This window comes from Notamacropus eugenii, chromosome 4 (genome assembly GCF_028372415.1).
Source record: "Notamacropus eugenii isolate mMacEug1 chromosome 4, mMacEug1.pri_v2, whole genome shotgun sequence".
Classification (NCBI taxonomy): Eukaryota; Metazoa; Chordata; class Mammalia; order Diprotodontia; family Macropodidae; genus Notamacropus; species Notamacropus eugenii.
This window is the reverse complement of record NC_092875.1, coordinates 75,158,468-75,219,415: the sequence shown is the minus strand read 5'-3', so window position 1 is coordinate 75,219,415 and position 60,948 is coordinate 75,158,468. Positions and strand designations below refer to the sequence as shown.

Here is a 60,948-nt window from a genome sequence, read left to right as displayed (position 1 = left end):
ACTTGAGTTGAGCCTTGAAGGAAGTAAGTTACATTGAACTGCAGCAATGCCCCCATCTTCCATCCCCCACGCCCATTCCAAGTGAAAACAAGACCTGGGATTGTGGAGGGAGACTTAGGGACACAAGGCATTCATCCTGGCATCATAAGGTAGCCATTAGAAATAAACTCACTGTTTCCTGGAATTCCAGAGCATGGAATCTCAGTAGGCTGGCATGTGTCCAGCTCTCAAGAGATCCTCATCCTTCTCTTCTCCCCCACATTATTTTTTCCATTCCAGGGGCCTTGAAGAAGATTTTTTGGCCAGTGGTTGGATGGGGGCAGGGGAAGGGGAGTTAGCTACTAGGTGGCTGGGTGGATAGAGCACTGGCCCTGGAGTCAGGAGGACCTGAGTTCAAAATCGACCTCAGGCACCTACTAACTGTGTGACCCTGTGGGGGTTGGAGGGGAGGGAGAGAGGAGACCCAGAGACCCAGCAGGAAAAACAACAAGGAAATCACCAGCAGGGCACTTTTTGGCTGCCTGTGCTAACCTAGAGTTAGGTTAAGATTCAGGATTCCAGTCACACCCTGTGGAAGCATTCTTGAGGTTAGAACCTGAGGGAGTCTTAGGGATTATTTTGTCTAAATTCCTTATTTTAAAGTCTCCTCATTTTGAAGCATCAGAAACTGAAGCCCCAAAATGGTTGTGCTTAGCCCAAGGCTACACACATAGTAAGAAGCAGAACTCTGATTTGAACCGGGTCCTGGGACTTGTATCTGGGCTCGTTCCATTACAAACAAGGCCACTGGGTATATATATAGTGGGAAAAAGTCTAGTTGGCAGTCTAGTCACAGGTCCAAATTTAACTGACTGTTGCCACTGGGCCAGTCATTTTCTTCCCTTCTTTGGCTGTTCCTTTTCTGATCTGTTAAATAGGCCTATTGATGTAGTCAGATGGATATATTAATACAGACTTGTGGGCTTCTTAACACACTTGTGTTGGCTCATTAATGCAGGTGTACAGGCATATTAATACAGATGTGTGGGATCATTAAGGCAAATGTTCAGGCTAGTTCATACCCACCCACCACGTCCTGGCCTTGAACCTCAGAAGAGTTAAAACCCAGACAAATGAAGAAGGAAATCAAGGGTTCCGGCCCTCCCCTTGGCTCGAAGGGGACTATCCCATATTGAGAAATCCCCAGGCCCGCCCCTCCCAGGGGAGGGTTTGGGGGGGCAGCCTCTGAGCCCCAGGATAAAAAGCCACCTCCAGGGTTCTGCTCAGTCCTTTCCCTTTCTCTCTCCCTCTCCCTCCTCTTCCCCAGCTGATCCTGCTTGAACTGCCTCTCTCAGTTCCAGGGCAGAGCCATGGGGCCGCTGGCTGTCTTACTGGCTCTGAGTTTGGCGACCCTGGCTCAAGGGGATCCACTGTGAGTAGTGGGGAACCCTTCTCCCAACTCTCTCCCCTGGGGAGTCTTGGATTTGTAGGGATTTTGTGCATTGAGCTAGGGGGACCCGGGACCCAAGGATGGCTGTGGGATTGAGGAATGCTAACAGGGATGGGGAACCTCAAGTTTGGCCCTTTGACGGAATCCAAACTTGGGCCACACCTAAGGATTTAGAGGGCCACATGTGGCCTCGAGACAGCAGATTTTTCACCCTTGGAGGTTCTTTACCTTTTATGTTTTTTGTCATGGACTCTTTTGGAAGTATCATGAAGCCTATTCTCAGAATAATGTTTTTAAATGCAAAAATTAAATACATTGGATTACAAAGAAAACCAATTATATTGCAATATAGCTATCAAAATATTTTTTAAAAATAAGTTTTTGGAATCCAGGTTAAGAATTCCTGGGCCACAGAGACTGGAAGATGTGTAATATCTTTGGAATTTGGGCTATCATGGACATAATGAGTGAGCCTAGAATTCTGGAGACAGTTGAAGGATCTAGGAGACATCCATGGGCTGTTGTGGAATTTGGGGACATCCATAGGATGGAGGTTATATTTGTAGGAGCTGGGAGATACGTGTTGGATCCAGGGATTTTTTGCCCTGGGTCAGAAAGAAGGAAAGAGATTTGGGTGATATTTCTGGCCAAGCTCAGTTGCCAGCTAAGGAATATAGACATTCTTGGATATGGAATATGGATAGAATCAGGTTTTGGTGCAACTAACTCTAGGGAAGAGGAAGAGACTGAGAGGGTGAGATTTGACTGTACCAGGATCCCAGGGACAGAGGTTAGAGTAGAGCAATGCCAAGAACATATATATTACAGCTGAGAATTAATGAGATCTTAGGAACCTTCTCCAAGTGAGTTTTCAGTTAGTGCCTGCCTTCTTGGGTGCGACTGCCTCAACTCTGAGAGGCAGGGGCCCAGTGGGCACTGGCTATCTAGGGCTAGCAATGACTTCTTCTCCCACCTACCCATTCCCCCATCAGCTACATCATGCTCACTCCAAATGTCTTGAGACTGGAAAGCGAGGAGCAGTTGATCCTGGAAGCCCATGGGGCGGCAGGTGATGTGCCTGTTGAGGTCTCCATCCACGACTTCCCTCAAAAGAAGCAAGTCCTTTATTCTCAGAAGATCACACTGAACAATGCCAATAATTACCTGGGCACCATCACTGTTAAGGTGGGTATAGGGCTCCCTATGAGCAACCTTGAACCTCTGGTGAATCTGTACAACTGTCCTATCCCTATACATGAAGCCTATACAGTCTGCTCTGACTACCCCAGACCTTACCCACTATCCGAATGATAACATTTCCAAGTTAGAAGGGGTCTTACAGACCAAGCCTGTCCTTACAGGGCAGCTAGGTGATATAGTGGGTAGAGTCCTGGACTTGCAGTCAGGAAGACCTGAATTGAATCCTCCACAGATGCTTCCTAGCTGTGTGATCCAGGGCATGGCACTTAGTCTTAGTTTCTTCATCGGTAAAATGGAGATAACAATCATACCAACTTCATGGGATTGTTGTGAGTTCCAACATTCAAGTGCAATACTAAACAGTTTTACAGATGGAGAAACTGAGGCCAAAAGAGCACTCTGCCCAAGTGCATGCAGGTATGAAGGGGGGCAGAGATGAAACTTTAGTCTAAATTCTTGATGTAAAGTTCAGCTTCTCTTTCCACTACACCATTCTTTCCCTTTAGGACTTCCAACTTCCAACTCCAATCAGAATGCCTTTAAACCATAGATACCAAGCTCATCCCATCAGCAGATGGCACAAAACTAAGAGGGACAACTCATCCACTGGATGGCAATTGGGCTCTGAAGATCTCTTGGCAGGCTAGATTATTGGACCAAGTCCAGTAGAAAGAAAAGTTATTAGGAATACATGTGAAGTCTGGTGCTTGGGTTTAAAAAAGCAAACAAACAAAAAAATCCCCGTTCAGCCTGAAAGAGGCATGGCTAGCAAGCAGTTCTTCTCAAAAAAAATCTGAGTATTTTGTAGAATATTTTGCAGAAGCTCAGAGTTGGAAGGGACCTCCCCACTCTCCTTGAATCAGAGTCCCTTCTCCACCCTAGCTGACAAATGGTCATTCATTTTGAGCTTTCTTGAAGATCTCCAGTGAGGGGGGAACTCCTCCCAAGGAAGCCCATTTTCCTTTGATAGAGCTCTCGTTGTAAGGATGGTTTTACTTAAGTTGAATCTAAATTTGTTTCTTTGCAAAGTCCACCCGTTGATTCTGGTTCTACCTTATGGTCCCAGCTGAGCTTCCTTAGTATACCATCCTTTCAAACAATTAAAAACAACCACCACTAAGTTTTCATCTTCTTAAGAATCTCCAGTTCCTTCAAATAGCCCTAATGTGGTATGCATGCTCTTAAAGCCTTTTTTTTCAAGCTGTCTAGGTGGTATAGGAGATAGAGCACCCTGCCTGGAGTCTGGAAGATTCAGCTTCCTGAGTTCAAATCTGGCTACAGATAATTAACTAGCTTTGTGACCCTGGGCAAGTCATTTCACCCTAAACCAGCCCTGAGAATTTATACTTTGGGTTTCAGAACTGGGTTTATTGAGGCTTTTTGGTTCTCAGTACTTACAGTGGAGGCAGCCAGGTGATTCAGCAGAGTCAGACTCAGCTGAATAACAAAATGTTTTTTCATTATCCTATTTGCTTTCTGAATGTTTTCCAGCTTCTTAAAGTCTTTTCCAAAATGTGACACTCACAACTAAATATGATACTCCGTGTGTGGTCTCCAGCCAGGGAACAGGAGAGTAGGGCAAAGCCCTCCCTGATCTTACACACGAAGCTTGTTGAGTGCAGTCAACAATTACTCTAGCTGCTGTAATCCCACCCTTTACTCAGACTTTGCTTGCAGTCTATTAATTTTTTATTTATTTTAAAATTATTATTATTCAATTATTTATTTTTATTTTTGCAGTCCCAGATTTTTCCAGGCAAACTCAATTACCCTGTCTTGTATTTGTAAAGTGGATTTTTTTAAAGCACAGGTCTAAGATTCTATATTTGAATTGAATTGGTCTAGATCAGGGATGGGGAACCTGCTACCTCAAGGCCACATGTGGCCCTCTAGGTCCTCAAGTGTAGCCCTTTAACTGAATCCAACCCTCACAGAACAAATCCCCTTAATAAAAATTTGTTCTGTAAAACTTGGGTTCAGGCCACATTGAGGTCATAGGTTCCCCATGCCTGGTCTAGATGGGTGATTTCTTCAGTGTGGGCAACTTAGGTGGGGAAACTTCCTCTGCCATCATCTTGTTCCTTCTACGCATTTGTAACAGGAGTTTTAAGGAATTTTAAATTTAATTTAATTTAAAAGGAAATTTCAGTAATTGAAGAGTTTAAAGAATAGCCTAAAGGTTAAGAATTGCCTAGAGGTCAAGGGACGTGAAGAGGTATGCTGGTAAATGTTTAACAATTCCCCCCAAATATAAGCAGGGCAGGCTTTTAAATTTGATCTGAATTATTAATATATTAGCCATCACTTTCTTAAGTTTCTGTTGTTTTTGAGTCATTTTCAGTCGTGTCTGACTCTGATGTTTTCTTGGCAGAGATGCTGGACTGGTTTGCCATTTCCTTCTCTAACTCATTTTATAGATGAGGAAACTGAGTCAAACAGGGTTAAGTGGCTTCCCCAGGGTCACACAGCTATAAGTATCTGAGGCTGGATTTGAACTCAGGAAGATGAGTCTTCTTAACCCCAATCCTGAAGCTGTAGCCCTTGAGCCACCTATCTACCCCTACTTTCTTAAATCCTGACAACCAAAAAAACCCAATAAACCAAGACTAAGGTATAAATACTCAGAGCTGACTTCCACACACACTCAGATTACACAGCTAATATGGTCAGAGGCAGAATTTGAATCCAGATCTTCTTCCTGGCCAGTTTTTTCTCTATCTTCAGCACAATAGGTACCTAAGATTTTATATTTATTCTTATTAGATTTCATTTAATTAGAGTTAGCCCAGTGTTTGTATCAGTTAAGATATTTTTGATTTCTGATTCTGTCATTCAGAGTTGTTGTTGTGTTTGTCCTTCATTCTCGAAGAGGACCATGACATCAGAATGAGGACATGACTTACACTTGGCTTTGATTTGAGTGAGAGTGGGCTGTGCAAGGTCACCAGCCTCACTTTCTTCTCCTGAGCCATCTGGGTCCAGTGGCCTATATTCATCAGGACAACTGGAGATGGCCCAGGAGGAAATGTAATACCCTGGCCCTTTCAGGCTGAACTCTTATTACATTCTCACTTTGAGTGAGATACACCCATTCAATGAATAGGATTCTTTAAGTAGTTACTGAAAGGATGGCTACTTTAATAAAAAAAAAAATCAAACTGGGAGGTGAAGACCCTCAGGGTTCCTGGGTAAAAGAGAAACAGTTACTATTTAGTAACTACATTCAGAGTCAATATTCAGTTTGGAGGAAGGCATTCAGCATGGTGAAGAGCCTGGTATTCAAGTCACATTGAGAGGATCCTTTGAAGGAATTGGAGATGTTTTTAGCCCAGAGAAGAAAAGACAGGGTGTAAAAAATGACTGTCTTCGGTATTTGAAGGGCTTGTTGTCTGGAAAAGGACTTAAACTTTTTCAGCTTGGTCCCAGGAGACATATAGGACAAATCACTTTCACCTGTTTGGGCCTCAGTTTCTCTATCTGTAAAATGAAAGGGTTGCACTGGATGACTTCTAAGGTCATTTCTATCTCTAGACTTATGGTCCTATGGTTAATGATACTTGTTCCATCTAGATTACATAGAGATGTTGGCAGGGCAAATGCTCTGTAAATTCAGCTCAATTCAATAAAGTCCTATAAAAAAGAGCTATAATTATAATTAATTACAGTCATTAATAACCATCTCAACCATAGTAATTTATTTCTGCCCCATGGGTTTCCCACAACTCTGGTGACCTGAACCTCTCCCCAGCAGATGCCCAAGCAGAGACAGACCTGCTCCTTTCCCTGCCCCGCTCCCCAAGTACAGTTGAGCCTGGGGCCATGAACTCAGGAAAGATTTGTAGACTGGAGTTCCCCAGTTGTGGGACTTTCCTAGACCCAGAAGGGAGGCTGATATCCTTCCAAATTTCAAGAATCAGTGAATATTTCCTGGAGGAGGAAGAGCTTGAGCTGAACTGGGGGGAGGAGGGGTGAAACTAGGGAAGGAGGAGGATATGCTGGCCGGTGGATGGATCACTGAGGGGTACTGCCCCACTCCCACGCTCTTCCAGGTCCCAGCCCATAACTTCCAGGCTAAGAAAGACCACAGGTTCGTCAGTATCGTGGCCAAGTTTGACAAGGAAAAAGTAGAGAAAGTGGTGCTGGTGACTCTCCACAGCGGCTATCTATTTATCCAGACGGACAAAACCATTTACACGCCTGGTTCCACAGGTGAGCTCCCACCTGGTTAGGCTCAGGTGGGAACACCAGCCCTGGACTGCTCCCCTGACTCTGCAGTGGCCTTGAGCCAGAGCTCCGGTCCTGGCTGTGGGCTCCCAAGCAGAGGCCCATCCTTCCTCTATGAGTGATGCTGGTGTGTAGTGGGGATGGGAGGGGGAAACAGACAGACAGGAGACAGCCAGGGCTCATGAGTCTCTCTCCCCTTCCCCTTTCAGTTCTGTACCGGATCTTCACTGTGGGCCATAAGCTTCAGCCTCTGGCTAAAACTCTGACTGTCAGCATCCAGGTAATGGGTCCCAGGACACACACACACACACACACACACACACACACAATGGCAGACATACACAACCACAGCCCTTCATGTACACACAGGCACACATAGACATGGACATACACACACATACACATATATAATATAATTATAGGTGTATGTATATATAAACATATATCCATAGGACACCCCACCATGGTGTTTGGACGGACACCACAAACACAGCTGCATGGGCACACATATAGGCAGAGGAGAGGGGCCCTGGAGCTCAGCGCTGAGACCACCTCTTAACCTAAGCTCTTTGCCCACAGACTCCTGATGGTGTCATCATCAAGAAGGACCCACTGTCCTCTCAGAACAAGAATGGCATACTGAGCCTGTCCTGGAGTATTCCTGAGCTCGTCACGTAGGGGACTTGCCCCAAATCCTGGGGGTGGGGGTGGGGAGTGTGTGTGCTGGGGACCCAATTTATTGTCTCAACCTTCACCCTTGCTTGAACTCAGCTCTGTGTGTGTGTGTGTGTTTGCTTCTTAGGGGACAAGCCCCAGAGGGAAGTCTTTTAGGGGACATGGGCAGCTTTTCCCCTGATGATTCACTCTGAGCCCTAATTTGAGTCTGTTCCCTGTCCACCTGAGCTGCTCCTGAGATGCTTCAGTCTGGGGAGGGGGAGAGGGAGTAAAAAGAATCCTGGACACAAACTCTGGGCATCAGGGCTGGAGGCAACTCTGCTACTGACTTGCTTTGTGACTTTGGAGAAGTCATTTGATCTCTCTAGGCCTCTGTTTCTTCATATTAAAATGAGGGAGTTTGTACTAGATTTCTGAGGGCCCATCCAGATTCTATGATCATCTTCTAACAGCAAGTTCCCCCTAGGACAGACCCCCTCCCCCCCCAGGCTAGGCTACTTTCAGTCTTGTCTCTGTCTCCTTTCCCTTTCCAGCGTGGGCCAGTGGAAAATCATCGCTCATTATGATGACTCCCCCCATAAAACCTTCTGTGCTGAATTTGAAGTGAAGGAGTATGGTAAGGACGGTGGCTGTGTTAAAGATGGAAAGGGATATGACTACCCCCCAGTATGCCCCCCTTCCAGTATCCCCAGAAAAGTTCCTTAGGTCCTTCGGAGGAAGGACACAGTCTCCCAGTTTTAACCCCCAGTATTCCTATAAGACTGAGACCTGTCAGAATGCCTTCCCAGGACCTCCTAGCTCCTCAGACCAGACTTCTTAAAGCGCCTTTTCCTTCAGGTCTCTCCAGTGTCACCGCCCCCCTCCCCCCAGGGTGTTCAAACCCTCCTCCCCCCCCCCACATTCTCTTCAGACTTAAATACCTCAGAATTCCACCCCCTTCCCATTGTCTTATCCCTGACACAGACTTTCAGAAGGTCTCCCTCAGCGTTCTTTTACCCAGAAACTTCTAAATATCACCTTGTTGTCCATCCACATGATCCTTAAGAATTTTCCCCAGTCTCCCCTGTCTTAGACTGAGATCTCTCAGAATGAATGAATGAAATGTCAGGCACTGAACTAATCATAGGGGATTCAAACAGAAAAACAAGTCAATCGCTGCCCTCAGGGAGCTCACTTTCTAATGGGAAGGGAGTGAGAGACAAATATATAAAGGAGAGTTCTGCTGCAGAGCAAGATAACAAGGCCCCTTGGTCTCTAGGTAGAATGTCCCCCAGGCTAACCCTCTTGGAATATCACCTAGTATCTCCTCCAGATCCAGATCCCCTCAGAATGGTTTCCCATATTTCTCCACTAAGACTCTGACCTCTGAGAATATCTTCCATGATCTTTCCACTTAGACCTAGATCCTTCAGAATGTCTTTCTTTAAGGATCTATAGCTCTCATAATGCTCCCCGTGTCCCACTTGCCCCCCTCCAGACCCAGAGCCCTTAGAACATGCCTCAGTATACACTCATTTGGACTCAGACTCCTCAAAGTGTCCCCAGTGTCTCCTAGACCCAGACACCCAAGAATGTCCCTAGTGTCTCCTCCCAGAGCCCTCAGAATAGCTCTCAGTGTCTCCCCACCTGGACCCAGACAACTGAGATCATGGTCTCCTCATCCCACTCAGTGCTGCCAAGCTTTGAGGTAAAGCTGCACCCAGAGGAAAAATTCTTCTACATTGACAACCATGATGGTCTGAGAGTCTCCATCACAGCCAGGTAAGGAATGTAGGATTTAGGGATTAAGGGAAAAAGATAATGAGACATGTCAACGAAAGATTTGGAGGAGGAGGGATGTGTTGGCCATGCTAGGGGAAGGACTGAGTGCTCAGCACACAGCAAGCAGAATTCAGCTTGACCAATATTGATTAAGCACCTACTTTGTGCAAAGCTGTGGAATAGCTAAGGTTCTGTCCCAAAGAAGCTTACCGATCATTGGTGGGCATATGGCATGTGAACAAATCATTATAATAGCAGTTGGAAGAGAGACCAGAAAGGAGATATGACATTTGGAGAGGGAGTTTGGGAAGAGTGGGGAGGGAACCAGGGAAGGCTTCAGGGAAGAGGAAGTACCTAAGATGAACCTTGAAGGATGGAAGACACTCAACCATGCAAAGGCAAGGCAAGATTGGGAGGAAGACCAGATGTCTGGTTTGTCTGGAACATAGAGTACATGAAGAACAGTTTGAGAGAAGGTTGGAAAGGTTGACAGGAACCAGATCGTGGAATAGCCTTGTATTGCAGGGTAAGGTGTGTATTGTGAATGTAGTAGAGAGCCCTTGGAGGTATTTGATGAGGGGCATGTCCCGGTCATAGCAGACCCTTAAGAAGATGACCCAGGCATTGTTATGAAGAAAGGAAAGGAGACAGACCACAGGCAGAGTGACTCCTTAATCATTATAATCCAGATGAAAAGTGGGAGGTAGCAATGGGAAGGAAAGGAGTGGAATGTGAGAGATATACCTGTAGCAATGAAAAAACTTGACAGTTGATTGGATGTGGTGGATGAGGAAGAGGGAAGACCCAAAGGTGACTTGAGGTTCTAGCTTAGGTGAGTTACCATCCACAGAAATAAGGAAAGTAGGTAAAGGAACTGATTTAGGAAGAGATAATGAGTTTAGCTTAGGATATGCTGAGTTTGAGGTCATTGGGACAGCCTTGTAGAGATATCCTGCAAGCAGTTGGTAATATGGGACCAGAGCTCAGGGGAGAAAGGTCAGGAATGGAGATATTAGAGGAGGGCCTAGGATGAGAGTCCTGCATTGTGGAATACTTGTGTTAAATAGATAAGAGGAGGATGGAGAGACAATGAAACAGACAACAAAGAAATGGTCGGAGAGGTAGAAAGAGAGCCATGTGAATGCTAAGTTGTGGAAACCAGGGTAAAGGGGGATCTTGAGAGGGCTCAGTATAATTCTGGGTTATCAGGTTTATCCACTAGATACTGGGGAATACTTTGAGTCAGAAGGAAGATGGAGAACCCCAGAGGAAGACCAATCCTTCCTAGAAGCAGTGGGAAGAATGAAGTTAACCAAGCCCTTTCCTTCTCTGTGCACAGGTTCCTGTATGGAAAGATGGTGGATGGTACTGCCTTTGCCATCTTTGGAATCCTGGATGAAGGAACTAAGCGCAGCATTCCTGAATCACTCACCCGAGTTGTAGTATGTGACCTGCCAAACCCAGACCCCCAATCCCTTTACTGTGTCCCTTTCACCCGTACTGAGCCATGTTCCACCACTGAACTGTCACCCCCTTCACTGAGCTTTGATTTCCTTTTCTGGGCTCCAATTCCTTTAGGCCCCCATATCCTCCCTCATCACCGCATCCCCTTTATACTGTGCTCCAATCTGAGCTGTGATCCCACTCACAGTGTCACCTGCATCCTCATAGAGCCAACATCCCTTTCATTTGTCTGTTCTCTTCATGGAGTCCCTCTCCTTCTCACTGTGCCCTCTTTTACCCTCCTTGTGCCCACATCTGCCTCTTTTTGATAAGTTTCTCTGCCTGAGCATTTCTCACTGGCCTATCCCACACACAGATTGAAGATGGCAATGGAGAGGTTACTCTGTCCCGGAATGCTCTGATCAAACAGTTCCCAGGCCAAAACCTGGTGGGAAAGTCCTTGTATGTGTCAGTCACAGTTATACTGCAGACTGGTGAGTGATGGGGGAGAGCATACACGCACATGGGTATGTATGTGTGCCCACACACGTGTGCCCACAAGCATATATGTGGACTCTGGGCCCCCACCTTCTTTCCTTCTTTTCTCACATCTCCTTTTTCTCTACAGGGAGTGACATGGTTGAGGCTGAATACACTGGGATCCCTATTGTGACATCTCCTTACCAAATCCACTTCACCAAGACTCCAAAGCACTTTAAGCCAGCTATGCCTTTTGATCTCACGGTGAGACCCCTAGAATACACAGGCCCTCCTCTGCAGGGAACATTTTTCATGTCCCTCCTAGGTCACCTGTCCCAAGGCTAATGGTGGGAGTGAGGGGTGGGGAGAAAGACCTTCCTTCAGGTCTAGCTTCACTGCCTTCTACAGCAGTTATAGTCAGCATCATTTTTCTTGGCCTAGAGGAGGGAATGGCTGATGAGGAATGACTCCCCAGAAGGTCATTCACAGATATTCTCTGTTCTGTGATCTTTCTAGGTTTTTGTGACTAATCCAGATGGATCCCCAGCCTCTCATGTTCCGGTGGTGGTCCCAAACTTTGACGTCCGGTCTATGACTCAAGAAGATGGTCTGGTCAAATTGAGAATCAACACACCCAATAGCCGTGGTCCTTTGAACATTGGAGTAAGTAATCTTGGGAACCGACCTAGTGCTGGGATTCAGTCATTTGCACTGTTGGGGTTCTGTCATTTGGATAATCAGGGTCTCTCCTTGACATAGTCACAGTTCTGTTGTTTAAATAGTTGAGGTTTTATCTTTTGCCTGAAATGATAAGCTTCTTTTACTTGCCTAATGGAGATTTTGCTCACACAGAACCAAGGTTCGTGGTTTGGAGAAAAGAGGGGTCTACATATGTTTTTCCAAAATTTTTATGGATGTCTTTTGTTTTCACATTTCCTCCATTTCCCTTTGCATCCCTCTCCCCACTCCCTCTCAAAGAGCCAGCTCTCATAATAAAGAATTTTTAAAAAGAAGAAAAGGAAAACCTTCAGCAAAGCTAACCAACATAGTTAAAAAAAAAAATCTGATGTAATACGCCACGTTCCACACATCCAGTTGCTCACTTCGGCAAAGAGACAGGGAGAGGTGTCTTCTCTTATTTCTCTTATCTCTTGGCCTAAACTCGGTCATTATAATGTTCACAGCATTCAGTTTTGTTATTGCGTTTATTTAGCTTGTTACAGTCATTGTAGATATTTGACTGATTCTGTTTATTTTACTTTGCATCAGATAATGTCTTCCCAAACTTCACCATATTCATCCTTTCTTACAGCCTAGTAATATTCTATTACATTCATGTATCACAACTTATTTAGCCCTTTCTTAATTAATAGGCTCTGAAATTCATTTCTTTGCTACCTTGAAAAATGCTGCTATAAATACTATGGTGGATTTTGGTTTTTGTTTTTGTCGTCACTTCTTTGATGTATAGTCCTAGAAGTGGGATCTCTGGGTCAAAGGATATGGATATTTTAGTCACTGTCTGAATAATTCCAAAGTACTTTCCTGAATGATCATACTAGGTCACAGTTCCATTAATGCATTGATGTGCCATTACCCTTCCAATATTGATTATTTGTTTGTAGTTATCTTTACCACTTTGCTGGGTGGGAGGTAAAAACTTGGGGTCTTTTTATTTTTCATTTCTTATTAGTGATTTGAACCATTCTTTCTTATGGTCGCTAATAGTTTGCAGAAAACTTTGTGTTTATATTCTTTCACAATTTCTCTTTTGGGGAATGACTTTCAGTCTGATATATTTCTGTTTGTTGTCTATATAAGTTTTCAACATCTACCTATTTTACAGATGGAGAAACCCAGACCATTATAACGTAGGGCTCTTCCTGTTGCTAATATATCTCAGTGGTAAATAAGGAATACCATATAGTCCTCTTTCTCCTTCCTTCCCTCCCCTACTCGCTCCCTCCACAATGCTACTGGTAGTTTTCCAGAGAAAGCAAAAATTGATTCCTCCCTCCATAACCCCCACTCTTCTCTCTCTTTCCTTCCATCTCTCTCCATCTCTTTTTCTCTCTCTACCCCTCTTCCTCTTTCTGTCTCTTTCTCCTTTCTCCCTCCATCTTTTTCCTCTCTCTGTCTCTCTCTCCTCCTCTTTCTGCCTGTCTCTGCACCTCTATATCTCTCCTTTCTCTCTTTCTCTCTCTCTCACCATCTTCTCCCCTCCCTCTCTCTTCTTCTCCCCCACCCTTCACTCTTCTCTCTCCCTATCCCTTCTCTGGCTTTTTCTGTGTCTCTCCCTGCCTTTGCCTCTGTGCATGTATGTCCCTTCCACACAAACTTTCCTCTACTCTTGTCATTTTGAAGTACCCCATCACCCCAACCCTTTTCTTATGCTGGACAAGTCACAAGTCCTGGTCTTCTGTGGGCTTCCTGGATGGTGCTGACCAGAAGTCATCCTCTCCATTCTCCTGGCTAAAAGTGACCTGGTCCTGAAAACATTCAATTGCACATGCAAAGCAAATATGTGCTGTGGGCTAAGGTTTTACTTCTTTCCTACCCTCAGGTGAGGACAGCCAAGGAAGGCCTCCCTGTGGATCGCCAGGCATCCCAGCAAATGGTAGCTCAGCCCTATCAAACCGAGGGGGGATCCAACAATTACCTGCACCTGTCCGTGCCCTCGGTGGAACTCAAGGTTGGCGATAACCTGAACATCAACTTCCACTTGCGAACAGATGGGCCTGCCGTGAACCAGCAAATCCATTACTTCACCTATGTGGTATATCCCCACTGCAATTTCTGACCCCATTCTTCTATTTGCTCTCCCCATCTCCCAGGTTCCTCTTGCTCTGATTCTTCTTGCTTTACCCTTCTTTCCCCTCCAAACCCTCAGATTCTTTCCCCTCTTCCCAGGTTCCATCTCCACGATCTTGTTCCCTTCATCCCTAATGAAAGGCGGTATGGTGTGGTTGGGTGGGCTGAGCTTGAAGTCAAGAAGACCTGATTCAAATCCTGCCTCTTACACTTACTTGCTTTGTAAACTTTGAATTAGTATGTAAAATAATAATAATTATTATTATCATGATATCCTTGTTCATCTTCCAGATCCTTCTTTCCTTGGTCCCCTTTTCCTGTTCCATTTGTCCAGATTCTCCTCTCTTAATCACTTTCTTTTCCTAGTTCTCATTGGGTCCTTCTCCATCAATCTCCTTTGATTTCCCTCTCTCACATTCTCTTCCCTCTAAGTTCCCCGGCCTTGTTCCCTCTTGGGTACCTCTCCCTTGCTCCTCCTCCCAGAATCCCCAGTCAGCTGTCCCTGTGAAAGCAAAGTCAGCTGGCTCTACTTCTCCATAATCTGTGTCCTTCCCAGATCATGAACAAGGGGCTAGTGTTGAAAGTTGGGCGGCAACCACGGCAGCAGGGCCAGGATGTGGTGGTGCTCTCACTACCCCTCACACCTGACTACATCCCCTCTTTCCGAGTGGTGGCCTATTACCATCTGACTCGGAATGGTCAGAAGGAGCTGGTGTCTGACTCTGTATGGGTGGATGTCAAGGACACTTGCGTGGGCAAGGTGAGCCTTACACTGGACTTGGCTTCTTAGCCGTGGATCTATCTTTGTTTCTATTCAAGAGTTCCATGACTTGCTTCTAGAGCTAATTATTTCCCCATCTCCAGAAGTATTTAAGAAACAGCTAAATGACCTCTTATTGAGGACTTTATAGAGATCATTCTTGATCAGACATGGGTTTCTTCCATAAAAAATGAGGGCGTTTTATGGGTGGTCTCTAAGTTCCTCCCAGCTTGAATTTCTATGTCCCTGGGTAGCCATGGTTGGATTATATGGGTTCTGAAATGCCTTCCAAATGTGAGATTCTATGATTCTATCTTTGTGAGCTTCTCTCTCTCTCTCTCTCTCTCTCTCTCTCTCTTTCTCTCTCCAGAGAGGATATGTCTCTGCTTTTCACTGCCTATCTCGGTGTATGTCTGTGCCATTTCTTTTGTTTCTCTGTCTTATTTGTGCCTGTTTTTTCTGTATCAGTTCAGTTCAATAAATATTGATTTAATACTTACTGTATTTGGAGTTAGAGGAGCTGTTTTCAAATTCTGACTCTTTCCCTTATAACCCTTTTGGCCTTAGGCAAGTCAGTGAACCTAGCTGGGCCTTAGTTTTCTCTGCTGAAAAATGAGTGGGTTAGATTAAATGGTCCCAGAGGCACCTTTCATCTCTACACCTTTGATCCTGTGATCCCACTATGTGACTGGCCCTGTTCTGATAGCAGGAAATGAAAACTAAAATAGAGTATTGTTCCTGCCTTTAAGGAGTTCCAATTGTATTGATAGGGTAGAATTGCTACACAGATAAGTATAATAAAAGATAGGTGTAAGTAGGGCAAAGGAGAGATTGGTCAAAGAAATACAGGAAAATTGGGGGAAAATGTGCCTTTCTGTGTTTTTCTTTCCTAAAGTCTCTATCTCTTTTTGTCAAGTCTCTTTCTCTATTTTTGTCTCTACTTTGTATGTTTTTCTCTTATCTCTGTCTATCCAATCTTGACTCTCTCTATTTTTCATCTCTGTCCTCATCTCTCTCCCATTCTCTCTACTTTTCTCTCTTTCTCTCTCTCCTGCTATTCTTGTCTGTTTATCCTTTCATTCTGTCTCCGCCCTTTTGCCTCTTTCTATGTTTATGTCTGATTTGGTTTCTATTCAAAAGTTCAAAGGGCCTCCTCCAGAACTTGTGAATTCCCCATCTTCAGAGGTCTCCAAGGACCAGCTGGATGTAATTCCACCTTCTCCTTGGCTCTCTGCTGAGGAAGGGACCTGGACATGTCCATTTCCATACCTCCAAGTATGACTGAATTTTCCTCTCTGCCTCCTAGCTGGTGGTAAAAGGAGCAGGGAATGCAGAGAGAACACACCAACCTGGGAAACAGGCCACATTGAAGATTGAGGGTGATGCTGGAGCCCTTGTGGGGCTTGTGGCTGTGGACAAGGGGGTGTTTGTTCTGAACAAGAAGAATAAACTGACACAGAGCAAGGTAGGCCTGGGATTTTAGCAGAAACATCCCCTCACTGAACCTCCTCCATCTCCAACTGAACCCCCTCCATCTCCAACTGAACCCCTCTCCAGTCCTCTCACTCAAACCTCTCCATCTCCCTCATTGAACCTCTTCCATTTTCCTCAATGAATCCCCTCCATCCCTCAAAGTTTCCTTCATCCCCCTTACTAAGCCCAGCTAGTTGGTGCAGTAGATAGAACACTGGATCTGGAATCAGAAAGACCCCGAGTTAAAATCTGACTTCATATACTTCCTACCAGTATGACCCTGGGCAAGTCACTTAACCTTTGTTTGTCTCAGCTTCCTCAACTGTAAAATGAGAACAATAAAAGCACTTACCTCCTAGAGTTGTGAGTATTGATGGGGATATTTGTAAAGTGCTTAGCCGAGCACATAGTAGATGCCATATAAATGCAGTTATTATTATCATCATCATCCTCACTGAACCCACTTCATCCCTCACAGAGCTTCCTTCCCCACCTCATTGATTTGTCATGCCCCTCAGTGATTTCCAGCCCCTCACTCAGCTCTTGCCTGGACTTCTCTCTGCCTCCAGGTCTGGGACACCGTGGAGAGAGGAGACATTGGCTGTACTCCAGGCAGTGGACAGAACTATGCTGGAGTGTTCACAGATGCTGGGCTTGCTCTCGAGACCAACAAGAAACTTCAGACAGCCCAGCGGACTGGTGAGGCTTGGGGGAGGGAGGAGAGTGTGTGTAAGCAATGTCCTGAGAGAGTAAAAGGTCTGGAGGGAGTAAAAATAGGGCTTGTCCAAGAGGGAAGTCACAGTGAAACGTCCCTTGAGGACCTGATACTGGCTGGTGAGGGAGCAAGGAGCAGAGAGATGGGGATCCAACAAAATCCACCCAGATTATCTTGTGTTCTCCCTTATTCCTTATCTCTCCTCCACTTGCAGACCCTGAGTGCCCACAGCTAGCCAAGCGTCGGCGCCGCTCTGTCCAGCTTACAGAGATAAGGAGTGACAAAGGTGAGGGGATAGGGCCCATCAGGCAGACACTGCCAGCAGGAAGACCCCTCCCTTACCCCGTAGTAGTCCCTCTCAGTGGAAGGGAAGCTCAAACCACATCTTGCCTGATTTCTGGGATGACCCTAAAAGAGACTGAGGGTCTTGGGTGGGGCTCTTACAGCTGGCCAGTATAAGGATAAAGAGTTGAGGACTTGCTGTGAGGATGGCATGCAGCTGAACCCCATGGGCTACTCCTGTGAAAGGAGGACAAAGTACATTTTAGACAAAGAGGAATGTGTCAAAGCCTTCCTGGACTGCTGTAAATACATCACCAAGGTTCGTCTGGAGAAGCACAGAGAAAATGTCCTCAACTTGTCCCGAAGTAAGTGTTTCTGTGCCTGCGGAGGGCCACATGGAAGTGGGTCATGGGAAGTATAAGAATGAATTGTCAGAGATATGGGGAGATGGGGCCTGGGCTATTGGAGGAGATCTGGCTTCAGCCTAGGAAGACATGGCCCCTAGGCCCCAGACTAAGGGGGAGATACAGCCCTGGGGCTCAGAATTGAGGGGGAGGCCCAGGTCCAGGTCCCCAGCATGAGTGGGGAGGTTTGGGTAGACAGTAGGTCAGGGGCCCAGCGTGAAGCAAAGCCTGTTGCTCTGACCCCATGACCACATCCTTCCCTACCTCCCAAGGTGATCTAGATGAGAACTTTATGCCCGAAGAAGACATTATCTCCAGAAGCCAGTTTCCGGAGAGCTGGCTGTGGACTGTGGAGCGACTGACGGAGAAGCCGGACAAACATGGGTAAGTCTGAGACACGCTGTGATGGCCCTGACCCCGAGACCTAGCCCTGTTCACAACCCTCACATCATCACTCTGATCCCATTTCATTTCCTTCTGGCTAGATGATGCCAAGGCTCTTCCCTCAGGCTTCAGGCCTCCAGCATGCCCTGGAGACAGCACCCAGTCCCCTAAGTCCTTTCTTCTTCCTTCTCCCTCTTTTCCTCCCACCAGGATCTCTACAAAGACCCACACCGTGTTCCTCAAAGATTCCATCACGACCTGGGAGATTCTGGCTGTCAGTCTGTCAGACACCAAAGGTGAGGCTAGGACTGAGAGAGAAAAGGTGGTAAGCGGGGTTGGGGGTAGGGAAAGGAATATGCGTACATGGTACATGTGTGTGTGTGCACAAACATACACTTGTATAAATGTATTCCTATACAGTAAATGCATATGAACTATACATATAGTGTGTGCAGTGTATATAGATACAGTGCACTGTGTACATGCATATCATGAATGTGTACATGTGTGTATCTAGCTATACATACAGACATTGACACAACTATAAAGTCCTTGTGAATAGATATTGTATATGGAAGTATGCACCTACACACGTGTTTATATACATATGTGGGTATGTGTACATATGTGTACAAACATACATGTATAAATGTGTACATATAGTAAATGTGTGTATACTATATGTGCATAATGCATAATAGTATGTGCACATACAATGTATATGTGTATTCATATAATGAATGCATCTATATGCATATATACATAGACTACATACACATACACACACACATGCATACATATAACTATAAAGTCCTTGGGAATAAGGATTGTTACATTCTTTACATTTGCATTGCCAATGCCCAGCACAGTGCTTGGCACATAGCAGGTGTTTAATACATACTTGTTGATGGTTGATGGATTGATTCAAGGACATAGGGTGAGCTAGCAACTCTTGGGCCAGGGCTCCCCCCCACCAGCTGCCTCTTTAGTCAGCTGCTTCTGTTCCCCACTTGGGCAGGGATCTGTGTGGCCGACCCATATGAGATCACCGTGATGCAAGATTTCTTCATCGACCTTCGCCTGCCCTACTCAGTGGTACGCAATGAACAGGTGGAGATTCGAGCCATTCTGTACAACTATGGAGAGAACCCACTCAAGGTAAGAGGCCCTAGATGACCCTGTCTGGATCTCCCTCCCCACCCTCACTCCTCTTCCTACCCCTACCCCCGACCTCACCATTGCTTGTTCCTGTCCCTCAAGTTGGAGGGAGAAGAATATGAGCTTCTTCATCAATAGACGACTGATTTGAATGAGACTTCATTGAGCCTACCCACTGCTCTCCCCCTGCCCCCATTTCCTAATAAAGTGTGCCAGATCTTTCAGGGAGGAGGTGGGGGTAGGGGTGGAGATAGGAGCAATATCACAAAATAGCAGAGAGGGGTGAGGTCTTAAAACAAAAGACAGAGAATATCAGAGAGACTTTGGGAAAATAGAATGTCACAGCTGTGTGTGTAAATCCAGGAGAAAGCAATCAGGACAGGTGAAGGGTCCAAAGGATAGACCATCTGAGGATTGGTTGAAAGAACTGGGGTTGTTTAATCTGGAAGAAAAGATTTAGGGAGGAAATGATTGCTACTTCCAAGAATCTGCAGAACAATCATATAGAATGCTTGGACTTATTCTGGTTGGTCCCATAGGCAAAATGAGGACTAATCATAACAATTCAGCCACTTTTTAGTTGCGTCCAACTCTTCATGACCCCATTTGGGATCCTCTTGGCAAAGATACTGGAGTGGTTTGCCATTTCCTTCTCCAGCTCATTTTTACAGATGAGGAAACTGAGGAAAATAGGGTTAAGTGACTTGCCCAGGGTCACACAGTTAGTAAGTATCTGAGGCAGGATATAAACTTAGATTTTCCTGACTGTGGGTCCAGGACTCTATTCCATGTGTCACCTGACCTTGAATGGAATTTGCAGAGGTGTCTATTTGGGCTTGATGTAAAGTCAAGCTTCTTAATATTTACCCCAAAGTGAAATCTTAATGGGGAGGGAGTTCTCCCTCAGTCAGTATGTATTCAGTGTGTCATAAATGAGTATTTATTAAGCACCTACTATGTATCTGGCACTTGTGCAAAGTGTTTCCTGGAGATTTTTAAGCAAAGACTTCAACAAATAGAATACTTAGTGGGGATAGTATGGTGGGGATGATTGTTCAGGTACAGGTCGTGTTATTGGGCTAGGTGCCCTCTGAGATTCTTTCCAATGCTAAGTTTCTCTGACTCTTTGACGCTGGAGCACTGAATGTCACAGATAGAAGGAACCTTAGCAATCTTCTATATCTCCTCATTTCACAGAGGAGGAACATATGTAGGCAGCAGAAGTGGCTTCTCCAAGGTCACACAGTTAGTAAGTATCAGGGATAAGATTTGAAACCAGGTTCAGAGAACATCAAGAGCCATGCAAGTTTCTTGAGCAGGGCAGGGGACAGTAAGAACATGCCTTGGAGGAGGGTAGTGTCATTCTGAGGTGCCTCTTCCCATCTCACCAGGTCCGTGTGGAGCTGCTCTATAATGCCTTCATCTGTAGCGCTGCCACCTCCAAGAAGCGCTACCAACAAATAGTAAACATCGAAGCCAAGTCTTCTTTAGCTGTACCTTTTGTCATCGTGCCCCTGAAAATTGGCAACCATGACGTCGAAGTCAAAGCTGCTGTCTACAACCAGTTTGTCAGTGATGGTGTCAAAAAGAAGTTGAAGGTTGTGGTAAGTTGTGGGGGAGCTGGCCTTGTCTCCCTTTACCTGTCCACTCCCTTGGAGCCCACCTTAGATGGGTCCCTCTGTTAGAGAAAACCTTGAGAATCTTAGATGCTCAGAACTGGAGGATCTTAGAACCCATGGAATTCTAACCTCTCAGGACTGCAGGATCCAAAAACCTCTGAAGCTGACTCAGACTCCAGAACCTTAGATTATGTGAATTTTAGAGTCCAAGAACCTTCAAATACAAGAACTGTAGGACCCTAGAATCCCCCACGCCAAGTCCTCTGGAACCAGACAATTGTCCCCAAAATGGGAAAGAAAGCCCATTCTCGGGATGACAGCTATCTCCTCCCTACTACCCCCCACAAAGCCTGAAGGGATGAAAGTGTCAAAGGCCGTGACCACTCGCACCCTGGACCCAGTGAAACTTGGCCACAGTAAGTTGGGGTTTGGGAGGGCAGGTGGGGAAAATTGAGTGAGACTGCAGGGGGGAGGAGAGTAAGGGAACTAGAGAGAGGACATTCCGTGATCTCCCCACCTTCTAACCCCTCTGTCAGATGGAGAGCAGAGAGAAGACGTTCCTGCAGCAGACATCAGCGACATTGTCCCTGGCACCGAATCAGAAACTAGTATCCGAATTCAAGGTAACAGTGTCCAAAGATTCCTCATGTCTCCCCTGGGGGAAACATCTCCTGGTCTCTCTTCCTCCCTCCCTCCCTCCTTTCTTCCCTCCCTCCCTCCCTTTCTTCCCTCCCTCCCTCCCTTCCTTCCTTCCTTCCTTCCTTCCTTCCTTCCTTCCTTCCTTCCTTCCTTCCTTCCTTCCTTCCTTCCTTCCGTACAGTTTTAGATATTGGGTTATGGGATAAAGGAGAAGGGAGCCTCAGTGGCCAAGGTCCTGCCCTTGAAGGAGCTTCTGATGGGTCTCAACCGTGTCTCCAGGAACGCCTGTGGCCCAGATGGTGGAGGATGCCATAGATGGTACCAAGCTGAAGCACCTGATTGTGACGCCATCAGGCTGTGGCGAGCAGAACATGATTGGAATGACTCCCACCATTATCGCTATCCACTATCTTGATGCCACGGATCAGTGGGATAAGTTTGGGGTGGAAAAGCGGTTGGAAGCCCTAGAACTTATCAAGAAGGGTGAGGTCCCCTGACTCCCTAACTGATCCCTGGTCTCTCCCAGATCCTCCTTCCATGACCTCATGTTTCCTTTCTGACCAAACCATCTCTGCTTTCCCTCCCCTCAGGGTATGCACAACAGCTGGCCTTTAAGAAGCCAGACTTCTCCTATGCTGCCTTTCTAAACCGACCATCCAGCACATGGTAAGCCTGGGATGGACCTTCAGGGCAGTCTCCTTCCCTCTCCCAGACCACTGTGGCACTGAAATACAAGTGGGGGGATACAAGCCCAACTGCTTGGTAAGGAGAGCTAGCTATCATTGTCCAATGTAGAGAGCATAGGATTTAGAAATTTATAGGCTGTTATGGTAGAAAGGGCCCATAGAGTCCATCCCTCTCATATTATAAAGAAAGACACTGAGGCTAGAGAAGGGGAGTGACATAAGGGATTATAGTAACAGCACTGTATAACAGCACATTATATAATAGCAATTATAATAATAGTCTTATATGGAACACTTTATGTGGATAAAACACTTGCCTATATCTTTGGGAATTAAATGGTATAAATCTTCTTACCTCCATTTTACAAATAAGGAAACTGAGGGACAGAGAGGTCAAGTGACTTACCTGAGATGGATGGCTGGATAGATAACTAGAGATGATAAATAGCAGACTCCCAGAGCTGGTATTTGAACCCCAAATCCAGTGAACTTTTCAGTACCCTTCTGGTGCCTAAGATTGAGAGCAAAGACCTCCAAATGAATATCAGAGCTGAGAGGATCTTAGAACACAGAATGTTAAATCTGAGAGGGCCCTTAGAACAGAGAATGTCAAAGCTGGGAAGGCCCTTAGAACAGAGGATGTCAGAGCTGGGAAGGCCTTTAGAACATAAAATGTCAAATCTGGGAAGGGTCATAGAACAGAGGATGTCAGAGCAGGGAGGGCCCTTAGAACAGAGGATGTCAGAGCTGGGAAGGGCCTTAGAACATAAAATGTCAAATCTGGGAAGGGTCATAGAACAGAAGATGTCAGAGCTGGGAAGGGCCTTAGAAGACAGAATGTCAGAGATATGAGTGTCCTTAGGACACAAGATATCAGAGCTGGAAGAGATCTTAGAACAGAGAATATTAGAGATGATGTCAGGGACTTAGATAATAGAACTGAAAGGGCACTTTGAGATCATCTCATCCAATGCTTTCATTTTACAGATGAAGAAACAGGCTCAGAGAGCTCACATGATGTGCTCAAAGCCACACAGCCAGTAGCAGAACTGGCACCTGAATCCAGGCCTTTTGACCCAAGTGCAGTGTTCTTTCTAGTATACCCTGATGACTATAGTCAGAATACCTGGGTTCAAATCCTGACTGCCGCTCACCGGCTCTGTACACCTCCCTGGGTCTCAGTTTTACCCTCTCTAGAAGGCAGATTAGACCAAAGGAACTCTCTGTAAGGAGAAAGTTGACATGTTGAGATGACATCATGGCCTTATCTCCCAGGCTGACAGCCTACGTTGTAAAGGTATTCTCCATGGCCACCAACCTCATAGCAATTGATGCCCAGGTCCTCTGTGGTGCAGTCAAATGGCTCATCCTGGACAAGCAGAGACCAGATGGAATGTTCCAGGAAGATGGTCCAGTGATCCACCAGGAGATGATTGTAAGGCCCCTACCTTCTACCTAAGGAGGTTGGAGGAAGAGGGGATGTGTTAAGGTAGCAATGAAAGGAAAGTTAGATTCTCCGCTGGGGGAAGGCGGGGGAGAGGAAGAGTGGAGGAAAGAGGGAGGGGGGTGGAAAGAGAGAGAAAGACAGAGAAAAGAAGGAGGAAGAGGAGAGAGAGGAGGAGGAGGAAGACAAAGAGAGAGGGAGAGGAGGAGGAGGAGGGAGGAAAGGGGGAGAGAGAGAGATGGAGAAGGAGGGGGAAGAAATGACAGAAGATAGATATAGGTAAAACAGAGAGGCCGATAACAGATGTAGATAGAGTAAGATAGAAAGAGGTAGAGAAAAGTGAGATCGACACTAGATAGAGGGGTGGATAGCTATAAGTAGAACAGATGGACAGATGTCTAGATAGCTAGCTATATAGATAATAGAGTGATAGATCACTAGATAGATAGATAGCTGGGCAAGGAGATAAAGCGATGATTGATACATGTGGAGAGTGTAGGGCAGACAGATTATATAGAGTAGATAAAAGAGACAGATATTAAACTGATAGGGAGATGGATAGCTGGATTGATAAATACAGATGATAGATAGCAGTAGACAGATAAGTAGGCAGATAAGATAGACATATAATAGATTGACAGGGCATTTCCTAAAGACTTACCATGCTCCAGGCACTGTGCTAAATATTGGGAATGGAATCAAGAGCAAAAAAAAAAAAAATAACAAAAAAGGTTCTTTCCCTCAGTCCTAGTGGGGGAAGATCACACATAAAAGGGAGCTGAAAACTGTAGGAGAGGGGAAGGCAAGGTGGCTTATGGAGGTCATGCATGGACTGATCTGGATGGGAAATTAGCATGACTGGAGTGGATGTTTCCTCAAATCAGAGGTTCTGGGGAGGAACTCATCAATTGAAGGAGGAGGCCAGAGGAATGGAGGCATTCGTAGTGGGAAAAGCCTTGCTCTGGGTAGGCGTGGGGAGTAGGGGTGGGCATCATGAGCTGCAGTATACAGCAGCCTGGGGTAGCAGAGGTTGGACCCGGTATCATCTCCTCTGATCAGATACCCCCACTCGGTCAGCTCCCCATTGTTCGTGACCCTCATCTGTTAGTATCAGCCCCTAGTCTGAGGGAGGACACAGCTTTTGCTCTCAGAAAGTTCTTAGTCTGATGGATCAGAAAGTCTCATCCAGGAAGTACTGAGACTTTCTAGGAGAAATGGGAGTTTAGAGCTGAGAAGACTCAAACTCAGTTTGACTGGTCTTTTCTCCCCTCAGGGTGGCTTCAGGGGTGGGGAAGCTGATGTCTCACTCACAGCCTTTGTACTCATTGCTCTGCATGAAGCAAAAGACATCTGTGCAGGCCAAGTCAATGTAAGTGACTGTGCACCAATCCTTCTCCCTTGCCTTAGACTCTCCCCAAACCCCCAAACTTCCAAAGCCTCAATGTTTCTTTAGGCTTACGATCTGTGTCCCAACATTCATTGCTGCCTCAAACTCCTCTCTGGTCCCTGGGGAATAAAAGATGGCCTTTGCGGACCAGAAGGCATGCTAGGTGGTCTGTGGTACCTGACAGGGGAGGAGGCTGTGCAAGTGCCCAATAGTGCTGGCCTGAACAGGGTTGGGGTCTTCTTCTCACAGAGTCTGGAAGGCAGTATCAACAAAGCAGGAGACTTCCTGGACCTTAAATACCAGGCCGTGACTCGATCCTATACCATAGCCATGGCTGGCTATGCCTTGAGTCTGCTGGAGAGGCTCGATGAGCCCAAAATAGAAAAGTTCCTGAGCGCAGCCGCGGGTGAGCAAGTCCTTCTGGAGTAGGGAAGGAGGGACAAAGAAGGTGACCCAGGGAAGTCCCCAGGCTCAGGAGATCCAGTCAGCCTGTCTGAGCTCTCTTTCCCCCACAGATGGCAAAAGTTGGCAGGAGAAAGGCCAGCATCTGTACAATGTGGAAGCCACATCCTATGCCCTTCTGGCCCTGCTGAAACTGAAAGACTTTGACACAATCCCTGATGTAGTTCGATGGCTCAATGAGCAGAGATACTATGGAGGTGGTTATGGGTCCACCCAGGTAAGTGGGGCCAGGCCTGGTGGGCACATACACACACACACACACACACGCACACACACACATACACACACACACAGAGTTCCCCAGTGGCCTTCCTAGAGGAAGTGTTCATAGGCTGTCTGTGCAGACATGGCATGGCGCCAATACCCCGACACCCCTTTCATCCTGAGTCCTGAATAGCATTGGTTGTAGTAACCATCCCATCCGCTGAGAGGTCAGCCCCTTCCCTCTGTCTATGCATCAAAAGCGGAGTCTTAGAGAACTGCATAACATAGAAAACAATCATAATATAAGCATGAGCCTTGGACTTATGGTTTTTTCTATTGGTAGAGGGAACTCCAAGTGAGAAAACTCCCTCTTACCAATACAGATTGGCACCTAGTCTGCAATTTATAGTCTCAGGGCATTGCTAGAGCCCTGAGAAATTGACACTTTTTCAGCTTCACATTGCTAGTTAGAAGCTAGTCTTGGACTCGGTTCTTCCTGACTTTGTAACTGGCTCTCTATCCCCTATGCCATGCCTCCCTATAATTGATCAATAGCATTATGATTACTTGTAATCTCATATGCAGCGTTTCTTATTTGTGATATTATTATTAACAGCAGACCAAATACTTTGAAGTATCAGAATTATGTAACTCTAAGACCCCAAGTTTTGGGGGGGGGCACACATTTATTAGGTGCCTAATATGTGCTTGCACAGGTACTGCCCCACCCAACATGAACGCCAGAACTGAAACTTCAGCATGTAGAATGTCCGAGGTCCTTAGAGCACAGAATGTCAGAGCCAGAGTGGTCCTTGCGGCATACAACATCAGCTCTGGGTTGGTCCTTAGAACAAGGAATGTCAAAGCTGGAAGGGATTTTTTTGGGGGGAAGGGGCGTCGAGCTCTACGATTCTACAGGAATAAGGAACTCCTTTTGTGGGAATTTCCTCGACCAATGCTTATCATAAATTCACCTATAATTTATAGTCTTGGAGATTTGCCGAGCAGTCAGTCAGTAAACGTTTATTAAGTGCCTGCTATGTGCCAGGTGCTACACTAAATACTGGGGTTGCAAAGAAACACAGAGGACAGTTTCTGCTTTCAAGGAGTTTTCACAGTCTGATGGTGGAGACACAACATGTAAACAACTCTATAAATGAGCTATAGACACGATAAATTTGTTGTTGTTGTTCAGTTGTGTCCGATTCTACCTGACCCCATGGACAGAAGTCCATCATTGTTTTCCTTGGCAAAGATACTGAAATGGTTTGCCATTTCCTTCTCCAGTGTGTCACCATTTTACAGATGAGGAACTGAGGCAAATAGGGGTCAAGTGACTTGCTCAGGGTCACACAGCTAGGAAGTGATCTTCTTGTTCAGATCTTCCTGACTCTAGACCTGGTGCTCTATCTACTATACCACCTAGCTGCCCCATTGGAGAAATTGGAGATAAGCAGTTGAGGGAAAGCAATAGAATTAAAGTACACCAGCAAAGCCTTCCTATAGAAGCTGGAATTTTAGCTGGGATTTGAAGGAAGCCAGAAGGTGGATTTGGGGAGAGACAGTGTTCTAGGCAAGGGGGAAAATCAGGAGAAAAAACCTAGAGTTGGGGGATGGATTGTCTTTGTTAGAGAAAGAGCAAGGAGGCCTGTGTCATCAAAGAGTGGAAGGCAAGGAGGGCAAATGGAACGTAAGGAATAAGAAGACAGGAAATTGATGGCGGTGGGAACCTGGCTATGCAGGGCTTTGAATACCACACAGAGAATTGTATATTTGTTCTTGGAGGTGATGGGGTTGGCTGGAGCGAGAGACTAAGTGCCTTCCCTGTGATCACTCAGTATATATCAGAGACAAGATTCAAACCTAGGAGTCCCTTATTTCTATCCACTGTGGCATTCAGTCTCTCAGAGGAGATATTGGTACATAGACTAGAGAATGTCAAAACTCAGAGATTACCTACCACTTTCTTTCACAGATTGATAAATTAAGACCAGGAAAGGGGAATCACACAGAGAATTAGCAAATTAGTGGCACAACCAAGGCCAGGACCAGGTCACTTGACTCCACTCTGGAAGTCCTGCATATTAACCTCAGGTGTTTCCCTCCTTCACCTCTCAGCCTTTGAGCTCCCTTTCCCCTACAGAGGGGGATGCACAGCTTTTCCTGTTGGCCCCAGGGAGAGGGGTGAGGAACAGCTGGGGCTTCCTCAGCAGGGCAGGGCAGATTGAGAAGGGAGATGCTGGGATTGCCTTCAGCCCCACACTTTGTTTTAGCTCTTGACACAGGGCCAGAATGTGGGAGGGCTCGAAGGCAACTTTGATTTCTTTTTAAGCTTTCAATGGTGTCTTCCAGCTTTAAAAAAATTTTTTTAAATTAATTAATTAATTTTTAGTTTTCAACATTCACTTCCATAAGATTTTGTGTTCCACATTTTTTCCTCTTCTCTCTCCTCCTCCCATCCCTAAGACAGCATGTAACTTGGTAAAGACTCTACATTCATTTTAAATCTATTTCACTCTCGTTATCTTGTAAAGAAGAATTAGAATCAATGGGATAAAAACCACCAGAAAGAACAAACCAAAAAGAGAGAACAAATAAAATGCTGTTATTTGTATATTCCTTATATAAAATGCTTTGATCTGCATTCAGATTCCACAGGTTTTTTTCTGGATGTGGCTGGCATTTTCCATCATGAGTCTTTTGGAGTTATCTTAAATCCTTGAATCAAAAGGCAATTTTGATTTCTTAAGTGGGTTCTAAAAGTTCTTGCTGATGTTCTAGGCTCCACAATCGTATTTTGTGTTTCTTTCCCTGCTGGATTCCAGGATACTTTGATGATATTGTTTCTTCGCCTTTGTTTTCATTTTGTCTTAATCTGTGAGGTGATTTGGTTTGATTTTTGGTTTTGGATGGGTTTTAATGGTTTTTTTAGACTCTGGCAGAACCCTTCTCTCCCTTCATAGGTTCTAAGCCTTCTTGAAAGAGAAGTATCAAGGTGACCACTCTCTGGGTGTATTTCATGTCCCCTTGATGGTGTTCTAGGATCTCATACAATTCTCTTTCCTTCGTAGAAGTTCTAGGTCACCTTGGTTGTTTGTATTTCCAACTCTGTTGTGGCCCTCTCTCTTTCCTCTATGGGCAAGCTCTAAGTAAGACAAATGTTTAACAACCAGCTCTCCAAGGGAAAAGATGCACATAGGACACACTTAAATTTAATTTATATTATTATCCATTTCTCCATGACTTTCCTACATCTAGACAATCAACCAAACAAGAAATAAAGCACTGATTTGAAGCATTTGTTGGTTTCCGAGGTACAAATGTTCACAATGAAAATTTAACAATCTGCTCTCAAAAGCGGGCATGAGCTGGCTCCAGCAGCTCCTAGTTCTAGGTTACCTTAGTTAAATTAAGGAGTGAAGTTTCTAGGAATATATACAGGAAGTAATGTTTTCAGCTCTGGTCAGACCACAGCTGGAGTACTGCGCTGAGAGCTAGATGCCATGTTTTAGGAATGCTGAGCTGGAGAGCATCCAAAAGAACACAACCGAGATGGTGAAGGGCCTCAAGTACATATCATATGAGGTTCTGTTGAAAGAAGTGGGATTGTTGAACACAAAAAAAGCAAAGCCTTGGGAAAACACGATAACTATCTTCAAGTACTTGGAGATCTCTAATCTGGAAAAGGAATTTAATAGGGTCTGTTTGGTCCCAGACTAGAAGCGATGGGTAGAAGCTTAAAAGAGGTCAACTTAGGCTCGATATCAGGAACAATTTCCTTAGTGCTATACTAAGGTAGAATGGGCTGCCTTGGGAGGTAGAGGCCTCCTCCTCCTTGGAGGTCTTTAAGCAAAGACTGACTAACTACTTAGTGGATGTGTAATCTTGGGACTTCTTTTTCAAACAAGAGTGAAGCAAATGGCTAATTCCAATGGAAGATTCTGTCCTAGATTACTTTGATAATGCTCTGGGCTCTGACACAGGCTCATTGTCATGGGTTCTAGGCTGTCTTATTGATATTCTCAGATGTCTTGTGACCCTCTCATTCTTTCCTGGTTAGATTCTAGGTCATGTCAATGGTATTCTGACCCCTGGTATGACTGACTTTTTTCCCCTCTGGGTGGGTTCTAAGTCACCTCTATTGTGTTCTGGGTTTTCTGGACTCTCTTATGTTGCTCTCTTTTTTCCCCTCCCTGGTTGTATTCTAGGCTACCTTCATGGTGTTCCAGGCTCTGGCCCAGTACCAGCAGGAGGTGCCAGATCACCAAGAACTAAACTTGGATATTTCTGTTCACCTACCCAGTAGGAGCTCAGCCCTCAACTATCGCATCAGTTACGAATCTGCCAGCTTGTTGCGGTCAGCTGAGGTAAGGCACTCCCTGTCTGTGCCCTACTCACTGTAGCCACTGGGCTCCAGATAAAGGGGAATCCCATGCTTAGGTCCAACTTCACTCCATCCTACTGAAGTGGGGTCACCTTTCTTCTTCCTCTGGGAGAAGGACAAGATGAGGGAGATAGAATTACAGTGAAAGGGAGCTTAGGAACTTCTGCCTGACACCTCCTCCCAACCCCAAGCCTCTCTGTAAAATGAAGAAAGGTGCTAATCATGGGGAGAGATTTCACCTTTACTATCTCTTCTCCTTTTGTTCTCTTTCTCTTTTCTTCTAGCTCTTTACCTTCTTTCCTTCTCTATCTCTTCCTTCTTTATCCTTTTTTTCCTCCTTATATTCCTACCCTTTTCTCCCCACTCTCCTCCCCTCTCCTCCTTTCTCCTCCCCTCTTCTTTCCTCCCCTTTCCTCTTCTCTCTCCTTTCCTCCCTGCCCTGCCTTCCCCTCCCTTCCCTTCTCCTCTCTCTCATGTTCTTTTCATCTTCCTACAATCATGAAAAGATGACCTCCTCCAGAAGACGCTGCATTCCTGGTCACCCTAGCCAGTTCTGCCCATACTCACTCCAGTACCTTGGGTCAGGATGAGGAGTAGGTGTGTTTCTTGTTTATCACTGCCTCCTCTAGACTCCCCCTACCACCACCATTCAGCAACCTCTCCTCCTTGAAGACTTCCACATTGTATTCAGATCCTAGGGCAATGATCTTCAGGCCTCCAGGTCATTCTGTGTCCTTCCTGAAGACATTCTAGTCTTCTCTGCCCTAGCCCCTGCCCTTGTACTAGCAGGTTTCAGGATACACACTGATATCCCTTTGAACACCCTTGCTTCCTCATCTGTGTGCCTCCTCCACTCTCATGATGTGAACTTTCACTCCACCTCAGCCAGACATAGGAATGCTCATATCTACCATTTCACCATCACCCCAAAATGGTCTACCTTCATGATCTCAAACTCTCAGATTCCTCCCTAACCATAACTTCATATCTGCCCATCTCTCCCACCTCCCAAATTTGTTCTCTGTTCCCACTGCCACCTCCAGTCCAGGGGTGGGGAACCTGTGGTCTTAAGGCTACATGTGGTTTCAAGGCCTCGGGTTCCCTACCCCTGCTCCAGTCACTCTCTCCCTCCCTGATTGCCTAGGCTCTAGATTCTGGTCCTACTGCCCTACTTTGAAATCTCTCCCATATAGTTTACTACATGGTCAACTTTACGCTGGCCTCTCCCTTTGAATCCCTTGTCCGTGTCCTGTGACTACCCACTACATTCCAAATCCAACCCTCTATTCTACTATTTGCCTTCTTTGCTTCTATTCTTATGGTGCTGAACTTGCTAGAATCCATGACTATGCTGACTCGTTCACAACAGATTTATGTTATCCAGTCACAATTGGGTCCTCATTGGCACACACCAAACCTTCTACTGACTCTACTACAATCCCCACAGCTTTTGTTCCAAACCTTCTCTTCCTTCCTCAAGTCTCCTATGCTGCTCCTCACTCACAGCAGCAAACCTTGTTTCATGCTCAACCAAAAACAAATGTTTCCCTCTAATTCTGTACCTCGGATTACCTTATCATCATCCCCCATGCTGTCATTCTTTGCAACGATCTCTGAAGAAGAAATGACAAGGTTCTTCCCCAAGACCAATCCCTTTCCTTTGTGTTCTATACTCCATCCTCTTCCATCTCCTTTGGGAATTTGCCCCTTTGATTGTCTCCCATCTCTCCTTATCCACCAGCTCCTTTCCTGCTGCCTATAAACATGCCAGGCCTTCCCCCTCAACTTCATAAAATTTTCATGTGATCCTAACATCCCCTTAAGTGATATTCTTTTCTCTCAGCCATTTTATAGATGTACTCCTAGAAAAAAAAAGCTTTCCATACTTGTTGACTCTACTTCCTCATATTACACTTAATTCTCAACCTGAAATCTGGAAACTCAACCGAAATGATCCCTCCAAGGTCACCAGAGATCTTTCTGTTATTAAATCCAATGGACTTTTCTCAGTTCTCCTATTTTTTTTTTTTTTTTACCTTTCTGCAGCCTTTGACACTGCTGGCCACTCCCTTCTCCTGAATACAGTTTCCTCTGGATTTCCATGACACTGCCCTGTCATGGTTTTCTTCTTACCTGTCTCCTTTGCAGAATCATTATCTGTGTTCTACCCCTCATGGATGGATATACCCCAAGGCTCTGTGCTAGGTCCTGTCCTCTTTTCTATGTCATGTTAATCTCATCATTTCCCATGGTTTCAACGGTTAGCTCTCCATCAGTGGCACCCAGATCTACAGATCCAGCCTATGCTTCTACTGAACTCCCATCTCATATCACCAACGGCCTAATGGATCTCTTCACCTCAATGTTCCGTAGACCACTCAAGCTCAACATCTCTAAAACAGAACTAATGATCTTTCTTCCTAACCTTCCTCTTTCTTCTAACTCCTCTGTTTCTCTGGAGGATACCATTGTCCTTCTAGTCACTCAGGTTCTCAACTTCTAAGTCATTCTGGTCTCTTCCTTCTCCTTGAACTCCTATATCCAAATTGGTGGCCAAATCTTATCAATTCTCCCTGTGCAAAATCTCTTCCATTTGTCCCCTTCTCTCCACTCACATAGACACCACCTTATCTCAGGCCTTTGTCACCTTTAACCTGGGACTATTACAATAGTCTCCCTGTTTCTGTTCTCTCCCCTTGCCAACCCATCCTGCACACAACTGCCAAACTGATATTCCTAAAACACAGGTCTGATCATGACACATTAGTGACGCTCACTTGCCTTCCTTAACTCCTCTTAATTCCATGCCTTCCCTCATTAATTACTTGTTATTTATCCTGGATAGCTTACTTCATGTACATTTGTTTGCATATTATGTTCCCTATTAGTTTATAAATTCCTTGAGGACAGGGATTATCTTTTGTCTCTTTTTATATCCCCAGAGTTTAGCACAGTGCCTTTTGCATAGTAGGTGCTTAATAAATGTTTATTGACTAAATCTCACCTCCTCTTAGAGGCCTCTCTCCATTCACCCATTTGTTAGTTCTGCCCTGCCCTTTCCCAAAATTCATTTGTATTTATTTTGTATATTTTTCATATTTATCTGTGTCCATGTTGATTTTCCCCAATGTTGAGTTCCCAAAAGGTAGAGATTATCATATTTCAATTCTTGTATCCCCAATGCCTAGTAAAATGTCCTGCACTTGGAGTTTAATAATTGCATATGGAATTGAATTCTCCTTCCTATAGACCAAGACAAATGAAGACATGATTGTAAAGGCCAGAGGAAAAGGACAAGGCACATTATCGGTGAGAAGGCTCCAGCCCCTGATCTAAGCCCAGCCTGAGCTCCCATTCCTAGTCTCCCCCAACCTTTACCCAAACCTGGCCGCTAATCCCAGCCCCAGTCCTGACCCTCCAACCCTCTTACTCTAAGAATGTATTTTGCCTGTTCATGCTCTGGTCCACTCTGACCTCCCCTCTCCCACTCTCAGGTTGTGACAGTGTATAATGCCAAGTTAAAAGATAGTATAACATGTAAGATGTTTGACCTGAGGGTGTCCACTCGACCAGTCTCAGCAGTTGGTAAGGTGCCCTCCTCCCCCTTCCTAGACCCAGAATCCTAATATCTTTCCTTTCTTCTCTCCCAAATCCTGGCTCTGATCCCTTTCGCCAGCTCTTACCCCAATTCTGATGACCCCCTCCCCTAATGCCCTCTCCCCACTGGAATGGGGACCCAGAACAGGAGTTCTTACTCTCACATGTTCTCTCCCATCTGTTTTCAGAAAGGGTGCCTGAGGATGCCAAGGACAGCATGTTCCTTGATATCTGCACTAGGTGAGTGGATGCCAGCAGGTCCAGGAGAGTGAAGGCCACTGGGAATCATCTCCCCACCCTTGCCTAGAGGAAGGGCCCAGATTGGGTCTTGGGTCACTCCCATTACCAATATTCCTTTCCCTCCCTTCCACCTTCTTCAGCCCTCTCCTATTCACTCATTTCAAAGTCCTCCAGGACAGAGTATCTTGTAAATCTAACCTGTCTCCAACAGCTGCCTGCTATAGCTAAAGGCCAAAACCACAATCCTGGGCTAACTTCCAGGCCCTCTGCCCCTGCTCTGATCCCCCTGGGACCCTTTGGTTCTGCCCCATGCAGGTACCGAGGAAAAACTGATGCTACTATGTCAATTCTGGATATTTCTATGATGACTGGCTTTTCCCCAGACACAAAAGACCTCAGTTTGGTAAGAAAACTGGGGAAGGAGGTCAGGATGCAGGTGAAATAGAGCTGGGGAAGAGTCAAGGACAGGGCTGACTGGGGGGAAGGACTGAAGTCCTGAGAAGAGTATCTTTGCCTCTCACCCCTTCCCCCCCAAGCTGACCAAGGGCAAGGACAGATACATCTCCAAATATGAGCTGGGACAGGCTGTGTCTGACAAGAATACTCTCATAATTTACCTGGACAAGGTAAGCAGTAAACCAACTCCTTGCCCCTTATGTTCCATTTTCCCATTCCCAGTCCAGATTCTGTTCCCTGTCCCTCTTTTTTCCCTTCTCTGACAGGTTTGCCTCCTTCCCTCTCTTCCTCCTTCCCTCCCTCTCTTTCTTCCTCTCTCTCCCTTCCTTTTTCTTTCTCTCTCTCTCTCTTTCTTTCCTTCTGTCACTCCACCTCCCTCTTTCTTTCCCTCCCTCCATTTCTTTCTCTCTCCTTTCCTTTTTCTTTCCCTCTGTCCTTCCCCTTCCTTCTCTCCCTCCCTCCTTGCCTCTCTTTCTCTCTCCTTCCCTCCCTCTCCCTTCTACCTTCTACCCCACCTCCTTTTTAACCCATCTCTAGACTCCTCTCATTCTCTCTGTTACTCATCACTATGACTTTCCTTCTCTTCTCTCCCTCCCCGTCTTCTTCACAATTTATCTTTGTCTCCCTTTGACCCCCGCCTTGGTCTCCATGAACACCCATTCCTCCCTTTTATTCCTCCTCTCAGATTTCTAACCAGGAAGAGGAGTGCTTGAGCTTCAAGATCCACAAATACTTCGAAGTGGGACTCATCCAGCCTGGGTCTGTCAAAGTCTACTCCTACTACAACTTGGGTCAGTGAGTCCTCTGTCTTGGGGGCTAGGGAAGGGAAAATGGGAACATGGAGCAGGAAGCAAAATCTTGAGGACCTCCTGGTCTGAATTGTGGCATGCTGAGTTCTGAGAGTCTGGGAACACATCTGAGCATTGAAGATGTGAGAGTCTGAAGTTTGGGCCCAAGGGTCTCAGGTTCAAGGGCTAGGGTAGACAGGTGGGCCCTGGGTCTTACTCTCAGTTCATGTCCCTGAGCTTTGAAGTCTCAGGACTGAAGCCTCTGATCCTTATTTCTCATTCTCCTCTTCTCCCTCCCCAGAGGAAAGTTGCATCAAGTTCTACCACACAACTAAAGAAGGTGGTCTGCTCAATAAAATCTGCCACAAAGATGTGTGCCGCTGTGCTGAGGGTGAGTGCCAAGTCAGCTGAGGGCTGCTGGACATGGCATGGTTTGGGGATTTGAGCCCTCTCCTGGCCAGCTGCTGAATCTGTCTCCTCTCCCTCTTCCCCGCAGAGAACTGCTTCCTTCACAGAGAGGAGAAGCTTTCAAGGCAACAGAGAATCGAGGAGGCCTGTGAGCCTGGAGTGGACTATGGTGGGTGTAATTAAGTGACTGATCCCGTGAATTCCTTGAATTCCTTCTATGTGTTTCTGAATCTCAGTATCTGACTAAACCTATCTCTCTGTACCCATGTACACGTATGTGGCACACCTATCTGTGTGTGTATCTGTGCTCCTGCCTCACCTTGACCCCTCTGGTCTCTGCCCTCAGTATATAAGGTCAAGGTGGACAAGATCAAGCAGTCTGACAGCTATGATGAATACCAGATGCTCATCAAACAGGTCATTAAATCTGGTGAGTGGCCCTGTCCATGTCCCATGCCCAGACCCTCAGACCTTTTCCTGTGACTCCCCCCTCCCAAAGCTATTCTTTCCTCATGTTGTGTTCCCCACCCTTCTCCTCAGGCTCAGATGAGAATACTCAAGGCAAGATTCGAACCTTCATCAGTCATGTGAAGTGCCGGGATGCCTTATTGCTAAAGGAGGGCAAGGATTATCTAATCTGGGGCATTTCGTCTGACCTATGGAAAATGAAAGAGTAAGAGCCAGGGTCCATCCATTTCCCCCAGTCAAAGTTCTTTTCTCCATCTCCCTACCTGGTCCAGATCACCCCACTCACTCCTTGCCCAGTCTGAGTCATTCTGTGTATTCCTTCTTTGGGTTATTCTATTTACCACCGCCTTCTCCCCCTGCTTACCCTGGGTTTCTCTGACCATCTCCCTGTTCCATCTGGTTCACCAGATTTCATTGCATTCTGTCTCTCCTCTTTAGCCCAAGTCATTCCAACTATCCCCCTTCCTGGTTTCCTTGTTCCCCTCTTCTCCCTACTGGCTCACTCCATCTACTCCCCGGTCCAGGAGCTTCTAAGTGTGCCTCTCTGTGCCCCCAGGCTTAATTACATCATTGGCAAGGACACTTGGGTAGAGTTGTGGCCACAAGAAGACGAGTGTCAGGATGAAGAGTACCAGAAACTGTGTGAGGATCTGGAGATCTTTTCTGAAGGCATGATCTCCTTCGGCTGCCCCAACTAACCTGGCTGCAACCTGAGCCCCCCATGGAACCAAATGATGACCCAGCCCTGGCCTTAGCCAGGTCTCACTGTATTTCTAAATAAAGACTCTTCTTCAAGGATTTAATGAATTCACCTAGTGTGGTGCTTGGAGATCCTTGGGGAATCAGAGAACAGAACTCCAGCCCAGGGGGCTGGGGAGGAGGAGAGAGCACAAGGGAGCACCATGTATGGAGACATTGCCAGAGTGGGAGGTGGCAGGCAGGTTCAAATCCCAGTGTGCCCCTGAGCAAGTCCCTTCAGCACTCTCATCCTCAGTTTCTTGATCTATAGAAATGAGGGTAATAATCTCTGTCTGAATGGTGAATAATAATCAGAGAATCCCCAAGTGCTAGTATAATGTGGGGTGTTGGGATTATCATTATCAAGAAGGCCAAATACTTATTTACATCCCAAGGTGTTGGTTTGGCTTGGGGACTAGGCTCCATCTTTCTATCCTGGTCCTGGAGGATTGTCATGTCAGAACTAGAAGTACCCTAAGAGACTATCTGGTCCCATTTTACAGATTAGAAAATAGGCCTTGAGAGGGAGGAAAGGGCTTATTCAAGTAATGGGTAACAAAGCAGAGTGAGAATGTGAACCCTTCTATCATCCCTCATCCCCCACTTTTCCTGGTGGTGTGGCTGACTCAGAGAAGGTAGGGAGGGTTGGTCTGGACAGGAAGTAACAGGCAGGGATAAGAGGGGTCATAGAAACAAGAGGATGACTGCTCAGAGAAAAACACTCTCAGCACCCACCCACCTATTCCCACTCCTTATCAAGCCCTTCAGACTTCCTCAGCAGCAATCATGTAGCCCTGTATGCAGCAGGTGATTAATAAATGTTTCCTGAAAAGACACATATCCCATAGAGGATCCTTTGAGGAGGGAAGGGGGGTGGATGGGTGAGGGACAGGGCAATTAGAACCCTCAGGTATCCAGGTCCACAGCCAGATGGTCCAGGAAACACCTTTGATTTGGGGGTTTTGTGATTTGGGGTTCAACTCTGGCCTTGGGTCAGGGGTAGAAGGAATATGGGGCTGAACACAAAAACTCTAAGGTCCCTGGGGGACTTTGGAGGGACAGTAACCCCCACAACCCATATCCCCAACCCCAAGGCCTTCAGGGCTTTAGGCATTGAACCCTTGGATCTCCCTCCATGTTCAGTTTATCCAACTCTTCATGACTCCATTTTGGGGGAGTTTCTTGGTAGAGATAAGGGAATGATTTGCTATTTCCTTCTCCAGCTCATTTTATAGATGAAGAAACTGAGGCAAACAGGGTAAAGTGACTTACCCAGGGTCATACAGCTAATAAGTGTCTGTGGTCAGATTTTGAACTCAGGAAGATGGGTCTCTCTTACTCCAGGCCTGGTGCTCCACCCACAGCATCACCTGGCTGCCCTACGCCCGCTGTACATTGTCTCTAAACCAAGATAGGAAATATGTACTTGGAGATCATCAATAAAACCTGTATATGCAACCCTCATTTCCCACTTACCTCTTCCACATCTATATCTCCTTTCCCTCTACCCCACACCTGCCACGTTCTCGCAAACTTGAATAAATAGTCACCACACATGAAAAGGTCCATGTCTGACCCATGGAAATTGGTAATGGAGCCTACATTCTATCACTACTCCTCAGTCCTCCAACCAACTCAGATCCCTCTTATCCTGATCTCTAAAGATCCTGGGTCTCGGGGCTAGAGTGGGGGATGGTCATAGAATGATAGACTTAAAGTTAGAAAGATCTTGAGATCATTTAATACAACTTATCTAAGAGATGAAGAAACTAAGGCCTTTAGGGAGACAATGACTTACCCAAGGTCGTTACACAGCTAGTAAATATGTGAGGCAGGAATGAGCCCAGCTCTCCTTGATGCCAAGCGCAGCTGCCTGAGGAGCTCTCAGGTCCCTTTCATCTCTAAATCCTCTGCCCTGATTACATTCACCATTCAGACATTCTTTGGTAGTCCTGCTTCCTCCTCAGACTTGCTGCTTGATGAGCCCCACCACTTGGCTTCCTTTGGGCCCCTCTTTGGTGTCCCTCAGACCTTTGGGGCACACATGCTTTAACAGTTTTCCCAGAGAGGGGTCACCCAGGTTCCATATGGTCTTGGAAAATAGGAAAGTGTGAGTACATCAGCCCTACCCGCCCACCAGCCACTGGGGCAGGAAGGGGGAGGCAAGGGGAACGGGGCGGGGCAGAGTGGCTTCAAGAGGCTCTTGGGGTGAAGGCTGCGACCAGAACAGCCTCCGTTTGCCTGCCCACCTGTCAGGGAGGCCTAGCCAAAGCACATGTGGTAAGCAGCTGGTTTCCTCTTGAAAACCTATAGCCCCAGGGTCGTATCAGTGCATTCATCAGACAGCAAAACCATCAGAGGCTTCCTCTAAGAAGGTACTTCCCAGGTCCTTACCTACTTGGGCACTAGAGCTGGCCCTTTCCTAGTTTGGAGGCCAAGCAAGTTTCCTAAGAATTGAACCCAGGCAGGTTCTTGGGCATTAAGACTAGGTACCCAAGCTGGAGACTTACTCAGTAGCCATGGTTCCAGAGAGCAGAAGAGCCATGAGAGAACCAGTGATTCATCCATCGGTGTTCATTGTGGATGGACAGACAGATGTGCCCTTCCCCCAGCAGAGAAGGAGCAGGCAACGGACATGCCAGAGAACACAGATGGCGCTGGGGTTCCTCTTGCTACTGGCATTGGCTGGGGTAGCTATAGAAGGGTATTTTCTATGGAGCTTCCATTGGGATCTTATGACCCTCAGTCTTCGGCTACCGGTGAGTAAGCAAGCTGCTTGTGTGGCTGGGTATGTACTTGTGTGAGCAAATGTGTGATTGTATGAACATGTATGTGCCACTGTATGCATATGTTTATATGTACATGCCTGTGTGTGAGTGAGTGTGTGTGGTATGTGCATGGGTGTGAGTGTATGTGTGTGGGTGAGTGTGTGCATGTGAGTGTGTGTGTGTGTGTGTGTGTGGTATGTGCATGGGTGTGAGTGTATGTGTGTGGGTGAGTGTGTGCAAGTGTGTGTGTGTGTGTGTGTGTGGTATGTGCATGTGTGTGAGTGTATGTGTGTGGGTGTGTGTGCAAGTATGTGTGTGTATGTGTGTGTGTGTGTACGTGTGTGAGCCGCCACTTGCCTGGTGGTTTCCATAGTCACACTGCATTTCTGTTTTCCAGAAAGAGGAGGGTTCCTTGGAGAAGCTGGTTCAGGGTAAGTTTAAGGGAAGGGACAGGGATAGGAGAGTCAGCACTGCCCAGAGGGAGGGGTCACCCAAGCTCATCAAACAAGTGTCATCCTGGCTTCTGTCACGCCCTAGGCTGGTTCTCAGGCTACAGCCTATCCTCCCCCCTCCCAACTTGACTTCTGTCTTTCTTCTCCCTCCCCCACACCCACTTCCAGCTTCCCTTCTTCATCTGCACTCCTCCTTCCTCCCCCCTCCAAGCCTAGGAACACTATTGCCCAATGGGGTTTGCGTAACCCAGGGTTATGAGTGTGTGTTGGAGTTGGGGGTGTGTGGGACAGCCAGGGTGGTAAAGAGATAATATACCTTATTCCTACTCAGAGCTGAGGTCCAGGAACTGAATTTGGGGTCTAATGACCTGAGTTCAAATCTCAGCTCTGCTGTGGTTGTGGGCAAGTCAGTCTCATCTCCTTGGGTTCCCTCATCTGTAAAAAGAAGACTCTGCAATCTTGTCCAGTTCTAGAGTTAGGGTCTCTGACCTCAGGATTTGGGGTTGGTTTTGACCCCAGAAGGGAGAGGATTAGAAGGAGTATTCCATGGGGTTCTAAGGAAGGACTGAGCACCAGAGGAGCAGGCCCAGAGGTTTAGATGCTTACCTGTAGCCCCAGTCTTTGACTTCCGACTTCTGTCTCTTCCCTAGAGCGGAGATCCTATCAGAACAAGCCAGCAGCTCACCTCACAGGTAAGGAGCTGGGGGCAGAAAGGGCAGAAGGGGCAGAGAAGTGGTCACAGCTGGCCTAGACTGTGTGTGGGACTAAGTACAAGCCCCCAGAGGTTCCTAGGCTCACATACTTGCTCCAGAAATGCTAAGGACCATAGGAAAGACATAGGGAGATAGGTCGATCATACTGAAGGATATGGATGGATACATCCCCCAGGCAGGCCCATAAGCATTACAGGGTAGGGGAAAGAACACTGGATGTGGAGTAAGAGATCCTTGGGCAAGTCATTTCCCTTCCTCTATGCCTCAGTTTCCTCAACTGTGAAATAGAAAGTTGCATTAGTTGACCTCTAACGTCCTTTCTACCTTGAGATTTTGTGATCCTATGCCTGATCCTTTGAGACACAATGTGGTGGTTAATAGTGGCACCAATAACCAGGGGTCAGACTTATTGTCAGAAAAGTCTGGGTTCAAGACCTACCCCTGAAATATGGTAGCTCTGTGACTGTAAGTCACTTAACTGCTGGGTACCTAATAAATTCCAGATTACATCAATTACAGATAATTTCCACACCAGAAATTTCCTATGCTGATGAAATCACAAGTCTAGGGCGAAAACCAACCAACCAACCCCCAAACTTCCCCCAAACCTCCCACAATCCCTTATTCCTTCTTGGTACTTTCTATTTTTCTAGATTTCTTCCCCTTCCCTAGTATCGTAGAATCTCTGTATTGGCAATGACTCGAGATCATCTAGTTTGAGTGCCCAGATCTGAGAAATGACTTGAAATCTCTTGACTCCAAACACAGGCAGAGGCAGAGAGAGGGGTTGGAACTCTGATCTCAGTCTTCAGACTCCAAATCACAGCCTTTTCCCACTCTTCTACCTAAGAGGGCCTGGGTAGCCTGCTCTGCTTACCAGGGGAATATAACATGCTCTTTTTCCCCCCACATATACACTTACACTTTATGTATGTTCATCTTTCTTTCCATCTGTTGTCTCTCTGCCTTTCTTTAGCTATCTGTCTCCATCTCTCTTGTCTCTCTGTCTCTATCTGTCTCTGTTTATCTCTTTTTCTGTCTGTTGTCTCCCTGCCTGTTTCTCTCTGTCTTTCTATTGTCTGTGTGTGTGTGTGTGTGTGTGTGTGTGTGTGTGTGTGTGTCTGATTTTCTTTCTCTTTCGTCTCTCCAGGGGCCAACTCAAGTCTGGCAATGAGGGGTGGACCACTGCTCTGGGAGGCCCAACTGGGCCTAGCTTTCCTTCGAGGCCTGGATTATCGAGCAGGATCACTGGTGTTCACCCGGCCTGGCTACTATTACATCTATTCAAAGGTGCAGCTTGGTGGTGTTGGATGCCCAGGAGGGTCGATGACTGGTGGACCTGTCACCCATGGACTTTACAAGCGCACATCCCGATACCCCGAGGAGCTAGAGCTGCTGGTCAGCCGTCGGTCCTCCTGTGGCTGGGCAGGGGCCTCCTCCAGGGTCTGGTGGGACAGCAGTTTCCTGGGCGGCGTGGTCCATATCGAGGCTGGTGAGGAAGTCTTTGTCCGAGTGCCAGAAGAGAGACTGGTCAGGGTCAAGGATGGGACCCGTTCCTATTTTGGGGCCTTCATGGTTTAAGATGCCTCAGTTTTTCCATCTACACAACAAGGGATTTGGATTAGATAATCTCTATGCTTTCTTCCAACTCTAAATTCAATGATCCTGTGATCCTAGCTGTGTGACCTTAGGCAAGTCATTGCCTCTCCGGGCCTTAGTTTCTCCCATCTGTAAGATGGAAAGATTATATTACATGATCTCTAAGGATCCTTTCAAGCTTTCAATTTTATGAACTATGTCTGATGGCCTGGCCCAGTCAATTACCTTGGGGGATACAGGGCTACTTCCAAGACTACACAGAGAGTTAGTAGATGGAAGTCAGAGCAGATGGTAAGAAAAATGACTGGTCTGTCCATTCAGGGCACCAGCAATGACTCCAGGGCTAGCTAAGTAACCTGGAACTGATGCTGAATTTCCTGACATTCAGGATGGGGTTTGGGGGCTCATGGGGTATTTATCATGGGGTTAGGGGAAAGCAGGTAAGGGGAACCTGCCCAAAGCTTGAAATTCACCTACTGTAATCTACACACAGTACGACACACATACAGTCATATATAGTTAGATATATACATACATATATGTGTGTATATATATGTGTGTGTATGTATACATATACGTATACACACATAGAGTCACATCAGGGACATCAGAGACATCACACACAAAAATACACACATGGTCCTACAATGACATGCACATTCTTACACATATACTTCTGATCCAAAGTCACATACATCTTATAGTTGCACATAAATAAAGCTTTAAAAAGGCACAGTTACACCTCTCTTTCACAATCACACAGTCACACTTGAATGTGCCCAGAGTCACACAATTCTGTCTCTCTCTCCTCTTTTTCTTCTCTGTCTCTGTCTCTCTGTGTGTTTCTGTCTCTATCTGTCTGTCTGTCTGTCTGTGTGTGTGTCTCTCTCTCTCTCTCTCTCTCTCTCTCTCTCTCACACACACACACACACACACACACACACACACACACACGCTGCAGCAGCAGTGGCATCTGGGTAGAGAGTGAAAATCTCAGGCCCAAGACCCTCAGCTGATCCTGGACCTGTCAACTCTGAAATAAAAAACAAAATGCTTATCTGGGTATGGGCTCCTCTCTTTGGTTTGTTTGAGGGAATGTGAGAAATCAGCTGGAAGGGGTCACTGGAGGTCTTAGTTGGGGGCTGACTGGAGTGGAAGAGGAGTCAAATTCGAACCTCCATGGTTGAAGTGACCCTTGGGAGAAAGAGACAGTTAAATAAGACAGGAATAGCTTTTCCTGGGAAACAGCAGGAGGTATCTTTAGAGTTGGACACAAGGAACAAGAACCAAGTCCTTGTTCTCTGATAATGCCTTGACATGGAGGCCAAAAAGCACACAGGATACACTTGTCCAGGGAAATGTGCATAGTGTGGGTGGAGATAGATGATATCTCCCCTTTTACAGAGGAGAACATTGAGACCAAAAGAGAGAAAAGGACTTTCTCAAAGTCACGAAACAAGGCAGTCATAGAACTGGGGCTAGACACTGGTTTTCCTTGAGGTGAGAATACCCACTCCAGTTTTCGGGGCATTCCGCTGTGGTATGCTTAGACTTTGTTCCTCCTCAAACCATATTCTTGCCCAGGTAGCGATAGAGGAAGGAGAGATCCCTTGCCAGCCTACACGGGGACACTGAGCACAGGGCATATGCCACTCATATGAGCACCTGAATGGAAGATCCTTGTGGGCATTCCACCCCAATGTCCAGCACAGTACTGGCACAGAGAAGGTACTCAGTAAATGCTTCACAGATTGGCACTGAACCAGAGGTGCAGAGAGATAAAATGTACAATGTCCAAATAATCATTTATTATGGAGACAGGGCTACAGGGGTCCTTTCCTCCTCCACATCTCTTAGCTCAGGCAAGGAATTTAAATCACAGAAGTGAGTTTAATGATCATAGGTACAAAATGAGCAACTCAACGATACTATCATAGTAATACTTCATCTGGCAGTCTTAATTTGAACTACTTTCTCCTTCTTCTTAAGTCTCAGTTTTCCATATAGAATATGAAGCGTTTTAAGTAGATCATTCTGTGTTCTAACGCCCCTCTCATTCTGTGTTCCAATTCAATTTAACAAAGACTTAGTCACTAGCTTAGGTTTAGGGATCCAAAGACAGAAATCTAAGCAATTCCTTTTCCAAGAGACCTTTGGTCTACAAATGGATAGGACAGGGAGTCAGATAAGCAAATACAGGGTAATTGGAAGTGGGAAAGAGAATCCCAGCCTTGGAGCCATCAGGGAAGGAAAGCCTGAGCTGAGCCTTGCAGAAAGACCAAGATCATAAGACATGAAGGTGAGGAAGGAAGTTTGTTCCGGGTGGGATGATGGCTGCATCACATGGAGACTGCTGTGTTTGTCCTTCATTCTCGAAGAGGACCATGACATCAAGAAGATGACATGACTTGCAGTTGACTTTGATTTGAGTGAGGGACAGCTGTGGAAGGTGGTAGGTAAAGTCTGGAGAACAAGGAGTAGGAGGAGAGTGATAAGGTAACAAATGTAAACTGGCTGGAAAGGAAGTTGGAATCCCTTCCAGGCCAGAAGCTCTGTGTTCCAAGTTCGGTGTCCTATTATATCATTTAAATCTCCACTCTGGAGAGACAGTGGGCAAGTATTACTCTACCCATTTTACAGATGGGGAAAGTGAGATGTAGAAGGGGAAATGACTTTCTGAAGCTACAGTGAGTCAGCATCTGAATCAGGGCGAAAACCCAAGTTCCCAGACTCCCCAGCCCACATTCTTTCCGATGGAGGAGAGGTACGTGGGAAGTGCAGGATGACTCTAGACTCCTGCATTCTGACCCCCTCCTTTATTTCCTTCTCCTCTGCCTCCTCCCTCCCCCATCTCCCCATTTCTGCGGTGGGGAGAATGGTCTGTCTATTTATAAAGCCTCAGCCACCAAGTAGGAGCATGTGCAGGAAACTTCCGCTGATGCTACTAGGAGGAGGCTGCCTGTGACCGACCTGTTCCCCAGCCCCAGACTACTGAGCTGCTTGAAAAAAAAAAAGAAAAAACTCTTTGAAGCATCTGGGGGAGGGAGTTACCCCCACCCTGGAGCTGGAAGGTCATAAGATGACATGATCCCTACAGATTCAGTGGACCCCAAACCACCTCCTTTCCCCTCTCAACTGTTCCTTTGTCCTGCTGAAGGAGGGGGCCGTACAGAGGAAGTGGGTGGTGTGGCAAGACCCTGCACCAGAGGAGGGCTTGAGGGGAGGCAACTCAGGACATCTCAGCAATTAGATGCCTTGCCACTGTCTCCACACCTCAATCTTTACCCATGACCTAGTTTTACTTTTGTTTTTTGTTTTTTTCCAAATTTCTCAGAAGTTTATCTCCCCATTTCCGGCACTTGTCAACTCTACTACTGACCCTCCCATCCCCCACCCCTACCCCAGTACTCATGGGGAGGGAGAAACATCACCTGCCTACTGTCCCCTGGTACCTTCAAATTAGTCACTTCCCAGGGGTGACTACAATCTTAATCCAAAGTAGGCCAAAGTTTTGAGGCTTCAGGATCTCAGAGGAGCTGGGCTAGAAGAGAACCCCTGAGTTCCAGCCTCCCTAGGCCCTCCAGAATGAGTCCCTCCTCTATCAACCCATGGGCCTTCTGCATAGGCAAAGGAAATAGCTATCCCGAGATTCTCCCAAGAAGATTCAAGGCCTATTCCTGAAGTCTGACACTTGTTCCCCTTAATGTGGGCCCTGATGTGTAGGAGATAGACTGGAGTTAAGGGGCTAGGCATCTGGGAAGAGAGAACAGCTTACACTCAAAAAGCCTCAGTACTTCCAGTGTTCTGAATACATTCTCTCACTGAGTAAGCAGAAATCCTTCACCCACTTGCCTTCCCATTGGTTCACCCCTATCTCCTTCCTTGGGGCCAGCACCAAATAAAAGGAGTTCCTCTGGTACCCAATATATCAAAGTCTTCCAAACTGCCATCTTAGCTCTTTCCTATTCTCTTTAGGTAGACCTGACCCAATTTGGGTTGGGGGAGGGCCCTCATGATTAGAGGTTGTGGGAACCACATACTTTCCCCTACTCCCCTTTATTAAAGCCTGGATCTCCCTAACTGGCTCAGGTTGAAAGTGCAGGGGCTATTTCAGGACTGATCCCACAACTGATGGTCATGGAATGAGCTGCTCCATTTACAACCTGGACTAGTTCATACCCTCCTTAGAGAGCCTGGAGATCTCCCTATTGCTGGGGGTCTGTCAGCATAGGGGTCTGTCATCCTTGCTCTCATAGACACATGATCTGTATAGGCCATTACAGCTTAAAACTCTCATGTTCAAGAGATCAGTTTCAGCCTCTTCAAAGAACAGATTAAAGGTGTCCAGCCAACAGACACACACCTCAGAGGAGTACCAAAAAAAATCAGAACTGAAAAGAATCTAAAAACAGTGACCCATAGGATGTTGAAGCCTAATGGGGATCTTAGAACATAAACATAGAGCCAGAAACCAAACCCAGGTTGGGTTGTAGACTACTCTCCTGGGGGTAAAGGGACAGGCAGTTGTAGAGGACGAGCACAGCCCATCCCTAGCCCTCTGACCCTCTCCACCGGCCACCTCAGATGTGGAGCAGACCCAAATTGACCAGATCTCTCTGCATCACTCTGAAAACTGTGGACTTCTTTACTCATATGCTACCCGCTACTGGGGTTTCTATTTCTCTCTCCATTCCTGTACTTGTCAGTTACCCACCATTTCAGAGGAAATTATCTCCAGCCCCCTCCTCTCATTCTCTCATCCCCACTTACAAGGGCCCTGGGAGAGGTAACTAGGTAGTGCAATGGGTAAGATTTCTGGGTCTGGAGTCAGAAAGACCTGAGTTCAAATCTGACCTCAGACACTTACTAACTAGGGAATCCTAGGCAAGTCACATAATCTCTGTGTACCTCATTTTCCCAAATTGCAAAATGGGGATAATAACAATACCACCTTTTAGAGTTGTGAGACTCAAGTGAGATAATTTTTTTTTAATTTAACTTTTAACATTCATTTTCACAAAATTTTGGGTTCCAAATTTTCTCTCCTTTTGTCCCCTCCCCCCACCCCAAAACACCAAGTGTTCTAATTGCCCCTGTCTGCCAATCTGCCCTCTCTTCTATCATCCCTCTCTGCCCTTGTCTCCATCCTATACCCCTTTACCTTTATTTCTTATTTCCTAGTGGCAAGAACAGTACTCAACAGTTGTTCCTAAAACTTTGAGTTCTGACTTCTCTTCCTCCCTCCCTCCCCACCCCTTCCCTTTGGAAGGCAAGCAATTCAATATAGGCCAAATCTGTGTAGTTTTGCAAATGACTTCCATAATAGTAGTGTTGTGTAAGAACTAATTATATTTCCCTCCATCCTATCCTGTCCCCCATTACTTCTGTTCTCTCTTTTGATCCTGTCCCTCCCCATGAGTGTTGACCTCAAATTGCTCCCTCCTCCCCATGCTCTCCCTTCCATCATCTCCCCCACCCTGCTTATCCCCTTATCCCCCACTTTCCTGTATTGTAAGATAGGTTTTCATACCAAAATGACTGTGCATTTTATTCCTTCCTTTAGTGGAATGTGATGAGAGTAAACTTCATGTTTTTCTCTCACCTCCCCTCTTTATCCCTCCACTAATAAGTCTTTTGCTTGCCTCATTTATGAGAGATAATTTGCCCCATTCCATTTCTCCCTTTCTCCTCCCAATATATTTCTCTCTCACTGCTTGATTTCATTTTTTAAAGATATGATCCCATCCTCTTCAATTCACTCTGTGCATTCTGTATCTATGTGTGTGTGCATGTGCATGTGCATGTGTGTGTGTGTGTGTGTGTAATCCCACCCAGTACCCAGATACTGAATAGTTTCAAGAGTTACAAATATTGTCTTTCCATGTAGAAATGTAAACAGTTCAACTTTAGTAAAGTCCCTTATGACTTCTCTTTGCTATTTACTTTTTCATGCTTCTCTTCATTCTTGTGTTTGAAAGTCAAATTTTCTTTTCAGCTCTGGTCTTTTCATCAAGAATGCTTGAAAGTCCTCTATTTCATTGAAAGACCAATTTTTCCCCTGAAGTATTATACTCAGTTTTGCTGGGTAGGTGATTCTTGGTTTTAGTCCTAGTTCCTTTGACTTCTGGAATATCCTATTCCACGCCCTTCGATCTCTTAATGTAGAAGCTGCTAGATCTTGTGTTATCCTGATTGTATTTCCATAATACTTGAATTGTTTCTTTCTAGCTGCTTGCAATATTTTCTCCTTGACCTGGGAATTCTGGAATTTGGCCACAATGTTCCTAGGAGTTTCTCTTTTTGGATCTCTTTCAGGCGGTGATGTGTGGATTCCTTGAATACTTATTTTGCCCTCTGGTTCTAGAATCTCAGGCCAGTTTTCCTTGATAATTTCAAGAAATATGATGTCTAGGCTCTTTTTTTGCTCATGGCTTTCAGGTAGGCCCATAATTTTTAACTTGTCTCTCCTGGATCTATTCTCCAGGTCAGCTGTTTTTCCAATGAGATATTTCACATTATCTTCCATTTTTTCATTCTTTTGGTTTTGTTTTGTGATTTCTTGGTTTCTCATAAAGTCATTAGCTTCCATCTGTTCCACTCTAATTTTGAAAGAACTATTTTCTTCAGTGAGCTTTTGAATCTCCTTTTCCATTTGGCTAATTCTGCTTTTGAAAGCATTCTTCTCCTCATTGGCTTTTTGAACCTCTTTTGCCAATTGAGTTAGCCTATTTTTCAAGGTGTTATTTTCTTCAGCATTTTTTTGGGTCTCCTTTAGCAGGGTGTTTACTTGTTTTTCATGCTTTGCTTGCATGTCACTCAATTCTCTTCCCAGTTTTTCCTTCACCTCTCTAACTTGATTTTCAAAATCCTTTTTGAGCTCTTCCATGGCCTGGGCCCATTGGGTGGGCTGGGATACAGAAGCTTTGATTTCTGCATTTTTTCCTGATGGTAAGCATTGTTCTTCCTCATCAGAAAGGAAGGGAGGAAATGCCTGTTCACCAAGAAAGTAGCCTTCTATAGTCTTATTTTTTTTCCCTTTTCTGGGCATTTTCCCAGCCAGTGACTTGACTTCTGAGTGTCCTCTCCACCCCTACCTCACCTCCAGATCCGCCCAGCCAGCACTTGGGGTCTGAGATTCAAATGCTGCTTCCCAGCTTCAGGGCTTTGGGCAGGGGCAGGGCTACTATTCAGTGTGAGATTAAATTCAGGTGCTCAGGTCAGGGCAGGGCCACCTCACTGGCTCCATTCCCTCAGGAGGTTTATGCAGAGACCTTCAACAATGGATCCAGGCTCCTGCCTGCTTGGGGAGCCCTGGTCTGCTCCCGCCTCCGCTGCTGCCTCCCGAGGGGGCCTGAGTTATGGGGGCACCCCACTCCCCTCTCGACCTGCCAAAGAGACCCTCTCACCGACCCTTGTCTCCTGTGGGTGGAGGGACCCACGCGGCTGCTGGAGATTCCGTCCCTGAAGCCTGCTCGGATCCTCTCCTTTCGGCGCTGCGCCGCCAAGGCAGGGTTGGGCTCTACTCCGGGTCCGGGATGCAAGGGATCTTTTGCGAGAGGTTTTTAGGCTCTCTGGAGCAGAAATCTCATCTGCTCCGTTCTCTGGCTTCTGCTGCTCCAGAATTCGCCGGTGGTTCTTTTTTTTTTACAGGTATTTTATGGGCAGTGGGCTTGGACGTAGCATATGTGCGTCTTTCTACTCTGCCATCTTGGCTCCGCCCAAGTGAGATAATTTTTGTAAAGCATCTGGTGCATAATAAATGCTTAATAAAGACTTATTTCCTTCCTTCTCTCTGGTCTGCATGCCTATGTAGTACCAAGATATTCTTCTATATGATGTTGCCTCAAAGCAACCCAGTTCTTGGTTTGTGAAAGCCCCACTTAGGGCCACAATTCATGTTCTTTTTTATTCATTCATTAAATGTAATGTGGCCACATTCGATTATAGAACTCCAGCTATATCCACAATAGCCTCCCAATTACCCTCTCTGCTCTTCAGGTGCTGCTGAAGCTTTCCAAGCTGCACTGGCCCATAGATCTTGCAGAGCGAATGAGGAGGAAAGGGTATGAGTCTAGAACCTAGCTCTGGGTTACAGGAAAACCAAGGAAGGCACAAAGTAGGGAATTCTGTCCCCCCACTCCTGGCTTACTCATCTTGCCAACAGGCTCTCATGACATCTTACCTGGACTAGCACCAGTTGGCCTCCCTGCCTCCTGTCTCTTCCCCTCTCAAATGTATCCTCCACAAATCTGTCAAAGTAATGTTTCTAATGTACAGGTCTGACCATGCTCAAAATCCATTCAAATTTCCTTGTTGCCCATATGATCAAATATGAACTCCTTAGAATGGTATTGAAGATCTTCCACAATCTGGCTCCCATTGGGCTTTTCAGCTTGGTTCTATATCATAGCCCCTCACACCTCTATATTCTAGGGCTCTTGAACAAGACGTTTTCTTCCAAGCTCAATGTTCTGTCTCCCACCTTCTTGTCTTCCTGATGAATATCTGGTCACTGGATCCAGATGGCTCAGGAGAAAGTGAGGCTGGTGACCTTGCACAGCCCTCCCTCCCTCAAAACAAAGTCAAGTGCAACTCATGTCATCATTTCTCTGATGTCATGGTCTTCTTCAAAAACAAAGGATGAACATGACATCCCTCACACCTGCAATGCCAACTCTCTTCATCTTTACTACCTGACTTTTCTAGCTTCCTTTGAGGCTCAACTAAAATCCCATCTTCTGCAGGAAGTCTTTTGCAATCTCTTTTTCTTCTAGTGCCTTCCCTTTATTAATTATTTACTGTTTACCCTGTATATGAATTATTTATATATGTTTGCTTGTTTCCCCATGAGATTGTTGGCTTCATGAGGGCAGAGACCATGTTTTATCTTTTTTTGATTAGTTCACTTAGCATAGTTAGTGCCTAGCACACTTGTGGTTCAGTCCTTTCAGTTGTGACTTACTTTTCGTGACCCCATTTGAGATTTTCTTGGCAAAGATACTAGAGTGGTTTGCCATTTCCCTCTCTAGCTCATTTTACAGATGAAGAAACAGGGTTAGGTGACTTGCCCAGGGTCAAACAGCTAGTAAGTGCTTAATAAATGTCTATTTGGGGGGCAGAGACAATATGGTAGAGTAGAAGGAAGTACCTGTTCTAGGTCTCCTCCCACAACCCATAAAATACATGTAAAAATGACAAATGCTAGAGCAGGAGAAACTACTAAATGACAGAGTGAAACAGATTTCCAGCCTAAGACAGTCTGGAAGGCTGACAGGAAAGGTCTATCGCAATGGAGTGCAGCCCAACCTGGGCCAGGTGGCAAAGACAGGACTGGAGCAGGCTTCAGGGTACAAGGTAGCAGCTGCAGTTCCCAGATCTCTCAACCCACAAATGCCAAAGACAGCTTCAAAGGTCTGTAAGAAAGTTCTTTCACCTGGGTGAGAGGGAAGCCTGGTCCAGCCCCAGGGTGTGCGGCACCCCTTGTGGCACCAGCATCCACTTTTGGAGCCCTTGGCCTAAAGACCCTGGGAGAATTGAGTGACTGATCTGGATCTCAGCCCTGAGTGGCAGTCCTGGGGTGAGGAGGAGCACTGGCACTGGAATGGTGGAACTGGTGTGGTTGTGGAGAGGGAAACCTACTCGCAGTTCCAGGGCAGAAAAGAGTGCTTATGGTTGCTCACAGACCAGAGACCAGACTAGGAGAGGAACAAACTCCTCTCTCTTGATTGTGCCACCTTGGAGAAACTGAGAAATTATAGGTCCCTAGAGATATCTCAGAGAACAGCTGCACAAAACTTCTGAAGCCTAAGGTAGTATATCTGCTACTTGACAAAGGATGCATAAGTCAAGTAACTGACTGGAAAAATGCCCAAAAAAGGGGAAAAATAAGACTACAGAAGGTTCCTTTCTTGGTGAAAAGGTATTTTCTTCCATCCTTTCAGATGAGGAAGAACAAAGCATACCATCAGAGGAAGACCTCAAAGCCAAGGCTTCTACATCCAAAGTCTTCAAAAAATATGCAATGGTCTCAGGTCATGGAGGAATTCAAAAGGGACTTTGAAAATCAAGTAAGAGAGGTGGAGGAAAAATTGGGAAGAGAAATGAGAGTTGTCTGGCCTAATGCCGTGGGCTGCTGGGTCCTTTTACCTATCGCAGGTCTTCAGTGATTAGCCAGATAAACATATGAGAGAAGAGACCTCCAGAGTCCAACAGAGGGGTAGGCTTTATTCCAGATACAAGCTACATGTCAGCATGCAGGGTGAGTTCTCCCCGTGGGAGCCTCTTTCTCCTTCCCGAGGGGAAAGGAAAAACAACCCTCCTCCTCAGGCTTTCCTGTCCCCATTTAAGCTCTCCCGGCTGCATAGTTAGCTCGTGGACCACATGCTCTTAGCCTCTTAGCCAGTTAACAAAAGATGTGCTCAGACCATGGACCAATCTCAAGGGTGGGATGTTCTCCCCAGCAAGTTTCCACTGAGAAGAGGTGGAAAACGAGATAACTAGTGTCTCACTCCTCAATTCCCAGCTGTTCTCTGGGGGCCTCGTGAGAGCTCAGCAGTTTCAAGAAGCCCTCACCTTTACCTGACCCTAGACCGTTCACATGAGAACTGAGCTTATCTTAACAGAGAGTAATGCATGAAAATCATGAAAAGTGAGTGAACAGCTTGCTAAAGAAGACCCAAAGAAATGCTGAAGAAAATAACATCTTTAAAAATAGACTAAACCAAATGACAAAAGAGGTCCAAAAAGCCAATGAAGAGAAGAATGCTTTAAAAAGGGGAATTGGTCAAATAGAAAAAGATGTTCAAAAGCTCACTGAGGAAAATAGTTTTTTAAAAATTAGAATGGAAAAGATGGAAGCTAATGACTTTATGAAAAACCAAGAAATTATAAAGCAAAATCAAAAGAATGAAAAAATAAAAGACAATATGAAATATCTCATTGGAAAAACAACTGACCTGGAAAATAGATCCAGGAAAGATAATTTAAAAATTATTGGTCTACTTGAAAATCATGATAAAAAAGAGCCTAGACATCATCTTCCAAGTAATTATCAAGGAAAACTGCCCTCATATTCTAGAACCAGAGAGTAAAATAGAAATGGAAAGAATTCATCAATCACCTCCAGAAGGAGATCCCAAAAGGAAAACTCATAGGAATATTGTAGCCAGATTCCAGAATTCCCAGGTCAAAGAGAAAATATTACAAGCAGCCAGAAAGAAATGATTCAAGTATTCTGGGAATACAATAAAGATAACACAGGATTTAGCAGCTTCTATGCTAAGGGATTGAAGGGCTTGGAATATAATATTCCAGAGGTCAAAGGAGATAGGATTAAAATCAAGAATCACCTACCCAGCAAAACTGAGTATATTACTTCAGGGGGAAAAATGGAATTTCAATGAATTACAAGCATTCTTGTTGAAAAGACCAGAGCTGAATAGAAAATTTGACTTCCAAATACAAGAATCAAGAGAAACATGAAAAGAGTTACCCAACTGACATTGAGGTAGATTCTTCAATAGCATCTACTTTCCAGTTGTGAACTGAACTGTATTAACTTATCCAAGCAAGCTAGGTACCATTAAGTGCACTGAAATTTCTAGCCCTGTGCCTTGGACAGAGCATGTACTCAAGAAATATCTATTGAATGAATGCATACATGAGTTAATGAATGAGTAGATGAATGAAGTAGGAATATGCTGCTGCTGTAGCACCTTGAGTGTCAATAGCAGACCTCACTTTCTCAAGAAGTGGCAGGCTAAAATAGGAAAACATTGGAGCCATGAGAAATGACAAATATAAAGAACTTGGAAAGACAAGTATGAACAAATGCAGAGTGAGATAAGGAAAAGTGCGTGATGATGGCGATCACATAAAGGAAAGCAATATTGAGAGATGTCCAAATTCTCATTGTAGTGACTGATTTTGACTTCGTAGGTTTGGTTGTGAAGCATGTCTGGATCCATTTGTCATGGAACTAATTCACTACAAGTACAGAATTAAGTATATTCTGTCACACATTGACAATATTTCAGTTTGTTTTGCTTAACTATCCTTAAAGGGAGAGTCTGTTTTGTTTTATAATAATATTTTGTTTTTCTTTTTTTCTCCAATAATCAGAGGTGGGGAGAAGAGATAATAGATTTTTAAAATAAAAAATTAAAATTAAAATGTTTATCAACTGACTGGCTGACTTATTTTAGCTCACTCTATCCTCACCTGATGGAATTTTAATTTAATTTAATTTAAATTTAAATTTAATTTAATTTAATCCCTGTTAATTTTTCTCCCCTCTATACTCAACGATTTCAGGTAGGCAGTATGGAAATTAGCATAACTTGTTTTCTTAGTTTTTTAAAGTGCTAAACATTTTGTAAGTGATATTTTTTAACATCATCTAAATTTTCCAGTGTATTTCCCTTTCCCCTTCAGAAAACCATCTCTTAAAACAAAGAATAAAAAAGTAAAAGCAAAAACGAGTTTAGCAAAACTACAGTCTGATATTATCTTCATTGCTCCACACTTGCGGTTGTCCACTTCTACAAAGAAGGAAGGGAGGGACCTCTCCTAATTCTGCTTTGGGTCCAAGTCTGGTCATTATTATTTCACAGCATTCAGTTTTGTGGTTTTTCTTCCCATGATATTATTACAATCACTGTATATATTTTTTCCTTCTTCTGCCTGTTGACTTTGTATTGGTTATCAGTCTTTCTACCCACCCTTCATTGTATTCATTACATTCACCATTTCTTACAGCACAGTAGAATTCCATAGCATTCATGTACCACAACTTGTTTATCCAGTAGATAATTTACTTAGTTTCCATTTCTTTGCTACCATAAAAAGTGTCTCAATAAATATTTTGGTAAATATAAGGCCTTTTTTTTTTAACCCTTGACCTCCTTGAGATATATGTCAAGTAGTGGAATTTCTATGTCAAAGGGTGTGGACATTTTGGTTACTTTAATTGTCAGTTCTTCCGAAAATAGATGAATCAATCCATAGCTACCCCTATAGTACATTAGTATGCCCACATTAGAGAAGCCCACATCTGCAGATAGACGCTGCAAACATAATACCAGTAAAAATAGAAGTGAAAGTAAACTCTGCTCACATCTGCAAACAGCTTGAGCTGAGATAAGCATCTCTACTTCTTTCTTTCTTCCACCTCGCCTTAGTTCTTTGATGCTGGGGATTTCCCCTCGATTCCCAAAGCTCATGGAGTATGGGGGAAGGGGGAGGAAACAGGAAGTGTTCCCCAGAGACAAAGAGGGTGGAGGAAAGATTCTAGAGACTCACTCCGTTTTATCCCAACAGATTGCTATGTCAGATGTAACATAACTATTCGTGGTTCTCAATAAGGTCTGATGATTAGTCATAAGGGACATCTTTTTTCCCCCTGAGACTGGGTTCTGATCCTAGATGGTCCTGCTTAGCTTCTCTTCTGATTTCCCTGATGTCAATTCATCGATAGCCATAAATATCTATGGAAGTAGAGTCACAAAAATCTTCCTTTTTAAATATTCTCCATCCTAGTAGGGGTTGGGGAAAGATTAACTTGACCCTTCACCCCAAGGTAACCCTTTTAGAAATATTCCAGAATCTATCTAACCCTTTTCATCTTACTTAATCACTTTGACCTTCCAGAAAGGCAGACAATAAAACAAAATTTTCCCAGGTATCATTCTTCTCATTTAAAGGCAGTTGGTGGATATAGTACTAGGTCTAGAATCAGGAAGATCTGACTGAATTCAAATCTAACCTCAGATATTTACTAGCTATGTGACCCTGGGCAAGTCACTTAGCTTCTATTTGCTGCTGTCTCCTCAACTGTAAATTGGGGATAATAATAGAATTTTTCTCCCAGGGTTGATGTGAGGATCAGCTGAGATCATCTTTATAAAAGCACTCAGTATAGTGCCTCACACATACTAGGTACCATATAGAGGAAAGGCAGAAGGGAAAGGATTAAACATGTATATGGTATCTATATAAATACATATTTCCTTCTTCTTACCCTCTGCACTGCTGCACCCCCCCCCCCCCCCCCAGTTAAAGATGTAGCAGTCCCTGCAAAATTACTCAAGTGTATTTGGACATCTGCAGATAGACCCTGCAAACATTCTGACAAGGCTCGGATTCAATATACCTAGGGCAATTACCATACATTTATATAACATTTGGTTTAGCATTACATGAAGAAAGCATAACACAATACAAAGGATCATTTTGCAGAGTTACCTCAGTGGCTAAATATTGAAATTATATGAAGAATTCATAACATGCACATATATGATATGCATGTGATATGTTCTTCCCATATAATATGTATTTTGAGTGGTAAAGATATATGGATACCATTCACACAAAAGCAAATAAACCAAAATCAGACAGCAACAAAACAACAGCTTGGTAAAGGAGGCACAAAAATCCAATGAACAGAAGAAGGCCTTAAAAAACAGAAGTGGTCAAATGAAAAAAGATATAAAGAATATACGTACATATTAGTATAACTGATAGACACATGTAGTAATTATAAATGCATGCCATTAACATTTAAGAAAATAAAAATAAAATAGTGATAAAAATAGGAAAGGAAAATAACTGAAAATACAGGTATAATAATATATATATATGTACAGCTAGCTATACATATATATACATATGTGTGTATATATTTGTCTGTATGTGTGTGGATATATATGTGTGTGTGTGTATGTGTGTATATATATATGGAGAGAGAGAGAGAGAGAGAGAGCGCTTTGATTACTTCACCTGAAAACTAACTCTATGTGTTTTGATCTTTATCAGTTGGGGAATAGCTCTCATTTTTATAAATTTCACTCAGTTCTCTATATGTTTGAGAAATGAGAACTTCATCAGAGAAACTTTCTTTAAAATTTTTTTCCATATTACTATTGCTAACTGTATTTCCCTCCATCCTACCTCCTGCCCTTGTCTATTTTATTCTCTCTCCTTTAACCCTGTCCCTCCTCAAAAGTGTTTTACTTTTGACTACCCCTGTCCCCAATCTGCCCTCCCTTCTATCACCCCTGTCCCTTCTTTTATCCCCTTCCCCTCCTACTTTCCTGTAGGGTAAGAGAGATTTCTATACCCAATTGAGCTTGTAGGTTATTCCTTCTTTGAGTCAATTCTGATGAGAATAAGATTCATTCCTCCCCCTCACCTCCCCCCTTCTTCCCCCACTGTAAAAACTCTTTATTACCCCTTTTAGGTGAGACAATTTATTCCATTTTACTTCTCCCTTTTCCTTTTTCCCAGTACACTCCTCTCTCATCCTTTAATTTAATTTTTTTTATATCATCCCTTCAAATTCAGTTCACACCTGTACTTTATGTCCATATGTATTTCTTCTAACTGCCCTAATAATGAGGAAGTTCTTATGAGTTAAAAATATCATCTTCCCATATAGGAATATAAATAATTTAATCTTATTAAATCTCTTATGATTTCCCTTTTCTATTTCCCTCTTTACGCTTTCCAAAGTTAAATTTTCTATTCAGCTCTGGTCTTTTTATCAGCAATGCTATCAAGACTTCTATTTGATTAAATATCCATTTTCCGCTTGAAGGATTATACTCCGTTTTTCTGAATAGGTGATTCTTGGTTATAATCCTAGCTCCTTTGCCCTCCAGAATATCATATTCCAAGTCCTCCAATCCTTTAATGTGGAAGCTTCAAAATCTTGTGTTATCCTGACTGTGGATATCCATGATACTTGAATTATTTCTTTCTGAGTGCTTGCAATATTTCCTCTTTGACTAGAGAGCACTGGAATTTGGCTATAATATTCCTGGGAGTTTTCATTTTAGGGTCTCATTCAGAAGGTGCTTGGTAGATTCCTTCAATTTCTATTTTATCATCTGGTTCTAGAATATCAGGACAGTGTTCCTTGATAATTTCTTCAAAGATGATGTCTAGGCTCTTTTTTTATCATGGCTTTAAGGTGGTCCAATAATTTTAAAATTCTCTCTCCTGAATCTAATTTCCAGGTCCATTGTTTTTCCAGTAAGATATTTCACATTGTCTTCTTTTTTTCATTCTTTCAGTTTTGTTTCATTGTTTCTTGATTTCTCATAAAGTCATTAGCTTCCATTTGCTCCATTCTAATTTTTAAGAAATTTTTCCTTCAGTGAGCTTTTGTACCTCCTTTTCCATTCAGGCAATTCTGCTTTTAAGGCATTCTTCTTCTCATTGGCTTTTTGTACCTCTTTTATTATTTGGCCTAGTCTATTTTTTAAAGTGCTATTTTTATCAGGTTTTTTTTTGTATCTCCTTTACCAAAGTGTTGACTCTTTTCCATGATTTTTTTGCCTCACTCTCATTTCTCTCCCCAATTTTTCCTCTTCCTCTCTTATTTGATTTTCAAAATTCTTTTTGAGCTCTTCCATGACTTGAGACCAAAGAATATTTTTCTTGGAGGCTTTGGATGCAGGAGCTTTGACTTTGTATCTTCTTCTGAGGGTGTATTTTGATTTTCCTTATCACCATAGTAACTTTCTGTGTTCAGAATTGTTTTCTGTCGTTTGCTCATTTTCCCAGTCAATTACTTGACTTTAAACTCTTTGTTAAAGTAGGGCTCTACTTCTGGGGTGGAGAGTGCATTGTCCCAAGCTTTTGGGGCCTTGTGAAGCTGTTCTCAGAGATACCTCTAAGGACCTGTAAGTTTTTAGTTCTTTCAACATGGTATGATCTAAGGAGGGGTGTGTTTACTACTCTCCAGATCTGTGCTCTGGTCTGTGAGTGACCACAATCACTTTCTTCTGCTCTGGAAATGTGAGGAGGGTCCATACTTCACTATGGCTGAAAGTTCTGGTGTGCTAGTGCTCCTCCTTGCTCTGAGACCACCACCCAGCACTGTGACCCAGATCTGAGTATGGGCAAAGCAACAGAGTCCTGACCCTAACGCTAGCAAAGAGACTCCTGTAATTTCCTTTTTACCAGTTGTTTGATCCTCTTAGCGTCTGTGGGCTGAGAGCTCCAGAAGCAGTCACTGCTGTTGCCACTGCTGTTGCTGCTGATTCAGTCACTCCTAAAACCTGTTCCAGGTTTGCTCAGTCCTGGCCTATGCTGACGTGGTCTTCACTCCTCTCTCATCCTGGTGCAACATACCTTTCATGCCAACTTTCTAAGTTGTCTCAAGGAGTTTGGGGGAGAGCTCAGTCAAGCCCCTGTCTTTACTCTGCCATCTTGGCTCCACCTCTCTCTTTCCTTAATCTTTAGATTATCTTTTCTTGATCTGTTTTCTAGGCAAGCTGTTTCTAATATGAGATATCTTTCCATTGAGGCTTTAAACTCCTCCTTCTCTTCAGAAGAAGACTGAGCAAGGACTTTCTAAGAACCACCTCCTGCTTAGATAATATCAGGAATAATTTTTAACTGATCATCTGTTTCTCTCAAGTCTCCTCTCCTCTCCTCATCTTATCTCTTCTCATCTCATCTCTTCTCTTCTCTCTCTCTCTCTCTCTCTCACACACACAAACACACACACATACACACACATAGAAGTCTGGGTGCTAGTTCCCTTTATGTATTTGATGCCTTCAATTTACCCAAATCTCTTTCAACTCCCATCAGTGCTTTTTAAATATCCTTGTTTCCGCACTTAGCATTGACTCCTAAAATGAAAATTTCTCTATCTCTATAATTTTGTAACTTCTAGTCATCACTCCTGGTTGTGTCCTGTGGAGTCAAACATAACAAGTTTCATCCTTTTTCCAAGTGAATTCCTCCAAATATTTGAAGATAATCTACCTTGTTGTCCCTGAGTTTTCTTCACCCTAAATGTCCCAAGAGCCTAATATTCTCACATGCCATGGACTCAAGACCCTTCATCATCCTGGGTGCTTTCCTCTGGATATTCTCCAACTTTTCAATATCCTTCTTAAACTTTGGTGCCCAGAACTGAACAGAATATCCAGCTTAGGCCTGGAGACAATAGAGTGCAAGGAGTAGGACTTACTTCTGGAAGCCATACCTTTCTGAATGTAGCCCAAGAATATATTACCTTTTCTGACTTCCCCACTGCAGTATGTTGACTCATACTGATTTGGTTGTCTACTACCTAGGTCTTTGTCAAACTTCTGCCTCCCCCATTCTATACTTGTAAATTTGGATTTTGAACCGCAATGTAAGACTGTGCATTTATCTTTATTGACTTTCATCTTATTAGATTCGGGAAGTGCCCTACCCTTTTGAGATCCCCTTGGATCCAGACTATCATCAGTGTAATGGCCATTTCCCCTACTTTTGCCAAGCTGCAAATTTAACTATTACTCCACTGATGTCTTTATTCAAGTTCTTGATAAAAATATTAAACAGAATAGGATCAAGCACAGATTCCCTGGAGCATACCACTGGAGACTTCTTTCCACATTGACAAACTCTTTGCATCTGGCTGTTGAACCGATTGAATCCTTCTAATTGGATTGTCATCTTGTCCATATCTCTCTATCATCTCAACAATAATAGTTAAAGTTTATATAACACCTTCTATTTGCCAGGCACTGTGCTAAGTGCTTACAGTTACTATCTCATTTAAGCTACACAACAACCCTGGGAGAAAAGTGTTATTATTATCTACATGCTGCAGATGAAGAAATTGAAGCAAACATAGGCTAAGTGACTTGCCCATATCACATAGCTAGTAAGCATCTGAGGTAGGATTTGAACTCAG

At 44.8% G+C, this 60,948-nt stretch overlaps 2 protein-coding genes across 2 annotated transcripts; both read left to right on the top strand.

Moving 5' to 3' along the window:
* Nucleotides 1–1,212: 1,212 nt before the first annotated feature.
* C3 (complement C3) lies at nucleotides 1,213–36,779 on the top strand. Its single transcript, XM_072602031.1, has 41 exons — nucleotides 1,213–1,411; nucleotides 2,422–2,614; nucleotides 6,679–6,838; nucleotides 7,063–7,133; nucleotides 7,433–7,527; nucleotides 8,062–8,144; nucleotides 9,199–9,289; nucleotides 10,629–10,731; nucleotides 11,109–11,226; nucleotides 11,361–11,476; nucleotides 11,729–11,875; nucleotides 13,776–13,988; nucleotides 14,580–14,783; nucleotides 16,090–16,248; nucleotides 16,826–16,955; nucleotides 17,186–17,257; nucleotides 17,418–17,618; nucleotides 17,930–18,041; nucleotides 18,252–18,337; nucleotides 19,060–19,199; nucleotides 20,591–20,803; nucleotides 21,168–21,234; nucleotides 21,355–21,441; nucleotides 21,737–21,940; nucleotides 22,048–22,123; nucleotides 23,419–23,578; nucleotides 24,861–24,956; nucleotides 25,224–25,380; nucleotides 25,490–25,653; nucleotides 29,849–30,007; nucleotides 33,274–33,333; nucleotides 33,519–33,609; nucleotides 33,810–33,861; nucleotides 34,177–34,264; nucleotides 34,398–34,487; nucleotides 35,003–35,108; nucleotides 35,407–35,496; nucleotides 35,602–35,682; nucleotides 35,860–35,943; nucleotides 36,054–36,186; nucleotides 36,538–36,779. The coding sequence occupies exons 1-41, from the start codon at nucleotides 1,350–1,352 to the stop codon at nucleotides 36,677–36,679; spliced, it is 4,956 nt and encodes a 1,651-aa protein (XP_072458132.1). The 5' UTR covers nucleotides 1,213–1,349; the 3' UTR covers nucleotides 36,680–36,779.
* A 2,344-nt stretch (nucleotides 36,780–39,123) lies between these two features.
* Nucleotides 39,124–42,331, top strand: TNFSF14 (TNF superfamily member 14). The gene is made up of 4 exons (XM_072602032.1): nucleotides 39,124–39,478; nucleotides 39,885–39,918; nucleotides 40,590–40,631; nucleotides 41,803–42,331. The coding sequence occupies exons 1-4, from the start codon at nucleotides 39,239–39,241 to the stop codon at nucleotides 42,231–42,233; spliced, it is 747 nt and encodes a 248-aa protein (XP_072458133.1). The 5' UTR covers nucleotides 39,124–39,238; the 3' UTR covers nucleotides 42,234–42,331.
* The last annotated feature ends 18,617 nt before the right edge of the window (nucleotides 42,332–60,948 follow it).

Excerpts from the sequence above, each read along its gene's own strand:
- C3 (XM_072602031.1), top strand. The coding sequence starts at position 1,350 with ATGGGGCCGCTGGCTGTCTTACTGGCTCTGAGTTTGGCGACCCTGGCT. Across the intron at positions 23,579-24,860 it reads TGATCCACCAGGAGATGATT|GGTGGCTTCAGGGGTGGGGA; the intron begins GTAAGGCCCCTA and ends TTCTCCCCTCAG. Across the intron at positions 35,109-35,406 it reads CTACTCCTACTACAACTTGG|AGGAAAGTTGCATCAAGTTC; the intron begins GTCAGTGAGTCC and ends CTCCCTCCCCAG.
- TNFSF14 (XM_072602032.1), top strand. The coding sequence starts at position 39,239 with ATGGTTCCAGAGAGCAGAAGAGCCATGAGAGAACCAGTGATTCATCCA. Across the intron at positions 39,479-39,884 it reads CCCTCAGTCTTCGGCTACCG|AAAGAGGAGGGTTCCTTGGA; the intron begins GTGAGTAAGCAA and ends TCTGTTTTCCAG. Across the intron at positions 40,632-41,802 it reads GCCAGCAGCTCACCTCACAG|GGGCCAACTCAAGTCTGGCA; the intron begins GTAAGGAGCTGG and ends TCGTCTCTCCAG.